Source organism: Amphiprion ocellaris, chromosome 10 (assembly GCF_022539595.1).
Source record: "Amphiprion ocellaris isolate individual 3 ecotype Okinawa chromosome 10, ASM2253959v1, whole genome shotgun sequence".
NCBI lineage: Eukaryota > Metazoa > Chordata > Actinopteri > Pomacentridae > Amphiprion > Amphiprion ocellaris.
The window spans coordinates 31,751,758-31,823,846 of NC_072775.1; the positions used below are offsets into that span (position 1 = coordinate 31,751,758).

Below are 72,089 nucleotides of genomic sequence, written 5' to 3' on the forward strand. Positions count from 1 at the left end.
GATAATCATTTCTTGGGCTGCTTTTTTTTTTTCGCCCCTGCAGAGAATACCAGACAAATATGACCTCTGACCTCTAACCTCTGCACCCTTCACCCTGCATGACTTTACACACAAGCATTCCTAATGAATGATCGTCTTTAAAAACACAGGCAGAGTAAATCTTGAGCATCTTTATGGCAAAATCTGCTCCTGACTTTTCATTCAGTGTCTCCAAAAGCATGAAATATTACACTTTAGTTAAAAAACTATACAGGCCAAAAACTTAACAGTTATATGCATGTTAATCTAGTGTTCATGTAGATGCTAATGTTTAGCTTGCAAAACTAGGCAGAAAATGTAGATACTGTAGCTGCTTTTTAATTTATTTTGCATCATATTTCTGGTTAAATGTTTGATTTTTCATTCAGTAATTGTATTAACTTTCTTTTAAGAGTAAGTTGAGGGGGGTGTTGATCCCAGAATGCTCTGGGGCAGAAAGTGGTGAGGTCATCTGTCCATCACAAGACCTGTCAGTCGGGCCTGTTTGTTTAAGAACACATTGTAAATCAGTCATGACATGACAATAGCTGTTATTGAAAGCCAAATGCTTCCCACCCAGCTTTGTATACACACTGAAATTATGGCTCCTGTTGCTATGTGACCTTTAGCAGCCCATGTAGGCTCATTCAGACATCTTAACGTGATTTATTCCCAATCAGTCAGACTCAGACGTCTAATTAGATCATTAGACAAGGCTCGCATTCATAAACATCCTAATTGGAGCCAATGAAGAGGAGTTGGGTTCTCCGGGTTTCGCCAGCAGGATCGGGCCGTGATGAGCTCTTCCTGTACTGGGAAGTCAGCGCCTTGTTTACGTTAGAAGGAGATGGATCAGGAACAACCTCTCAAGCCATTTCCTCTGTTGATTTTTTTTTGCTTTTGGGCTTGAGGGAACCTGCCCAACCCCCTCTGGCACAAACACAAACACAGACATGTTCAAGAGGAAGCTAACGTGTCTCATATCTAACAAGCAGCTCCAGAGCAATTAGTTCTCAGTGAAGTGAACACACAGGATCTGGTCTTTTCTCGTCAGATGAATGTGATTACTGGTGGAGGCAAATCTGGCAAAAGTCACAATCAGGCCTCCTTAGGAAGTGACTGATGTGCTTACTGCAGTATGTTGTATTTCGGCACAATTAGGCTGGTTTGTGCATCAGGAAATTGGCCATTTAACAGGTGATTTAGTTTCATAGATGTTTGATTGTCTGAATGTTGAATCCAGGAAGATAAAATTTTAATTCAAAAGCAACTAAAAAGCCATTGAGTTACCCACCAGTTAGCTCTATCATGCTGCGCAATATTGTTCTCTTCCTCTGTGTTGGTCCTGTTTTCACCCAAGATCCCAAGGCTCAATTCGGGAAAAAACTGTGTTAAATATTTGTTTCAACATTACACACACACATAGCTCCAACTAATAATGTCTAAAGAAGCAGAGAAAGTATGCTGAACTCTATTTCTTCCAGTAAATTTAACAAGCCTCAGTGGCAGTTTGATTTAAATATTTAACATTTTCAGAGGTTTAAAACATCATAGGTAAATGGAACTTTCTCATTCCAGCAGAAAAAAACATTTTTTTAAACTAAATATTACGTGAATCAAATTTTCTGCTTTTTATTGTTCGTTTCACAGTTGTTTTTTTTTTTGAGGTACTGACGACACTTTCACCAGCAGGTGGCAGCACAATACAACTGTAGCGTCTCTTCGTCCTACTGACATCCAGCCTTCTGCAGAATTTGGACCACATGAGATTTTTTTTTTTCTGTGTGTGTGCATCTATTTGGTCATGTTAGTTGAGTTGATAAAAGATGAGGGCATGACATTAGAGAATATGCACCATGTTCAGACATAAACAGACACCACCAATGCACACTTGCAGTTTTACGCACATTTAATTTTAGCATTTCCAAACTTTGAAACACAGTTGAGTGACAATTTAGATGTTCCACAGTGTCAGAGGATAAACGGACCACACACTGCACAGCCTTAATTACCTTTATGCGCGCCGCAGAGGGTGTCAGCCTGTAGCCTGTCAGGCGTCTCCATGCGCTCCATCGTAAATAGTTCATCTCATTAGGAGTAACTTAAACTGAACGTGTGTTATAATAAGCATCTGTTGCCATGACAAAGATGATTTCTTCTTTAACTTCTGGTGTTTTTCTCAACCTGCAGAAGACTCTGTGACAAGCAAATTAACTCTGGAGTGAAGAAATGATCCTCATCCACTGATGCTGAAGCACCAAAAAAGCAAGAAAATGAAGATTTAAAGAGGATTTTAAGTTCATTTGTTAAAAATAACAGGATGAAGTACGTATTTAATCCAGACCAGGATTTAAACAGGGCAGTTAAGTCAAGAGTTAATACCAAATCTAAAGCGCACGGAGCATCAGACTTAAGACCACCTGTAGTTTCTGTTTCACTGCTGATGTTGTTCTCTTGGTCTCACAGCGTGATTCTGTGGAGGTTTAATAGAGCTCATCTCATGCGACCACAATGGGAGATTTACAACTTTTAGTTACATATAAATGGATCTACAGCTGCCATGAGTGAACCACTGCGCACAGAAGTTTGAGCAGCTTGTGCGTCCTGCAGCAGTTTTAGATTCAAAGTTTACAGACGACAGCTTTTTTTGTGACAATGACCAGGAAGCACGTGTAAACATTCAATAAAAGTCGTTTATTCTCAAAATAAAATCTTCTATCAAAGTGGAAATTATACATATGTACAGTCTCGTAAAATTCCATATACAAATGTACAATATATGTACACCAATAATTATATAAATACACTTTTAATGCAAACCCGTATGAGACAGTATTAAGGCATTGATTAATGTACGTATAAATCCACGTTTTGGACAAAACAGAGCGGCCTCCTTGTGAAATGTGGCGTTTAAGACACAGCGGTTCTTTACAGTAAGAAGAAGAGCCTCGGCTGCACCGTATAACCTATCGACAAGGGGGATCTTGTCAGCTGTACGCATTCAATTAAGCCCAGATAAGACTCTGCATTCTTCGTGCCAGGTACATTGTTCTGCTGCTGACAGTCTCATTATTTAAAGACAAGCCATTAGGCGCTCATTAATGTGCTAATTACAACACGCTGATGGACAATCCCAACACAATTAGTCCCCCCCCCCCCCCCCAGCTCCTCTATTCAAACCCATCATTTGGATAAGGCAAAGGAAGTTCAAACTGAACTTTAATAACAAGCAGAATCAAGCGTAAATTCAACAAACAGTTCACATTAGGGGAGTGCTCAGGACCAAAAGTTTCAAACTGGCAGTTTGGTGACACGTTTTTTTTTTTTTTCATAATTTAACAAATAAAATCAGTTTTTACGCGACGTTGTCCCCATATAAAAGAGCTGATATGCGCTGGTTTTTAAAGTCTTTAGTGTCAAATGACAGAAGATGCATTTGATCAAACCCGGGACAGAGGCATCTGTTTGGGGCAGGACACGGAGCTGGCCGTCCCGGACCTCCAGGTGAGTCCAGTGCTCACGTCGCTGTACATGGATCCGGCGGAGGCTTTACTCCCCCAGCAGCACCGTGTACAGAAAGTCCTCCAGGAGTCCAAGGTTTTCCCGGACCAGATCCACGCTCCGGAGGTGATCCCCACCAGGAGGCACATAAAGTATTTGAGCATGAACACGGCGTAGTCCGGCCGCTGCCTGCTCGGGTCCGTCATACACGTACAGTTGTGCGTAATTTCCCACGTCTGTCTGTTGTGCTGCTCGTAAAAGTAACAGGCCACTATGACGGTGGCCGGGACGGTGTACAGAACCGTGAACACTCCGATCCGGATCATCAGCCGCTCCAGTTTGTCAGTCTTGGTGCCGCCTTGCTTGATAACACTCCTGATCCGGAAGAGCGACACGAACCCGGCGAGGAGAAACATGGTGCCGATGAACAGGTAGATGACCAGCGGTGCCAACACGAACCCACGCAGGTTGTCCAGATTCTGGTTGCCCACGTAGCAGATCCCGGCTACAGAGTCCCCGTCCACTGAGCTCAGAGCCAAAACCGCGATGGACTTCATGCTGGGGATGAGCCAGGCGGCCAGGTGGAAGTACTGTGCGTAACTGGCGATGGCCTCGTTGCCCCACTTCATACCTGCAGCCAGGAACCAGGTGAGGGACAGAATCACCCACCAGATCGAGCTGGCCATGCCGAAGAAGTAGATGAGCAGGAAGACGATGGTGCAGAGCGCAGGACCTGTGGTTTCATAGTGGATGTGCTCAGCGCCGTTCTCCGTGTTACAGGCCACTTCCTCATGTCCAGCGATCAGTCTGACAATATATCCAACTGACACGAACATGTAGCAGGCGGAGAGAAATATGATGGGGCGCTCCGGGTACTTAAACCTCTCCATGTCGATGAGGAAAGTCGCCACAGTGGCGAAAGTGGAGATGAAGCACAGCACGGACCAGAGGCCGATCCAGAAGGTGGTGAAAGTCCTCTCCTCTGGGGAAAAGTAAGGGTTGTGGCACGGCACGGCACAGTTCAAGATCTGTCCCGTTTTGACGCGGTTGAGCAGCGGGTGTCCGCTGGTCACCGGCACCATGGGCGCGCGGCAGAAGCACCCCGGCTCACACGCAGACGCCGCTGGTTTGTGTTTACCGGGGATGCCACGACCGTAGCCGCTCTTCTTCTTGGTGTTGTACGGCTTCACGGGCCGGTTGGTGGGTTTAGCCACCACCGGAGACACGGTGGTGGTCTGGCTGCGGTTGTAGTCCATGCACAGCGTGTCCTGGTCGCCCTGCTCGGGCAGCAGGTCGCACCTCATCCGGTCCGGCCACGGGAAGCCGTACTGCCTCATGAGCGGAGCGCAGCCAGCTTTGGCCCGTTCACACACGCTCCTGCACGGCGGCAGCGGCTTCTTGTAGTCCTCCAGGCAGATCGGCGTGTACATGCTGCAGAGGAAGAAGCGCAAGTCCGGGGAACACTTTATCTCCACCAGCGGCCAGAACTGGTGCACCTCCAGGCCGGCTTCGTCCTGCGTGTCGTGGTTGAACTGGTTGGGCATGTAGGTGTGATTGTAGCCGATACCTTTGCACAGAGGCACGGAGATCTCCTGGCACTGGAGCTCCTTGGCCGCCATGCAGCCGTGCAGGACGAGGGCGAGCAGCGCGCACCATCCCGGGATGCTCCTCTCCTCCATCGTTGTTTTTTCTGTGCGCGATTCGTCCTCGACAAAAAAAAAACAACAAAAAAAAAAGTGACAGCGAACTTGCGCTCTGCAAGCAGGCTGCAAGTCCGATTAATCCCGCAGCGCTGCTGAACTCATGCTAGTGCGCAGACAGTTTGACGGGCTTCGGTGTGCGTAATATCCAAAACAAGCGTCTCACACGCTCAGTCTGAGGAAAGCAGCAGCCTCCCGTCTCTCCTTTGTGTCGGTGCAGCGCCGCGTCTCTGTTTGCATGCTCTGTAGCCGGTGGGTGCGTTGGGTTTTATACAGCAGGGGCCGAGGACACTCCCCCAGCCTGGGCGGGGAGGGACAGTAAGTCAAGTCAATCAGGAGTTCCTTCTATAGTTGTTTGTTTAAAATGTTCACCCTGGAGGAAGGGTTACAATCACTTTGTCCTTGTTTACGCCCCCCACAACCCCTGCAAACACACAAATTCACACACTGCCCTTAACAAACAGGGACAGGGGGTAATGATACAATAGGTGCTTTATGAAGGAACGTAATTAGGAGTGTAAACTAACATAAAGTCAGCATGTAAGGTTTTGGGTCAAAAGGTTGCAAAATGTACCTGGATGCACCAAAGCATCTTTGATATACATGAAATAATGAAGCAGTCAAAAACCTGGTTTTTAGCTGCATTTCTTAACACTTTATTGTATTTAATATTTTTCCTTTGCACTAAAATGCAAAATGAAATTCAAAACTGGAGCAAAAGCATGGAAATATTCATTAGTAAATGAATTTCTACTACAAGTCCCGCTTATATTTGAAATAAATCCTTTTAATGTAATGTTCCCAAGAATGTTTTCAGGATGTTTTTCATTTCAAATAACGTTCCAGTGAGGTCAAAAATGAACTAAGACACAACGCTTTACCTTTCAGAGGCTGTTTGGAGGATGCTGTCAGATCATTGTGCATGATAACTAGAGAAGAATGTTCTCAAAACAATATTCAAAACATGTTTTCAAGATATTATCAAGGCCTCAGATGACCGATAGTGGTTTCATAAAGCGTTACTGTAATGTGACATATTAACAAAGGTAGAGCATTGCTGAGAACGTTCTCTCTAAAACGTTCCCACAATGTGACATGATATAAAAAGGAAGGGTTTTGTCAATACAATGTTTTCACAAAATGATTTAAGAACATCTTTTCGAGCATCTTTTGACAACTTTATTCTGCCTTTTGGAAGAGTATTCTGGGAAGTAAAGTAAAACATCCACTGAAAACATTACTAGAACTTTGCAGAACTTCCTCAGAACACTTTTAGAACATACAATCTGGCTTCATGACCTTTTGCTTTGCAATCTTGCACCCAGAGTGTGGTTTTATATTTAACATCTGGACGGGTCCAGATGATCAAATAAGCTCATAAATGAACTAAAATATGAATCTCTTTAGAAGTGTTTCCTGTTCTGGGTTTCATTTTTAATTATTTACAATCTTATAAGTCATTCAGTGCATCAAACATGAGGTGTTCTTCCAATCTCAACTCATACATACAGGAGAGTAAAGCATCTTCACTGTCATTATTGGGGTTTAAATAACTCACAACCAGTTTGATCATGACAGAACCACAGGAAGGAGAAGTCATTTGGTTCAGTAACAGTTTAAAAGCATTTGGAGGAACCACATCCTTTGCATGCCAACTGCAAACCAATTTTCCGTGTGACCCACGAGCTTCAGTTTGATGATAAGTTTGAGAAAAGCCAATTTATTCATCGCCTGTCAGTGGATGACTCTAAAAGCCACAAGGGAGCACTAGTCTGATACTGTCCGTCAGTCAGCCTCCGCTGCAGGGAGGGAGGCTCCCCGTCTTCTGTTAGGGCGACTGACAATGGGAAAATGTGCAGAGCTGGATGCACATGTGAGAGAAGAAGCGTCTGCATGCCGATGTGCAGCAGGAACACAGGGAGGCTGTGTGTGGTGAGGGAGGTTACTGTGGTCTTGTTAGCTGGCAGCAGGGGGTCGTCTTGGTCTAAAGGGAGGGAGCAGTTTGTCTTAACGCCGGTGCCAATGTTTCACTCAGAGCATGCTGGGCTGGCGATTACTGCAACACACCGCTGGCCTAACAAACAACACAGTGTGTGTGTGTGTGTGTGTGTGTGCAAACAGTTTCAGCCCAAAGGAAATAAGCTAACATGGGCAGATGCAGCATTGTGATAGCACTAATTAAAGTCATTCACACTTCTTATTGGATTCAACCGCTTCAAATGGAGCTGAGACAGTTTGGCAGACGGGCGGCATGTTTCCAATCCACAGGTTTTTATCAGAACTAATTAGCCCCAAACTCCAGTATTTGCAAAAGGAGGCTTGTTTTTAGCTCAGTTTGGGGTCTCAGATGAGGTGGGGATGAAAAGGCTGTTTCTGTGAGAGCTAACCAAACCTTTTCTAAAGTGAGCTTAAGATTCTCTTCTGTTAGTCACAGTACTCTACTGTTTGGCAAACAGTGTTCATCTGGTGGAAAAGAGGAGCAAATCAATCAATAACAACAAAATAAACATTAGATATTCACCAAGATGTGATACTTAATTGTTATTTATGAAAAATGGGGATAACCTGATATTTCATAAGTGTGTATTCACCGGTATATGTAAGATATGAGGATGTTTTTTTTTCCTGCTAAGTCAATCTATGTTCAAATTCAGTTCTAAGTTCTGCACAACAGACAACATATCACACAACTCTCAGCTTTTCTGAAGAAAAACTCTGCAAAAGATTATTTCACAGGAAAAAACATGGAGAAACTGCAGGAAGAGTCACATAGAAAGTGCAAACAGAACGGACAGAAATCAAAGTTGTAGAATTATACTGTTTACTAAATAAAATCTAATGATGCTTTCACTTTACCTCAATGCTCACTGACCATTCACTTCCTTTCACATAATGCTGAACAGCTCATTTCTTTCAGTGCTTTTTCCAATTGAAACAAGAGCTTCTTCATGTTTTGCAGCAGTTTCACAGCGATGGCACTGTTGGTGTCAACTTCTGGGCAGCATCTCTCATCACGCTGCCAAACTTCTGCAGAAGTTTTTCACATAGTAACAAGAAAAAACTGTATTTAGGGCATCTTTCTGATTGATTTTAAATACTAATTTGGGATTTTTGTTGATTTCCCCATTAAAATCAAGCCTATGCAGCTCTAGTGTTTCTCACAACTTCACCAACATTTTGTTAGAAGAGGAAGAACATGTTTCTCATGGCTGAAGGAGACTCCTCAGACATTCCCATGCATGTGCAGGCTACTTTCTGGGCCTGGTCCAGATGCCTCACGCTGGGCCAGCCGTCTTCAGCCGAGCTGTGAACTGCAGGTGAAAGTCGCAGGAAACAGGTGCCTCCTCCTGCCGCCAAGGAGAACAAAATAGCAGACTGAGCATCAGTTACACCAATCGCTGTCTATCAGAGTGGAACCCGTATTGATTAACAAGGCTGATAGACTCGGTGGCCCCAGCCACCAACTGTCGACTGCGCCTCCCGCCTTCTGTGTGCAACGGCGATAGTGGGTTTAGGGTTACGCGCTGGCCCCCTGCATACCAAATTTAAAAGGGTGGAAATGGAATTACTGCATCTGTTTAGAAGTCAACTTCTGCATTCTCAAGGCTGCCCACTCCACCACTCCTCTATCTGGCCTCCCTTCCTTGCCTCTCTCCTGCTTTCCCCCCGATCTTTCCCCCTGATTCTCCCAGGGCTCTCAAAGTTCATGACGCCAAAGAAAAAGGCGGGTGGGTGGGGTGGGGGGTTTCTCACAGAGTTACTGAGGCGTGCTGTGAAACTCTGAAATGTTTGTCTTTGTAACCTCCTCATGGGAAGCTTGGCCTCATGGTACTCTCAAACTCTTCCGTCCTGTCTGTCGTATTATGCGCTAAAACCGAGCTGATGAACATGGGGCTCATTAATATTGACTTGTGTCATTGTGGGGATGCAGAAAACCTGCGAGTCTCAAGTGAGTCTTAAGTAGTTTCTTTGGAAATGCTGACTGAAATCAATAATGCAATGGATCAATAAGGAAAGCTCGATAGAAAGTGTAAGCAATAATGATTTAGCGTTAACTGCAGGGATGAAGTCCCAGTTAATGTGATGCATCTTCAATAAACAGACCAGTGAAGATAGATGATAGGCAGAATGCACTAGAGGCGGCAGCTGGAAACATCTGGATTTTCCTGAGAGACGAGGTGGAGATGGAGAGGTGGCGGTTTGTGCAGCTGTAGGTGTGCAAGGCAGAAATGTAATGTTATTTGAAGAGCAGGTTATGAAAAGAAATGGCAAGAATTCCCAACGGAAATAAAAGTGAAAAATTAAGCATCAACAAATGCAAGATCATGTAGCTGTTAGAGACTGTTAAAGTCTGACTACTGCCTCGTTTCCAAGTAGTTTGGCTACATGTCTGTTTAATGTACAGACATTTTGCCTCAGCACTTGGTGATCATTGACTGTAATGTACACAATGAATACCTAATGCTAACCCCTTTGATAGCTCAGTTGGTAGAGTTCACCGCTGCATGAAAGATGTGCTGACATCCTTAGGTTGCTGGTTCAAATCTGGCTCGAATGAGAAGGATTTTGTGGGTGTGGCTGTTGGAGACCAGAGTCAAACAGATAAAACAACAAAAAGAGGAGATAACGCCATGAAAGTGGGAAATGACAGGTTTCCTACCCACAATCTACATCCAGTGAGTCAGGCCTTTGCCTCTTTTTCACATAGCTTTGCCTCGTGTCTGTCAATGTGTATAAACGTACAGATATTGTGTCTCAGCACATGATGATCATTGACTGGAGTGTCCACAGTGAATATTGCATTATACCCCTTTTGGTAGCTCAGTTGGTAGAGCGGAGGACTGTAGAAGAGATGTGCTGATATCCTTAGGTCGCTGGTTCAAATCCGGCTCAAAGGAGGAGTGTTTTTTGAGTGCAGCTGCTGGATCCCCAGAGTCTACATCCAGTGAGTCACACTGCTGCCTCTTCTCCACATAGCTCGACTTCATGTCTATAAATCTGTATAACGTAGACATTTTCTCTCAGCACATGGTGATCATTGATGGAAGTGTACACGGTAAATTTACCAATCTGTCACCTTCAATAGCTCAGCTGGTAGAGTGGAAGACTGTAAGAGAGCTATGCAGAAATCTTTAGGTCGCTGACTCGAAGGAGGAGGCTTTTTGTGAATGTAGCTGTTGGAGACTTTAAAATGCGAAAATGGCAGGTTTTATCCCCCTAGTTTACATCTAGTGAGGCAGACTATCACCTCTTCAACACATAGCTTGACTTCATGTCCATAAATCTGCATAATGTAGACATGTTCCCTCAGCACATGTTGATCATTGATGGAACTGTACATGGTAGATTAGCTACTCTGTCCCCTCCGATAGCTCAGTTGGTAGAGTGGAGGACTGTAGGAGGAACATGCTGATATCTGTAGGTCGCTGGTTCAAATCTGGCTTGAAGGAGTAGCTTTTGTGGGTATAGCTGTTGGAGACCATGAATCAGACAGATAAAACTACTCTGAGGTTGCTGTTAGAAATGCAGAAATGGTGGATTTTATACATACAGCGGGTCAGACTATTGCTTCTTTATCACATAGCTTAGGTTCTTCTCTGCAAATCCATGTACTGTGGCCCCTGATGTTTAACGCAAAAAAATGCAGATGGATGGATACTTCACCGCAGCCATAAGAGAGAGGCTAATCAGAGGCTATCACTGTTGACCATCCAGTTTTATGAAATATGTGCATGGAGCCACTAAAACAGGAAGAGTAATACATGAAGAAAAACAAGAGGAGGAGGTAATGCTGTCACATGTGGAGCCATGTTGGTGAAATATTTTGTTGCAGGACCTATGGATCACTAGAGACTGTGTGTTCTGTGTATGTTACACAACTAGCATGTGCTAAACTAGTTCCCGTTGTAATTATAATTGACTGTCTACATTTTAAACAACTAAACAGACTGTTGCCTTATTTAGTTTTCCAATTTCTTGGCTCACACAGTCCATCCCATCTGTAATCTACTGTGAAAGTTCCAATATGTCAATGTACTTGAGACAAATTTTGGACCAGAAAAAAACAGAAGGACAAAATCTGAGATCACGGAGGTTATCATCGGAATTAATGAAGTTCAACTTGATTTGTATACCAACACAGAACTATGTGGACATGAGGCATCAGTGTTTCACAGCACGTGTCATGTTGTACAGAGCTTGCTGCATGTCAGCTCGTCAGGAAATGCCTCTCTCATATTTCCCAGCATTTAATCTACTGGGTCCTGACAGCTTCCGGCAGTAAATGACAAGCCGATACAAGTGTGTGTTACACCCAAGGATCATTTGTTGGGTGACAGAAATGAGGACATTTGACCTGCTGAAAATTAATAGAGGGAAGTGAAAACAACTTCAGCCTGTTTTTCCAATTTTGTGCTGCTGAAATAAAAGAAAGATTCAAGCCAGAAAAAGAAATGAAGCCCTCAAGAGGTTTTCAGGAGCTATATTTCAAACTTGCATTTATGTACAGATTGCATAACAGAACAAATGACATTGCTTAAGATACAATCACCTTGTCTGAACACATGAAAACAAGTCGTGCTCTTCACGGCGTCTCATTCTGCAGGCGCCAATAACCAACCTGACCCAATTTCATGAAAAAAAGGCATCTCCTCCTGAATATCTCTCTGAAGCAGGCAATTAAATAAATATTTAAATAAAGTGTCGCCTTGGTCCCCAGGGTAATTTGGTTGATTTAAAAGTTCATGTGTGTATCGGAGGAGAGGCCTGAGCGTAATTAGATCTGATGTATGACTGCGAGATAAGACGGCGAGGTCCCCACTGACTTCTGAAAATGTTTACTTTCTTTAAGTTTGGACGCAGTCTTTTAGACGCCACCCTTGATCTTGAAGGGAATGCTGCTGTCGCCGAGTTCTCACTGGCTGGATAAATAATCGGCATATAAATAACTATATGAACAGCTTCAGAAAGATCTATGCATCCATTTTGGGTAAAACTACGCAGTGATTCCATAGCATGGATGATTCAGATTTTGGACGTGTCATCTGCTCTGACTTATTACTTAACGGCTTGTAAATTCAATTCACTTTAATTCAGTTTTACTTACATAGCACCGATTTACAACGTAATATAGGATCATATTGAGGCACTAAGGTGAAGACTTGACAGTATTGCACTAGTAAAAGAAGGCCATCTTAGACTTTTTGTGTGAGCTAAAAGACATATCCAAGTTAACTGAAAGGTTTCTCACTGTAGAACCGAAAGTCAAGGCAATGCCATCCAGAGTAACTACCTGATTAGACAGTGAATTTCTGAGGTGCTTGGGGTCAAATACAATAACCAGTTTTGTCTGAATTTAGAAGAACATTAGGCTACAAGTCATCCAGGCCTTCATGTCCACTCAGCATTCAAATTTCTTTTTTTTTCTTGTCAGAAGAGAGAGTACCACAAAGAAATTAGCTTTCCTTTGGTATCAGCAGTTTGTTTAATGTGTTTATTGACTTTTGCGTGACTCATCGTGGAGTGGAAGTCTTGAATTGTCTGGCCATGACTAAGGAAAACTTGAATTCCTGGTCATGTGTGTCCCATTTTCCAGCTCGTGGTCAGTGATGGATGGACGATTCCTCCCTCCCTCCCTCCCTTCCTTCCTTCCCTTCACAGGTTGGATTCCTCAGCAGTTGTCTTGCATGTTTCCTTAGAGACAGACTACTAATCAGCCCGAGGTGGGTTTAACACACAACACAACACACAGCCTGAGAGTGTCCCTGTGTTGACAGAGTGTGTATTGTATTGGCTCACCTTCCTTCCGCTCATTAGCCAGAGCAAACACTGATATTATTCCCTCCCATCCAATCAATCTGTGGCAGGACAGGACCATGACAGCCAGGTCTGTGTTAACCAACCTCCTGAAACCAAACACACCAACAGATAAGAGCCAAGAGCTGTAAAAATACAATATTAGCCTACATTCTGTTACACAAACATTTGTTAAAAGAAGAGTTTATCTGGCTGGTTAATTTAAATGTATAACTTTATAATTTGTAAAAACAAAACAAGATTTTTTTTATTAGCTAGAGATAAGAGGGATATAATATTGTGAAGCCTACTACTAAATTTTAAAAAAAAAAATTGTAGTTCTGTTGGCTCTTCATACCAACTCATTGGGAGAAAACAGCTAGTTCAGCAGCTTGTTCTGCAGATAATAATATTTCCTTGCGACTCTTCTAAATTCAGCAGATAAAAGATTCTGATAAATTTGTAGAACATCCACTGAGGTTGTTTTCTGCCTCCAGCTCTTCCTCATGGATGAGGGTGCATCACCTAAAGTTCTCTGTAAAACTCTTTATTTTGGCAACTGAGTTTGAGGGTTTCGCTTTATTCTTACTTTCATCATTTTTGATTCAAATGCAACAACGAAACCTACAGGCATGAAGACAGAACAATTAATATGTCATGAAGATGTTTCTGGAAAAGTTATCATCCAAATTTATTTCTTTTGTAAATGCTTCGAGTGCTGGAAAGCACATTAGTTTCATGCTTGATGTGTTGAAATGGAAATAGATTTTCCAAAACAAAACTATCTGCCTGGCAAGATATTACTGATTTGTGCTTTAGAAGGAATGAAGTTGTTAGGCAGTTTGAAGACTTATAAGACATAAGGAGCAATGTTGGAGGCAGGCAGGAGCATTATCAACAAACTTATTTCAAAAAAGTGACCAAAACTCAGAATAAACTGCCTCCTACTCTGCTATGACTGACCAGTGACCTGCAGTTTACCTTCTTGGCCTGTTTCGAACTGGAAGATACCATCTGCTCAGGTACACATGGGGTAACGCATACAGATGCATGCTTCTAAAAAATACAAAAGCACACACAAATCAGTAAATTAAGATAATTAGTTCCTTCTCCATCCATCTGAACCTACGATTTAGGTGCACACAACCTCAAACAACTATACAAACTCTAATAGAGTCTATTTTGCTTCTGAGCAGTTGTACCCTTCCTTATGTAACTTTAATATTGTCCAGTTACAGCACATCAGATTTCAATATGACACAGTGAGCAGGTGAGTTGCATCAAAATCCTGACTTTTAACCATCACAGCCCTAAATAAAATCCACTTTTATATCATTTAGGTTGTTTTATTGTAGTTTTAGCCATTGTTTCTATCACCATCACAATAATGGACTTGCTGAGATAATTTTATGGATTTGAGAACACGGTGGTATCACTAAAAAGATGTACAACAGGACAGGAATCCCAAGAATCCACACGGATTTTGAACAAACACAAAGTAACAGAAAAATTACTTCCAACGCTGTCTGTTCTGAGCATCCGTCACAGTTTCCGGGCTTAACAGTTTTCCTGTGCAAACATGCTGTATTCATGTTTGGTTTTCCTTCACAATAAAGGGATTTAGATAATTGGCTTGTCTGATAGCCTACTGCCTGTCTGACTCTGTTGTAGAGATGTCACTGTGATCCCACATCCGAGGACTTAACTTGACCAAAACCATGAAAATAAGCACCTTCCTTAAACAACTATTTGTACAACTTGGCTGATAATTTAAGAGTGCTAAGTGATTAAAGCCTTTGGACAATGATAATTTAGGGGAACGGGTCTTCATGAAAAGGCAGGTAGTGACATAATGAGAGAATTAGTGTGTCTTTTACCAGGAGATGATATCAGCTGTCTGACCAGTTGCCTCCATAATCCCTTCAGTTTAAATTTGGAGGCTGCCAGGCCCATATTGAGGGTGTTTTACCGCTGGCCCTCCTAAATTGCCACTTGTTCTCCCGGCGTTATTAAGACTCTGGAGCAACAGGGGCCTGTTCTTAAATTGCTCCGCTGGAAACAGCAGTGGCGTGTTTATAATTACGCTCTTTCTTTGGCAGCGATGACGTCTTCTCTGCGGTAAACATGCTGGTTCGGGCCGACTCCGGTCCTGCACAGGCCTGAGGATTCATTAAGAGCCATGACGACAGCCTCGAAGCTCAGTTAACTGTGAGCCGCTGGCGGTGTTTTATGAGCTCACCTCGTCAGGAGGCTGTTCTGAGGGCAGGAACAGTGACGAGGTGAGAAATGTAACCATGTTGAAAGCCATTAGTGTTCCATTAGTGTTTGGACTTCAGCAGTGAGCTGCAAACAGAGGTGATACACTGCAGCTTTTATATCTGGAAGCTGTGCCGTGTGTGTCAAGAGCCATTTTAAACAAATTAACTCTGTTCTATTGAGCACTGTGTAATTAGACCAATAGAGGTTGGTTTAGGACTATTTAAAGCTCTTTGAATTGACGGCATATTTATTTTAACACATTGAAATTTACACTAGACCAACTCAAGTTCCAGCTATTTCCGAAACTACACCCTTTTCTTAGGACAAATTTATCAATTCTGAGTTGTATGATGTTCTACGCTTTTCCCAACTGTTCTTGTGGATATCTTTACATTATGTCCAAATAGCTAACATTTTTAGCCTCAGAAACAAGTTGTAAAAACACTGACATAACATTCATGTTTAAGTTGATATGGTTAACTTGTAAGAAGACACCTGTTTACAACATATCCAACTCCAAATGAGGAACAGTGTCACTGGAGTATAACTTGGAGTCATGTTTGTGGACACCTTGTGAATATCAGTTCAATAGTCATTGTCTTTTAGCTCAGTTTTTTAGCATCTCTTGAGAAAAATATCTGTCTCTTTAGATGCTAAATGCTCCATAATGTTTGGTGTGACAGATAATTTATAGTTGGTTTTCCAAAGTTTTTCAATGTAAACAGCTGCCTGAGTGAACCACAACAGCTGGAGAGCAAAAAAATAAGATGGAACTCATTACAAAGGACCCTAAAACCAACAGAAACTGCGGATACAGGAGATAATTTCACATAGCCAGGTTTGATAGTGAAATATCATTATAGCCCATTTCAACAAGGACAAATTTTAAATGTAAACTGGTTTACTATTAATAGAGAATGACGTATGTAAACTTTTTCTCACGTAAATCCTTAAGGGTCTGCAAAGGTGACAATGAACTATTCCTGAGCCAGGAAATCAAGTCGTGCTAAAAACAAATGTTTAGTATAAGGAGAGGATGTACGAGGAGATTCTCACCCATTCATCATTAAAAGAGCTGTAATTAAAGAAGTCACTGCCAGTCTTTGGGAGAGCTTTGATTCGTACATGCTTTCCATCAGTGGAGCCCAAACGCAGTGAGAAGTTCTAAATTGTCCAGATATCCTGTGCTACACCTCAGGAACAGCTGCTGACACAGTGCTCAGAACAAGATGTGTGTAGCTGCTGTATCCATACCTTTATAGTTCATTACTCAAAGTTGAAGGAGTTACTGCCAGACTCTGGAGGTGCATTGGTTTGTACACGCTTTTCATCGACAAAGCTCAAAAACAGTAGGAAGTTCTAAATTCTCCAGATATCCTGTGCTATGTGCGTCCACTAGTTTTGCACCGTGTTTTTTTTCCTGTGTGTGTGTGTTTAACATGCAGGATTGTCAATCGTATTTTATTGTGAACATAGCCGTTTCCGCTGTCCATTTTCTGAATTGGTCCTTAAAGTCCCCGTAACAACTATTTTACTTTTTATCAATTTTTTTTTTTTTTTTTTGGTAACCAACTTTAGCAACATGTTTATTCTTTAAAATAAAAAATGTAAAATAATAAACCCCTGTTCATTTAGTAGAATCAATCCACTATTTAACTGACATGTAATATTCTTGTAAGTGTTTCCATCCATGTGTTATCTTATAAGCCGAGTCTGCAAATGTTGTGGCTGTGTTTTGGTTGCTATCTAGTAACACAGCTGTATTTTCCACAGATGGTATGTAGGCAGCTAATAATGAGCCAGAGGAGTGGCAGTGCTGCGTGACTGCGAGCAAATTAATCACTTTCCACAACTCTAAATAAGGACAGTCTTCAAGAAACTTAACTGAGATTTATCTGAACGTTTCTGTCTTAAATTTACACTGGACATACTTCATCAAATGGAGTCTTTAACATTTGGGAAGATCAACTTCCCTCAAGTACTGAAGCCTTGAGTGTAAATGTTTGAAAAAGAGATAAGTAGCCTAGCATCTCTGTAGTGCCGGGGCCTTGCCCTCTCCTTCTCAGGGAATTGGGGATTTGGCAAGTTTCCCTCGTCTTAGTGGAGCAAGGCTCGTTTTTTTTCCCTCTTTTCTTTTTACTGCTGCTAAACCTGTTGGCCCCTTTTTACCGCTGTCCTTCTACCTCAGAATACCTGGAGCAGTGAAGCTGGAAAAGCCATTTAGGACGGATATCGGATGATGTGTAATTTGGGCTTAAAATAACATGTATGCAACGTGTGAGTCTGACGGCTGGGCTTATTTCCTGGAGGGTTTAAGTGGCCTCGTTTTACTCATTTGGTAAAAATCCGACTAACATACACATTTGCACAGACGGGTTAATAAACACTCTCAGGAAGACGTCCTGCGTGCACACACTTACACACATCTGCACAAAACTAAACAGTCAGCCAAGAACACACACACATACACACACACAAGTGTTCCTGAATAATATTTACCCATGTTAGCCCCTTAAGTAACAGCTTCCCCCGCATTTAGTCAGACTTTGTGTGAGTCTACTTGTGCAACCAAATTTATGATAAATGCCAATTTTAAGGCTAACATGCTTGATTATTTGCATATGGCTTTTCAGATTAAATGCAGGTGTGTCAGGCTTACACCTCTGATGGTCTTTATGTGCGAATGTGTCTGTAACAGTGCAGTAAATTAAAATTTTTGGGAATTTCTCACATTCCACCCTTAAAATGTGAGCAGAGGCAGTTTTCTGAAGGCGGCCTCCGTTCATTTATTTGTACCTGGAGGATCGACACATTCCACAGGAAGGTGATGAGTCAACTTTGACCCAGACAAAACCCGGCAGAACCCTCCACCCACTCGGTCGACCCACCCATGCCCATTGTAAACCCAAAATGCTCAGTTTTATGGCACATCGGAGGACAAGTCTTTGACTTACATTCATTTCTCGATGACTTACTCTAACCCAAACCATAATCACTGCCTGTCTAGACTTCCTTGCACTTATCTTCAGCTTAAAATTTACTGACTTATGTTATGAAGACTCACTTTTGGCAACCAAAAGGGAGACAAGGCTCCAGACTGTGTAAACACATTTATACCCCAACAAGAGAGGAGTTCTATCCCCAACCCTTGCCAAACTCGTAATGTCACCCCAACCTTAAACCGAGTTTTTACCAGAAAATCCAATGATTTAAATTAACAGTACTCGCTTTTTGCCCCTAAATGTGAGGCAGCTTCGCCACAGTGTGACTGGGTTTAAGCAGATTTATGTCCCCACCGCAACACAAGTAATACAAGTACACACATACAGGCTCACAGTAAACTGAGACTGACCCCGCCTCCCCCAAAACAGACAGCGGTGAATTATTGGGGTAAACGTAGGTCAGTTTGGGAGGGAGGAAAGAGGGGGAGGTCGGATGGTGCAATGAGGAAGAAGGTGGGTGAAGGTAAGTTTACCAGCGAAATACTAAGTTTAGCTGATTCATTTAAACCCGTGGTTGCCTCCTTTGTTCGGGCAGTAAACCCTGGAAGAACAAAATACTTAGAACTAGAACCGGCACATATTTTGCATAATTGACTCATATTTGGATTTGTATGTTGCTGTCTATAAATGATGTAGCACTATGGCTGTGCTTCCAAATCTACAAAAATGCGTATTTAAATTGGTGCTATTGACTTGCATTAAATGATTCTATCACTCGTCACATGAAGCATGTTTTTTTTTTTTTGTCAATTCACTTATCTCTCAAAGAGTACACCTACTGAATGGCATTCCTGGAGCCCTGGAAGTGCAGCCCCTGTGCAAACTCCAGCTACGCCACTCGGCAATGATAAAGCACGCACCGGAGCGTAATTAACCTTATCTCACCTCAAATAAGTCTGACAACAGGTGCATTTAGTGCGCCGGTCGACAAGGATTGCAGCTGCAAGAGTCCTCATTTGCGAGATAGCGCTGTCAAAGGCTAACCAACCCCAAGGAGAAACAACTGCGAATGTTCAGACACTCATAAAAATGTCAATCTGTTCGCCTGCCTAATGGCATTTAGTCTGCAAATGAGGGTGATTGCGGCCCGGCTCTGCCCATCTATGGACGCGTTTCCGGCTTTGACACTGAAATCATTTTGATTTCATTTGTCTTCCCGCAGCTTAATTGAAATGTATTCAGTGATGTGATTGGAATGCCATTTTGTACACTTTCTGGTGCTTTTTTTCCGGTGTGAGGAACAGAATTTGCCCCCTGAACTCGGCTCCAAAGGTCACAGACGTTGACACAGCGAGACACTCCTTTCCTTTTCTGCCAAAGAGCCTTGAGCGCTCATAGCACAGACTCTCCAAATTTAGAGACACGGCCCTGAATACATAAAGCCTTTTATACCATATGGTGCACAAACATCTTGTTCTGTCCAGACAACAACCCACTAATCTGAGGTGAAGGTAACTGGTTAGTTACTGTGGTAACGCCGTTTGTTGTGGGGCTTCGCAGTGAGGCCTATATAAAGACTCGGGGATTTAAATTAGTGTTTGCATTGCAGGAAATAGATAAATACTATTTGACACGGCCTGTTAAAATGATGTAGAGCTTTGCTGGCCTTTCATGGTTGACAGACACAGTAGAAGCCATCTGGTAGATAAACTGACCACTGCTCCTGTATGTTCTTATGGTATGCCATGTAGCTATAAGAGATAAATCATTTTTACTAACTCGCCAGGTTTAGCCTCTGTTTCTTAAAACACAATTGAGGGGCTTACAGGATCGCTCCTCCAAGAGCGTTCTGCCAAAATACGCTGTAGGCTTTAATTCTCAGGGGTGTCTTCCAAAACAAACACATACGTTCGTCTCTGGGGATTTCACTTGTGCAGGGGGAATGTTTTAAAAAGCGTTTTTCTGCTCTTTACTCCCCGTTTCTTCATCTCCTGAATGAATGACGCTCCACAAGCTTGGCGAGGTAGGTCTGTTTTTGTGATTTTCCAATGCACGAGCCATCACGCTCCAAGAATCTGTAGGTTTTAAGTGTAACTGGGCAGACAAATGGGAACCCTGGGGGTGAAGAGGATTATGGGTGTCACTATAACTTTGTAGTTTTTGCAAAATAAAAAACATGGAATCTTGGAAGTGAATCAGATTGATGGAGTTGACATGTTTCAAATAAAAAGGTCATGTAAGTCCGTTGAACATGACTTAAATATGGTCAGATTTTAGCTTAAAAAAAAGCAGTAACTTGTTCAAAATTTTGATGCAAATTAAAACAAGAGTTATTCTGAGCGGTTCTTGGGTAGTTGCAAAGTGGGGGGAGTTATTTTGTGCTATATCTGCTCAGTTTTTTTTGTTACACTTTATTTTTTGAAAAGTTTTTCATATTATAACTGATTTTTGGATTGTACAAGTGCTTGACACACAAATTCCCCAGGCTTATAACAGTAATGTATGCTAATGGTTTATTAATATTATCAGGGGTCTTGGAGGTAAATGCAGGATTATAGGGGAGGTCTTTGCAGTGTCTTTGCAGTAATCCCACTGGCTACCTGCTGTAGCTCTGGCGTGGAGCTGGGAGCGTTGGGTTTCGCCGGTGGGTCTTTTGACCGGGCTCACGGGGGATGAGTGGAGATCCTGAGCGCTGCTGAGGCACTTATGAAGGACGCACATTGTTGCCAGCCCTGGGGAGAAAACTGAGCAGTCTGGCAACACAGGCGGAATTTCCTACTGTGATGTTATCTCACACAAGACATTTAGCTTCAGCCAAATGAAGGAGGGGATGGGAGGGGAGAGGAGAACGAGGGAAGAGAGGGAGGAAGGGGGGAAGCAGGGTGCAGAAGGATGGGGAGAGAGAGAGATGAGGAAGAAAGGTGAGGAAGAGGGGATGATGGAGGGAAGGAAAGTGAAGTAAAAAGCGATGAGGAGAGGAAATGTGTTGGGTAGATGGGTCTGCAGCTGTTTCCTCTCACTGTGGAGCACCTCCTGTGCTCCAGACCAGACTCACTGTTGCATCTGAAAATATTCAGCGTTAACCACAGGTTGATGAGTTCAGGAAAGCAAATAAAGTTTGCAGGACGCTCACTCAAAGGCCCAGATTTTAAAAAACTCCTGCACAGCCGCTCAAATTTTCTTCAAATTTTGCACGATTCATGCATCACTTAGAGCAACAAGTTGTCAAATGGTGTTTCTGCACCAGAAATAACTAATAAAAAAAAAATAAATCAGATTTAGCACTTTGGCGCTTAAGATCAAGAGTTAAGTATGGCTTGACAGCTTAAATTTACCAACGCTGACTGTTTATAGAGGCCCAAACCAAATGCTTTATGAGTAAATCATGCACTTGCTTATGTAGAAGTGGCAGCTGTTACTCAATGCTTAGATTTATTAACTGCAGGTTTGATGAGTTGAAATCAGGCTCCTTTTGTCCATATGTTGTAGTGACTTTAAGCAAAAATGGTGATTGCTCCTGATGGACTTGCACTGCAGCTCTGCTCCCATTGGTGTGTGTAAATGACAGTAGAAATTGTGTTATTCTCTCGCTTATGCATGCATGTAGGTGCTAGATCTCAGGAGAGCTTGGTGGACAGGTCGCTGTGAGCAGGATTTGAACCTGCACAGGAAGCCCCCACTGGATTTCAAGTCCAACGCCTTAACCACTCGGCCATCACAGCTCTTTACGTTCAGCAATACTAAATGAAAAACACTGAAAAAAACATATGCTACATTCCTACATCTCCTCTCCGGAGATGTGCAGTGGAAAGCCAGCTTAAAAAAATGTCATTTATCATTATGAGCTAAAAACTAAGTTACATTTAAGTACATGTGTAGGCCGAGACCCAAGTGGTACATTCATTACCCATGACCTGAAAATGCTCGTTGTAGTTTGCAAAGCAGAGCGTAAAGCTGCCAAATCTGGCCGACAGAGAGTAAACAAAAGGTGCTAAAATGATTCATCAGAACTGTGTGTCAAAGAGATGAACGAGAAGATGTTTGAACTCAGATTACAGGGAGAACAGTGCAATGTTCCTCTGACCTATGTACCGTAAGATTTTGTCAAGTGAGTCATTCGGCAGTTTCAGCGCACGGCTAACGGCTAAAAAACACCGGTGAGGTGTCTACTGACGACAAATTAGAATTTTTATTAAAATAAAATGGGTGTGAAAATATCACATCTTCACATACACGAACTGAATGGACAATTTTGGTGTCTGTTGGTTTGAACTCTAATAATCCCACTGGTGTGAGCCTACATTTGTTTAGAAAGTGTGAAATGTTTCTATCAGAACAGTGATCCCTTAACCAATATTACAGTCAATACTGCTGTTATCATGATAACTTTCTTTTTTCAAGTGTTAAAAGAACATTTCCCACATATTTATACCTTACGATTCGTGTTTATTCCAACTTTATGTGTGACCTCATCCGTTAACGAGTCTTTATTGAAGGTATAAAGCCAATAAAAAAACACCTAATCAAAAGCACAGTGGACACAGCTTAATAAAAAATTCCACAGGATTCAAATATTACCTTTCTTATCTCTGTGTGAGCTGCAAGGTGCAAAAGTGACAGTATCGTATAGTGAATTGGGTTGCATTAAACTCTAGTTAGACTGGTAAATGTTTGACACTTTTTGTAGACATAGTGCCCTAATTAAAGCTAGTACGTGACCTGCAGACTGAGATTTAAACATTTAAAATGCTGAACGTTTAAAAACATTTAAAATGGCTAAAAAAAAAATGTCAGTGAGCTGTTGACTGTCTGCAAACTTGAGTTTTTATTCAGATAAAATGAGTATGAAAATGTCACATCTTCATGTACCCTCACTGACTGAAGATTAACATTTTTTTCTGCAGTTTTGTGATGAAATGTTCCCATAATGTGTTTGGTACTGCAAACTACGATATTTTAAATTAAACATTTTCCACATCCATATACGTCACACACCACGTTTACTCCATCGATTTACGTGACCTCAGCTCTTAATGAGTCTTTATTGAAGGTATAAAGCCAATAAAAAAACACCTAATCAAAAACACAGGGAACACAGCTTAATAAAAATTCCACAGGATTCAAATACTATCATTCTTATCTCTGTGTGAGCTGCAAGGTGCAAAAGTGACAGTATCATATACTGAACTGGATTGCATTAAACTCTAGTTAGACTGGTAAATGTTTGACACTTTTTGTAGACGCAGTGCCCTCATTAAAGCTAGTACGTGACCTGCAGTCTGGGATTTAAACACTTAAGATGCAAAATTTATATATATAAAAAAAAAGTAAAACACCCTAAAAAAGAAAAAAATCTCACTGACTGAAGATGAAAGTTTTTTTTCACTGTTTTTGGGATGAAATGTTCCCATAATGTGTCTGGTGGTGCAAACTCCAATAAACCTACATTTGTCTCTGTTCTTTGAAAATCAAGGAAAGTGATCCATTAACCTGTTTTACAGTTAATATTGTACTATAGTCAATATTGACTATAGTACATAGTATACTATAGCTTTCTTTTTTCAAATTTTAAATTAAACATTTTCCACATCCATATCCCTCACACACCACGTTTATTCCTTTGGTTTACGTGACCTCGGCTCTTAATGAGTCTTTATTGAAGGTATAAAGCCAATAAAAAAACACCTAATCAAAAACACAGGGAACACAGCTTAATAAAAATTCCACAGGATTCAAATACTATCATTCTTATCTCTGTGTGAGCTGCAAGGTGCAAAAGTGACAGTGTCATATACTGAACTGGATTGCGTTAAACATTGGTCAGGCTGGTAAATGTTTGACACTTTTTGTAGACATAGTGCCTCATAGGTGACCTGCAGGCTGTGATTTAAAGATTTAAAATGCTGTGTAATGATTACCAAACACTTGACACCATATCATGGCTGTGGCTTTAAATGAGGAGATCGTTTCTAAAAAAGCGAGAAAACATCTACAGAAATTCAGTTTTCAAGGTCTTTCCTGTCCTTTTGAAAGATGTGTAATTTACTTCTGAATTTCTCGTCTTAGAGAAGGTGTCAGTCAGGCAGTTAAAGCCAAAGTGAGAGCGTGACATGTGACGGTAACGTTTTGTCAAGTGCAGACCGACTGCATCTGCTTAAAGGACAAAGGACGTCACTCTGAGTCGCAGTAAAAGATTGATCCTCAGACTGACTCCGGGCCTTTTTCGCTGCTGTCACATCAAAACCTTTGCATCCCCCACGAAGCTGAAGGAGAATTCAAGAAGAACTTATTTTAAAATTGACAATCTCGTTTTTTTGTCAATGTCTGAAATAAATCACAGACTTTGCACGAAGGTTAATGGTTCACCTGCACAGGACCGAGCAAAGACATGAAAAGCAACTGCAATTCCAATTTGAATCAAAACAGGTCACATGACCGTGCAGCGCGGAACCTGCCAAGCACATTTACTCAGCAGGAGTGTTGTTCTGGATAATCATTACCGAGCTGTTTATCGTGCACACTTTGTTAATGTTTTCTCAACAGGCCCTGTAGTAACTCTTGTAGGTGAGAATCAAAGACAAAAGGTGATAGCAGTAGTATTCTGAGTAGAAAACTAAGATTGCAGCATGTGAGAAACAAAATTCTAATTGTTGTTGTTTTGGCAATATTTAGGGAACTTTCTTTGATTTAAACCAATAGTTTCTGACATTTAAGTGTAGAGAAATGACAGTTTTGTTACTCTGCACAGGGAGTCTGTTTAGTCATATAAAGCACGGTGCACTGTACATGGTAAATATGTTTTTGTTTTTCTTTTATGGGAAGTTTTGGAAAAAGAGATGGTGGAGTTGACTTTTCTTGATTTTTCCAGACTTGTCAAACTACTTCCATGAACGAAAAACTGCTTTCATTCAGGTCGAGCCCATTAAGTGCACAAAGGCTCAATGGTATGACTTTCTGGGATATTTGACTCAAAAAAGCAACCCATACTGTTATATCTATACTTTTATAGATTGAGAACAAACCTCAGTAACAGAAAATGTGGTTCTGTTTGATTGACAGATGATCTGTGCAAAGTGCAACATAGAATGAAAGAGAGTTCGATAAAAAAAGACACAAGTTATAGGAAGAATATGGTCCATTAGCAAGCAACAATCCTGCACTGCAGAAAATAGGTCAGAAGTATAAATCTGGTGAAGATCAGCAGTAAAGTTACAACCATAGAAATTAAACTGAGCTTCTAGTTTCCAACAATTTACGGCCCAAAGACAGGTCGGCTGTCATTATGTGAGTCTCTTTGTTCCAGCTGCTGCTATGAACTCAAGAGATTAAGGTAGAAGATGCTGTTGGAAGATCACAAGTGTGAATCAGAACATGTGCACAGGTCTCTTCTTTCCACTTTCCTATATTTATTTCCAGTTTTTGTCATTAGTTTTCCAGCTTCCAGCTTAGTTAAGGCTTCCTCATGTTGCCTGGACACAGCAGTATATTCTCAGCTTGGAGTAAGGCTGAACACCACTAGTTATATCTATGTGTAAAATCAGTACAGTGCCCATAGGTTAAATAGTTACAGCATAATACAGATTCACTCAGTAGATGGGAACTTTTTCAAGGGACCAGAAACCTTTTGAAGACCTCTGTCCTATCTATGCTTTCACAGGAAGAACCAGGGTTTAAGTTAAGTTCTGCAAAGACACTTTAACTCCCTAAAAAGTTCCTGCTTAGAGGTTACACTTTACGAAGGTTCAGGAACTTTTAGGGTGGGACTTTTACAAACCCACGAATGCAAACAGTTCCTGGTAGTTTGTAGAGACAATAAGCAGAAAACGACTGAACAAAGAACAGATAATAAAGTGCCAATAATTTAAAAAAACAAACAAACAAGATAATATGGATTAACTCAGTAGTTGGGAGCTTTTTCAAGAGACCAGGAACCTTTTGAGGAACTCTGTCCTATCTATGCTTTCACTGGAAGAATCAGGGTTTCATTTAAGTTATGCAGAAATAGTTTAACTCCCTAAAAAAGTCCTGCTTAGAGGTTATACTTTATTCAGGAACTTTTAGGGTGAAACTCAAACACACAAATGCAAACAGTTCCTGGTAGTTTATAGAGACAATCAGAATTTTGCAGATCAGGAAATTAACTTACAGATAATGAAGTGTAGGTTTTGTTGTACATCAGTTTTTTTTTTTTGTTTGTTTTGTTTTTAATCTTTCCAGATCTTTGGTCCAAGGAACTTTTATCTCAAAGGAAAGTTCCCACATTTGTTCCTGGAACATGAAGGAACTTTGATGGAAAGCACTTAGTGAAGTATGTAAGAAGTCGGCTAACACAATAAACAGGTTCAAACCAATGGTTATGTGGAAGCTGCAAAATGTGTACGAGTCCAAAGAAAAACTGCAAAAGTTCCATGGCTAACTGGGGGCTAAATTATGCGTTTATCATCATAATATACATTAACAGAATCTGCTACTTCTAGAGTCGTATTTTGAATTTTTTTTTGTCGTAGCACTGAGCTGCTTCCAGATCTAAACATCAGGAGCTGAACGAGTGAAATCAGGGCAACGTAAAAAAGCATGAGGGATTAGAAAACTGTTCCTGGATAAAAAGTGGAAGGTTGAAAAGCAACTCGAGGAAATGCGCGCAGCTTTGTGAAACATCCGCGTTTGACATATGACCTCAATCTAAGTCACAGTTGGACCTGATTAAGCTGATGAAATCAACAGAGAGCCGCTTGAAACTGACAAAGACACATTCCACTTTGTATGTGTCAGACGGTGTTGTTCCAGCAGCAACAGCCTGACAGTTATATGAAGGCAAATGTTAAAGGCAGCTCCAAAAATAAACCATCTCAACAGATCTTTGATACTTGTGCTTAAAAAAAAAGAAAGAAAGAAAGGAAAATCTGCCAAATACGTGAGATAAGTTCACTTGTTTCCAGTGCAAATGAACTTGACTCAGTTGCATCATGTGGCATCATCTTGACACCTGAGCACTGATCTGCATATGTGTTGCAGTGGGGAAAACTACTTTTTCTAACATGTTATTGGATTCTTTGGAAAGCGTGGCATCAATTTGAGGAAATAATTCTAATTACATGAGTTTAATTCACTGCACAAACCCCTGTACACATGTGGAATTTGGTGAATTAAACCTGCTGGCAAAAAAACAAAATATTGGGGTATTTTTAAGTAAATAAATCACTTTAAAAACCTGATTACAATGAGGGGAATTTGCTGAAATAGATGTAGAAATGTCAACATTTTGACTAAATAAATAGTTATTTAACCCGAGACAGTTTTATATGTAAAAAGCTTTGGTGTTTTGGATGTAAAATGTAATTTATCCTGCAATCAGATCAAACTTTTAGTGGCTTTAGTCATTTCTATGTTGGAAAACAGCCATTAGCTTCAACACACTTTTAAAATCATCATGAATGGTAGCTGACAACACACTATACTGGTGCACTGGGGTGCAAATATGTAGATCTACAAATTTAAATGATCAAAGATAACATGAGACTAGAACAAGACTTCACAATGTTCAGGAAAAAAAACTGCAGCATCCTGGTTTCCTCATGAGACACACATGGAATATTTATTTTGTTTTCATATAATAGAACTTGAAACATCTCTGTCATAATTACAACTCTGGCTTTACTTTTAATTATTTTGAATGAAGAAGGTACAGTTGCTTGTGTAGCATTAGCAGCTCAGTTTTATTTGTGAGTTTATTTCCTCACTTAAAGTTGCAGATTTTGAACAATGTGGGTCATAATTCAATGTTCAGCATTTTGGCACTAATGAGGACTATAAAATGTATTCTAACAGTAAAATAAATGCCCTCTTGTTGCATCTTCAACTGCTGTGCTGCAGTTTTCACCTCGGGCTCGATTGTTGCTTACAAATTTGTCAATCTAGCCGTTTGAAGCTTAAACCTGGCCGATGTGAATGGATACTTGTTGCCGTGTGTCTGAGTGAAGAGGCCCGGTCCTGGTCGACTTAGCCGTGTGACACGCGATAGGGTCCAAATCCAAAGTGGAATGGCTGCAGGCTTCAACCTGCGCTTAAGAGGGTCACCGCCGAACAAAGGGGGTTCAGTCACTAGCTGAGAGGCTGCACACACTGAAAGGAACATGGGGCCAAAGCAGTGAGTGTACCACAGCGAGCATGTTGGACTTTTAAATCAGCAGCATTTTTAAAAGAGAACTGAGTCTAATTTGTCCGAAATGTGTTACTTCCTTCCTTTAAATCTTCGCCTCCAGCTGGAGACATTCAGATGTGAGGTGTGAGACGAATATTTAGTAAAGTTTACCTGCACATTCTTTTCCTTGCTTGGACTTTTGTTGCATAGATGATGTTATATATTGTCAAAATAATAACATGAGCGAGCGGTTTGTAATATGGCTGCTGATTTGATATTCGTATTTTTCCATATTTTTCATTCAGTCCATCACTTAGCATATATAGATTTCAGAAATCATGTCTAAAAAGTGTGAAGAACAAAAAAAAAGGTTTTTCTTGACATAAATTATGCATTTTGGTGGATCAGTTCTTAATCAGTTTGCTAATAAGAGGCTGTCTCCATGCAACAATCAGAAACATCTCTCCACTGTACTGGATGATCCAAGGTAACTGAGATGTCTGTCATGATGGCTAACAAAGCTGATTTTAGATTTGTGCGAATGGCAACACACACAGAATGCATCACATTGAAGTCAAATCATTTAATGGCCGTAATCTGACACTGTATGTGCACACAAAGACTGATTTTATTCAAGAAACAGCACATTTCAGTGCTAAAGTGTGTGAACTTGAAAATGTCACATTAGGTGAAGATCACCATGTGTTTTACAGGCGCTATATTCAGTGTTACTCACTCTACTGTGTGGTGTGGATCCGTCAATTCTTTTTCGTTGTTCATAAAATGTTTGCAGAACCAGTTCCTTACAGTGTTTTATAATCAGCATTATTGACATGTTTACTTGCTCACAGTCTTCTTCACATCTGTATTCGTTGGTGCATTTCGGTATTTCTTGTTCTGTTGCTCGGCTGGAACAGCTAGTATGACATCCACAAAATGAGTCTCGAGGCCAGAAACTCCACGGGAAACAGACAATGAAAAAAAATGAAATAAATGAAATTCTGTGCATCTATTATCACATTTTTGTCTTACATTTGACCTTTTTTGTTGCATTTACTGTCATTCAGCTGTATTTTTCAGAGACAGAAACACAACTGTTCATAACTAATGAAATATCTATCCGGAGAAATAAAAATTCCAAGCTGCCACAATGTTGACATTAGTGCGTCTATCTGTGGTTGTGTGTGTTCAGGCCAAACATGCACTGACATTGTTGTCTGCTTGTTTAGCCAAGAGCAAGAAGTGTGACTGAGATTTTCACAGATTAAATTCTTGCAAAAAGACTCCGATTGTCCGCTGAGGTTTTTATTTTTTTTCCCCAAGCAGTGTGAGAATGCTATGCTGTTTGTTCTGCTTTCTCTGCTTGAGTAAATCTTGAGAAAATCAACTCTATGTGTATTATTCACTCTTTTTTTGTGTGTCAGGTCGCACCTGCCGCGCCTCATGCTGCAGCGCTGAATTCATCCAAGAATCCAGCATTTCTCAAGAGAACCGATTGACATGAAGCCTTTTATTCGGTCACTGATATACGTTGTCTCAGATATTCCTCGTTTGTGAACATCATACAGAGGCTCAGCTTTCGCAATAAACTCCCCTTTCCATGAGAACACTTCAGAATCCCCAGACGTGGCTGCTCGAAACAATATCTGCTCTCTTCTAGAGGAATAATACAGTAAATGTTCCCATACAGTCAAGAGCTGTCTGCAAATTGTGCCTCTCTCGCCTTTTATTGCAGCTCTTTCTAAATCCAAACTTGTGTAGTCCCCTGTTATATTGCTTCCCACAGTTTTGGCAGAAAGGCTCCTCAAAATCGAGGAATATTTCACCTCTTGAGCCAAACGTGAAGTGCCAAACCTGCGAAACACAGCGACTGCCTCGGCTTTTCACTCTGCCTGGCACGCATCATTCAATGTCAGGCCATTTCCCACGCCAAATAGGCTTAGAACGCTAAAAAAGAAAAAAAAAAAAAGAGGGAAGAAAAGAAAAAAGTCCTGTCAAGTTTTTCCACTTGGTTTTGTTCTCTTTTTTTGCCTCTGTGTTTTTTCACCTCGGTATCTATTTGTCCCCTTTTCTTTTCTGCTTTTCCCTCCCTCCTCCACCTCCTCCCCTCTCCTCCTCTGCAAGTCTAACATGTCATTCTTCCTCTTTTGTACCTACAGGCCTTTTTCCCCATTGAACTCCCCACCCCTCTCCACTCCTTTGGCTCTCCTTTTCCCTCTCAGGGGCCTAATTATGAGCCGGCATTAAATAAAAACATTTATATTTCTCCAAAAAAGGCTTCTCTCTGTGCTTTCTCTGGACAATGAGGGCTTGTGATTCTCCCTTCCCTCCTGCTCCCTCTTTCTGTCTCTTTCTCTGCTGAGTGGCCATTCACTGGGGGTCTATGTCTCTCTTTGTGATTGGCTCGCTCTAGGACTCCTAGGGGGCAGTAATTGTGTCTCATTAAGTCTTACAGTAGTCGTGAGGGGAGTGTAGCGGGGTGGGAAGTGAGGGGGGAGTTTGCTGCACAAGGCCTCGCAATTAGAAATCCCAGAGAGCTTGAATGGGAACCCTAATCAGACCACAATGGCTGAGGCTCCCTGCCTATTAGGGCAAAAAGGAAGTGTTGCCATTGTCCAAACACACACACATGCAGAGGCGCACACACTCACGCACACACACCGGGAATGCATGCAGCACAGTGGGGATGGATGTAGCTGTGTAGTGGCGTCATCCCACAGGCCAATTTGGAAAGATTTGGGGACTCATGAGAGCTTTTCACTGCCTCAGTCACGACACACACACACCCACACACATGCACACACACACACAGAAAAGCTGTGCACACACACACAGGTGCAGGCACACACGCCTTTTTTCCCTCCATATTGAAGCTAAAAGGGGTCTCATTAGCGATGTTCAGGACGAGCCGGGAGTTTGCTTTCTGTTTGCTCATTTGTCACCCCTGTGATTCCTCTCGCTGGAGTTTTTTTCCCCTGTTTTTGTGTGAAAAACATTTTCTGCAAGAACCATATTTCGGCGTCACCGTGAAGCAGCAGCGGCAGCAGCAGCAGGGTAATAAAATCAACATGCCACGTCTGTGGTAGATACATAAATAACCCATGCACCTCGCCTCTGTGGAAATTCAGTAAATTTCAGCGTCTGTGAAATAAGAAAAAAAAACATACAAATAATGATATTCCACCACCATCTGTCTCTAAAAGGGAAATGCATTGGAAAGTGAAAACTTTGCAAAGCCTTCCCCGTTTTTTTTTTTTTATCATCTCATAATAGGAGCAGAAAGTGGGTCTCTTTTCCTCCGTTTATCTGTGTAGCGTTCCCAGGAGAAACAGTGGCTACCCCTCCTTATCTTTGTCACCGCCGAGTGCTGCAGTGGATTATGAAGTGGATTATGCAAATGTCTCACAATATATTCATATTAACAAAGGTTGAGGTTCACGCGCCCGTGCCCAGAATTTATGAATACGCAAATAAAAAAGAAAAAAAACTGAATTGGCTGGAATGTGTTATCATTTAATGGAAATTAACTCAGTCCACATTATTGTACCGTGTGCTTTTGCTCATTTGTTAATTTGTTGAATTAGCTGCATCTGTAAAACGAAGTGATATTCAATTTAGCCCATTGTTTCAATTATTTTTGGGGTGTTTTAACGTAGCTCAATAACTGATATGCTTGTAGGTGTTAGGCATGTATAATTGTGTGGATTTTCTAAAACTCTATTGTGACTTGGAAGAATTAACTCCCTGTTGAATTGTTGGAGGTTGATGGATGATGATCCAAATGTGGAAGAATCTCCACTTTATTGTTTTTTAATGGTCAATGAAGCTGCTGGGATCAAAAATGTGTGTCTGGAATGTTTTTTTGTTGGGTTAAATCTTGGATGTCAAGCTGAAAAGAACATACATGAAAGCTTTGGATCCACTCAGTCATAAGAAGTAAAGGAAGCCTGTGCTGGGTGACTGCTGAACAAATGAAGGTCATACAACAAGTGATCTGTTTTATATTCAGCATATGCAAACTAAATTTGCAGCTCATCTGCTGGTCTGGAATTATTTCTATTCCAATAAGCCTTGATTTTATTTATTTGAATGGCCAAAAATATACTCAAATGGCTAATTTTAGTTTGAAAAGTGTGGTTTCAACAACATTTAAATGACTGCATGTCAACATATGCTTCACACTGAGGTAAATAATGATTATAAGTAACTACAACATGTAACATTTGTTCTGATGAACTGAAAATTACCAAATCAATACTTGCTTTGAATAAAATCTTATAATACAAAAGCAATGAAAGAGCTGATTTCGTCACTAAGGTGTTTCTATTCACAGGCAATAAAAAAAACTGACTCATCTGAAATGATGCAATCAAGAAAATTACAACCACTTACTAAAGTTCTGAGTCACCTTATCCTTTTCTAAAACCAAATATTCTAGCTTTAGGAAAGCAAATATCTCCAAATGAAAGGATAAAATAGTCTCAACATACTTCTGATGTCCTCCTGAAGTCATCTGTACTTGGGAAGCACATCAGCTCATTACAGCTCTGACATCCCTGGAGTTAAAATGCTACGAGTTGAAGCCACAAGTTCAAACCTGCACGCCGGCTGAGAAAATCTGGGTGTGGAGAGTCAACAGGAAACAATCTCCTCTTCAGGAGCTGCAGTGTCCTTCAGCAAGGCATTCCACTGTCACTGAAGCAACACAGAAAGTGTTACAGCTGCATAACTTGACATGATGGAATCAAGAAGTAACTGTAACTCTGTTTGTGTTGTGTTTTGTTGTTTAAAGGTCTGCTAGTGATGACAAACTCACGGAGAATTACCCCAATCAATCCTGGAGTTTCCTTCAGTTTTACAGAGCTTCTTAACTCTGCTCATTATTTTTATCAGTATTAATCTTATTATTATAGTTTTAATTATTATTATTTTTATGTTCGGTTATCAAGATTTTATTTTCTTGTGGAAATGCAGAACTGGGTGTAACGTCAACCAAGCGTTTTTATTATTACACTTACTTACTGCAGCTGAAGCGAGTGCATAGCTTATGTTTTACTTTAGTTTCTCTGAACTGAACGTTGACAAAATTTACTTATTTGTAATGCTACGAGCTGCAGAAACAACCACCTAATTTACAGTGTACAGTTTGTAATTTGTGTACTGTACATGGGAGCGCAAACACATTAATCCCTTCGATAGCTCAGTTGGTAGAGCGGAGGACTGTAGTAGAGATGTGCTGACATCCTTAGGTCGCTGGTTCAAATCCGGCTCGAAGGAGGAGGCTTTTGTCGGGGACCATGAGTCAAAAATCACTGTCACTAAATGCAATCTAACCTGACACTGATGCATATAAGACGCAAGTGTCAATATACTGAATGAATTTGTGAAGCAGTAAATCTCTCATTGGAAGCATTTCTATTTATTGTACTTAAGTTTTTCTTACTTGACTTTTAGTTGTGTACACAGTGAACTACTTATCCTGTCCCCTTCGATAGCTCAGCTGGTAGAGCGGAGGACTGTAGTAGAGATGTGCTGACATCCTTAGGTCGCTGGTTCAAATCCGGCTCGAAGGAAGAGACTTTTGCACTTCGATAAAGCTGATCCACCTATGATCAGGCCAAAAACATAGATAAGTACACTACTCTTTGAGGGGGTTACAAGCAAAGTGGTCTAACCCACAAAATATCCAAACTGCGTTTTAAATCATTTCTGTAATATTTTATGATCTAGATTTTAGTGGCAGAGTGGTCAAACCCACGACCCAAATATAACGTTACAGTGGCACTTTGAATGTTACACCATTCTTGAAAACACAAAACTCTGAACCCGATTTTCTAAACTACAGAAAGTGGGTCAGACCACTCTTCACACGTAAATACACAAGTAGAACTTCAGACGGCTTATAGCCAGCTAATACTGCATAGCACACCTTTCCGCACAGCACTGCATCAGAGCCGTAGAATGGTCTGACTACATCTCATTATCATGATGCCATAATGGGAAAGAAAACTTGTTTGTATTTCTTTAAACTGACTACAACTGTCTTGGCTGGTGCTAAGCCCAAGATGTATCAATGGTGCCTCTAGAAAATAGCAGTGAGGGAATTTTTTTGGTGAAACATTTGTATGCAGGGAGATGAGCACTATCTTTAAAAGTGGTTAATTCTAAAAAAAAAAACCAAATGCATGGTTTCCTTTTTACACCATCCAAATGCTTGGCAGAACTTGGAATTTTTGCAGAAACAAACTTACTAATTTTACAGTACGTGGGGTGTACTGTATACAGTCTTTGCTACATCCATGTACCCTCGATAGCTCAAAGGAGGATTCTTTAGTGGGTAACTGTAGAAGGAAAATGTTGTGTCAGTCAATTCAATGCATCACTTAGAATTTTATATGTAGGACAAGTGAGTAATAAAGTGTACACTGATACTTGTTCCTGTACAATATGAGGGCATCACGACATGTTTTTACAAATATACTTAAAGACTTTACAAAGTAGATATAAATCTCTTATGGGAAGCATTATATGTGCTTCAGTTTTCCTCACTTAAATTTCAGACACCATCCAAGCCAAATACACGTTCCTCAGCACATGGTAATCATTGACTGTAACGTAAACAGTGAACAGTCCTACCCAACCCCTTCGATAGCTCAGTTGGTAGAGCGGAGGACTGTAGGAGAGATGTGCTGACATCCTTAGGTCGCTGGTTCAATCCGGCTCGAAGGAGGAGGCTTTTATGTGTTTAGCTGTTAGAGACCATGAATAAAACAATAAATTCAGTGCGTTTCTGACATTACATGTGAGTGAAATACATACACTACCGTTCAAAAGTTTGGGGTCACTCAATTTCATGTTTTCCATGAAAACTCACACTTTTACTCATGTGTTAACATAATTGCACAAGGGTTTTCTAATCATCAGTTAGCCTTTCAACACCATTAGCTAACACAATGTAGCATTAGAACACAGGAGTGATGGTTGCTGGAAATGTTCCTCTGTACCTCTATGGAGATATTCCATTAAAAATCAGCTGTTTCCAGCCAGAGTAATGATTTAGTACATTGACAATGTGCTATAATCCTTAGGTTGCTGGTTCAAATCTGGCTCGAAGGACGAACCTTTTGTTTGAGTAACTGTTCGAGACTATCAAACAAAAAAAAATTCTAAAATTGTTGTTAGAAGGACATTTTTGCATGAAATATAAAAATAGCGGGTCTTAAATTGAGTAAGTCAGACTATCGCCTTGTTTCCTCAAAAATCTGTGTAATTCAAGGTCTGTGCTTCTTGCATTTCATTAGAGATGTACTGAAACTTCACTGCAATCTCAGTTACCATCCAGTTTTACAGAATGTGCATGCAGCATTACTGCCACTAAAACATGACCAATAATATAGAAAGAAAAACAAGGGAGTTGGTCAACCTGCGATACGTTTGAGCAAGTTTTACTGTATGAACCACTACAGTGTGTATTATCTATGTGTGTTACACAGCTAGCATGTGTTAAACTAACTAAATATGTTTATTTTGTAATTATAAATTTACACGATTTGACTGCCATCATAGTAAAAACCGCTAAATAGCTTGTGTGCTAATTCATTCTTTTTTCAACTTCCTGGTGCATGTGGTCCTGCCACTCCATGATCTACAGCAAAAGTTTAAAATTTTCAAAGTACTCCAGCCAAAAAAATAAATTAAAAAATGGAGGAGGAGATTCTAAGAGGAGTGAATGACATTCCAGTTGATTTTAATACAAACACAGAGCTATGTGGAAACGAGGAATCACACCAATCATGTACATCCACTGAGTCAGACTGTTAGACCAAGTACGGTATTTTGAGTGCACTGAATTAAGTACAATTAACTTTTCATCAGTTCAACTTTTGATTTCGAAGAATAAATGAGTTATGTATTCATTGAGCAGCTCAGTTTACTTCTTACCAGCTCTTGTCATTCAAACTGAATCCGGACCTGTTGTTGAGATCCATGCATGTGTGTTTTTTGTGTCTCGTCTTATCTGTGCAACATTCACTGACTAAGCAGCTAAAAGTTTGCTCCCAGGGTCACTTCAGCAGGACGTTCGGCTACTCCGGAACGCACGCTGACCTTCCAAGTGCTACTTCATTTGCACCCTCAGTGGTCATCCACGTTTTCTCACGTTTGCTATCAGTGCCAGGCCCACTGTATCGTTTTCCACGCTGGGAACGATCTGCCCACAAATTTCATGACCTCATGCCAGATAGCATTACAGCTTTGTATGCTTCTGTGAATGGCTGACCAGCTGAACCAGTATGACTGGGCACTGTGTGTTGGAGGAAGCATAATGAGTTTCATCTCCACAACATGGAGGGTAGTCTTTGGGTGGCAGCAGTGGGGACAAACCTAGCAGCTAATTGGTGTTGTCAGCGTTTTAAACACAATTAATGACGGTTCCTTTTCCTCTTCCCCTGACCTAATTGTAGGTGATAATTATTGTTTAGGCCCTAATTTACACAAATAATTAACAGATGTATGCTGACAAATAGGCCGACTTGATTCTTTGCAAATCCTCGCACCATTGTATTGTTAATTGGGCTGAATGTAAGCAGATACTGGGACGTGTTTGCCCCCCTCTTCGAAGCTCCTCAGTGAATACAGTCTTAAGCCTCAGAATAAACAGCCTCAAATTCAGGAGGTGTTCCCCCTAAAGCCCGGATAGAATTTCACATTGTTAGGTGAAGTTAACGCAAAATAGAAGCATTTGTTGATTGGAGCCTATTGCGACAAAGCTGCCATTCCTGCACTTACCATGTGAAAAGAAACAGAAGACAGAGGATGTTAAGTAAATAAAAGCGAATACTGTACAACATTTACAGATATTAAATGGTTTTTGTACAATATTTTTAAACTTGTATGATTAAAAAAAAGGTACATTCAGTCCATTTTATTTACACAGTGGCTATTCGCTACATACGGTGGGTCATCTCAGGGCACTTCTCATGATAAGGTGAAGACTTTACAGGATTATATTACAGACAAAACCCCATCAAATCCAGTGACGTACCTTTAGGGGACAATATATAATCTGTATAATCTGTGCTCCTATGCACTCATGTGAATAGAAGAGACACACTTAATTTCAGTCAGAAATGTTGTGATATAATCTAAATGTTGCACAAAGTTTATTTATGTATAACATGAATTATTTCTGTATTTTTCAGAACAACCTATATTCAGTACCCTGTTTTCTTGTAATTGGCCCCACAATCATTCATTTCAAGCTGAATTTTTTCATCTTCGTGGCCACTTAAGTCGACAAAGGCACATATAATACACGATTTTGTCACAAGACTGCGCTTTCCTTTTCTTTACTCTGTAATCCTAATCGAAGAAAACAGTGGTTTGAGTTGAAGAAGAAAAATCGGAAGAAATGTGGACGTTGCAAAGTCAGATGCACAGTTCTAAAGGGGTAGTGAACCTATTTTTTGCACTTTTGATGGTATTAGAATAGCAATTTCCAGGCACAAAGTATAATTTCAAGTTGACAGAATGCACAAAAGTAAGTAAACAGTTATCATTATAACAAAAAGATAATAAGATATAAGTTGAAAAAGTGTTGATACACATGTTTGTTGGAGTTTTATTTAACTAATAATCTTTCACTACATTGTTGTGTGAATGTGTGTGAATTGGTAAATGAACAACACATTGTTGAGCACTTTGGATCAGCGAAAGTTAAAAAGCGCTTCGTAAATGTGGATCATTTACCATTTCGCTAAAGCAGCAGACATAAACTTAAATTACCTGTTATTTTCTTGTTATTTTTAGTATTATAGACAGGAAACATTTCTGTCAGTTGCAGGGCAATAACATAGTTTGAATTGTAACTTGCGAATCTGAAAAACACTGAAATCCTCCTGTATGTTTTGCATATCTTAGTGGCAGAAGCTTGTGCACATCACAATGTTTAGCTTGTTTTCTAGAAGGGGATTTTGTGGATTACTTTTACAAACCCAGTTTTCACTGTAACATCCTCCGGAGCTAATCTCATAACAGCCTGTTAGCATCTCTGACGGTGCACAACAATATGACATCTTAGAGCATGCCGTGTTTCCACTGAGCAGATTCCCATGTCATGAATCGTGCTGGTGATGGCTATTTGTGAGGGGTTTCCCACCCTGCCTCACAAAGGGGGCTTAGCAGAGAGGCAGCATGTTCTCAGGCATTGTCTCTGGGCCAGGACCACCCGTTCCCCCTCGCTGTCCCACTGTCAGTCAAACAATACAACGCTACAACTCCTACTTTGCTCCCCAACCCCCCATCCTATTTACTCAGCCAGCCCCTCCCTCCCTCCCTCCCTCCCTCCCTCCTCCCGCCACCCACACTCTGGACACAAGGAGTGGTGACATGATGTTTTTCTAGCGGTGAATGTGGACTATTAGTCAACAGCTGGGCCGCGATTCATTCGCAGAGCGAGTCAAGTCAAGACATGGCGGCTTTGCACAAGCGAGCTGCAGGAGAGGGCAAAGGACATGAATACAGAGCAAGCGAGCTGGTTTTCACAGCACACAAGTGTGCTTCAGTGTCACAAAAGGCAGTAACAGATTCTATAAAATCTTTTAAAAGAGGTTTTAAAGTTCATTTTAACCGTTTACAACCCAATTTTCATGTTCATTTTCCATTTGAGCATTTTGAATAATCGTGTTGTGTATCAGCTTGTTCCGTCATTTCTTTCTTCAAACATCATTTCAGTACACTTCAGTAAAACACTATAATTCTTATTTGTTTTATCCTATAAAAATGCAAACATTCTAGATGTGGGCATCCTTTTATACACGCAACCCTAAAATTCAACTTGATGTTTGCATTGTTGATCAGAGATTCATTCACAAGTGACAATGGTGCATTTATCTGGAAAAAACAACGAGGAGAGTTCTAATTGCATATAGTATTAAAGTAATACTAAAGTACCTACTGATTATTGACTCGTCCTGAACACACCCAATTCGAAACCAAGCTGTGCTGACATCCTTAGGTCGCTGGCTCAAAGGAGGAGGGTTTTGTTATGCAGCTCAACACAGACTGATCGTTAAATCAACTTGGTATTTAATGTATCACAGGTATATTTATTTCCCTGTGGATATAGAGCTGTCAACGGCAGCATTTGTATGTGTAGTATGCACTTTTCTATGACCAAAAAGCAAGTAAAAGGACCAATAAACTGCTTTCTATGCACAGCTTTACCCTCTATAGGGTCACAGAGGGGCTGGAGTCGGTCCCAGCTGACTTAGGACAGGTTGCCAGATTATCGCAGGAGCAGTAAGGGTAGGTATACGCTATTTCTGAATGTGCATATTTAATATTCCCCGAGATGCAGAAACAACTGCCTAATCTGCAGTCTACTGGATGTACTAGGTGTAGTGTACACAGTCCACAACGCACAAAGGCCCCTTCGATAGCTCAGTTGGTAGAGCGGAGGACTGTAGGAGAACCATGCAGTGATCCTTAGGTCGCTGGTTCAAATCCGGCTCGAAGGAGGAGGCTTTTGTTTATGTAGCTCTTCATCGACTCTGCTGGTTATATCAACTTGGTATTTAAGGCATCACCGGTATGTTTATTTCCCTGCAGATGTAGAACTGTCAACAGCAGCATTTGTATGCACTTATCTATGACCAATAAGCAAGTAAAAGGACTGATAAACTGCTTTCTATGCACAGCTTTACCCACTGTAGGGTCACAGGGGGGCTGGAGTCTGTTCCAGCTGACTTAGGACAGGTTGCCAGATTATCGCAGGAGCAGTACGGGTAGGTATACGCTATTTCTGAATGTACATATTTAGAATTCCCTGAGATGCAGAAACAACTGCCTTATTTGCAAAGTAGTGGAAGCACTGGGAGTAATGTACACAGTCCAGAGTTTATGTACGTCCCTTCGATAGCTCAGCTGGTAGAGCGGAGGACTGTAGGCGAATTGTGCAGAGATCCTTAGGTCGCTGGTTCGAATCCGGCTTGAAGGAAGAGGCTTTTGTCAGAGACCATGAATCAAACATCTTTGTCACCAAATGTGATCTACCCCAAGCTAGTGCCTATATAAAAACACTGAAAGGATTTGTAGCTATAGATCTTTTATCAAATGCATTTCTAGTGGCTGCACTTCTGTTTTTCCTCACTTGATTTTAACTTGTGTACACAGTAAACCACGCTGTAAACCATACAGTCTGGCCCATTCAATAGCTCAGTTGTTAGAGCGGAGGACTGTAGGAGAGTTGTGCTGTGCTGATTTTTTTGTGATCAGGTAAAACTGTGAGGAACACCCAGTTTGCCAAGAAGGTGACATTTATAGTCTGACTGCACCTCATTTTCTTTTATCATAAGTGGGGAAAAAACACTTTGACTTGGTGTATTTCTCTAAACCACTCACAGCACTCTTGCTAAGCCCATGATGTAGCAACTGTTCCCCTGCAAAATAGTGACGAGGGAATTGTTTCAATGGAACATTTCCATTCAGCGAGGCGAGCGCTGTCCTTAAAAGTGCTTAATTCTCAAAAAAACTAAACAAACAAACATGCCATCCAAATGCTTGGCAGAATTTGGAATTACTGCAGAAACAATTTACAAACTTACAGTACGTGGGGTGTACTGTATACAGTCTTTGCTGCATCTACACAACTCCGATAGCTTGAAGGAGGATTCTTTAGTGGGTAACTGTAGAAGGAAAATGTTGTGTCAGTCAATTCAATGTGTCACTTAGGATTATGTATGTAGGAGAAGTGAGTAATAAAGTGTATATTGATACTTGTTCCTGTACAATATGAGGGTATCACAGACATGTTTTCAAAAATATACTAAAAGACTTTACAAAGCGGAAAACTGCAGCTATAACTCTGTTATTGGACAAACAACATTGTGTCAATAATGAAATCTATTATTGTGAATTACATGTGCAAGACCAGTGAGTGCCTATGCAATATACTGCAAGATTTTGTAGAAGAGGAATCTGCAGGCTACCCATGTTTTATTAGAAGCACCAGTGTTTGCTTCAGTTTTTCTCACATGATTTTCACTTGTGTACACAGTGAATCATCTAGTCCGTCCCATTCGATAGCTCAGTTGGTAGAGTGGAGGACGAATGGTAATATGTGCTGTAACCTTTAGGTTGCTGGTTCAAATGAGGCTTGAAGGAGGTCTATTTTGTGCTCTTGTGAAACTGTTAAATGGCTCAGCTGATGCATATATAATCAGGTATGTAACATAAGTGAGTAAAGTATGTTTATTTCACATCTTATTTGACCAAATGCACAGAAAGAATTTGCAGTTCTAATCCTTTGTTCCAGAAAGCATTTTGCAATGCGCCTGAAAATGAGAAATTCTTTAACAGCACTGGTTAGAATGAACAGATCTTTCACACAGCAGACATTTGGATCCGTCACAGTAGGGGAAGTACAGGTCTAATAATGATGTCTGCATTCCACTCAGCAGAGGTCCTGCTGTTGTGCAAACTCACTGTCATGACTTACTGGGACTCTTAATGGAACTGAGCCATCGTTAATATGCCTCTGCTTTCCCTACTGTGACTTGTCAAAAAGTCTGCTTTGAAAATGGTCTTTACAAACCGGCAAAATAACATTGTAGGAAACAGCAGGGTGCAGTCACACAAGTGTAATTATTCTGGGAGGACTGAAGTGTTTCCATTTGGTCCTGAATGCTATGGTTTAGCTTTAACTTAGATTGTTTCTGTTCCATTTATGGGTCATCAAAGCAACAGGTCTGTTCCTTAGCAGAAGAAATGGCAGAAGGAGCAGCGTTGGTGATCCACTTGTGTATTGACTGTACATCGCACTCCTGTAGACTACAACAAACCAAACTGGTCTCCAGGTCAACTGAAATGATCACAGAAGTCCTTAAATAAGATTCTTTACCTGCTCAACATGCATCATATGTCTTCCCAAAGCATCAAAATTCTTTCTTTGCATAATGAGCTGCATCAACATATTCTTTGCAATCTTCTTTGCAGGCTTTTGTTTATATTCAAACCCCTGTACAATCTCTTTTTTGAGGTACATCTTGTGATTTTAATGTTGAGGTGGCCAGAATATTTCCTACCAAGCTTAACATGACAAGACTTTGCATACTGACCATCTTTTTTATGAGTCATGCAATCTAACCAACTCACATGGCCTTTTCTTACATGTATATATCTTAAGTACAGCTTATTAGTTTGGTTGTCACCCTCCTAAATAATTACCACCATTATATTTTAGCTTCTGTGATTGTATAGTTTAAATTATACATAAACACATAGTGAAAATAGCCTGCCTGGACATACACTCGACTATAATTTCCAACAACACAAGGAGACAGTCAGTCTTAAACATCACCTTTATTTTTCCAGGCTGTGAATCAGCATAACATGCTGAAAATGGACTGTGAATTGGAAAAGTACCTGAAAGAGCAGATGAGACTGGCACTGACCAAGCAGCAGGTCAGCACCATTACTGTAGCAGAATCTGGAACAATTTGATAAGGACAAGACTGTGTGCTCTGCTTGGCATCAGGACACGTTGTTGACAGGCCACCAAGAAGAAGGCGGCTCTAGTGTTGAGAGCACAAAGAGGTCTGTTCTGGGTTCAAGTGACTCAACTGCTCAGTGGCCGAACTGCTGCCGTGTTATTGCTTTGTGCGACATTCACACAAGCCCTCAAAAAAAATAGGACAGTCTGGCATATTAAGATGGTCTCTCATTCTCCAGAACTACAAACAAAATTAAAAATCAGATTTTCTGCAGTGGCATAATAATCTGCAAAGCATCCTTCAACTGGTTGAGGTAAACCAGACCACCCTCATCCAGTAGCATAACCGACAGCTGAAGAGGCAGCAGGTCTTTGTGCAACTGCCTGAGTCTCAGCCGATGGCAGATGAATCACTGCCATCTGAAAAGACACATCCTCCACAATATCGATATCAGCTGCACATCTTGGTTTTAGTAGATCGAGTTTTCAGTCTCATTCCACCAAGATCCAACTATTAACTCTGTCAATGCAGTTTCCAGGCACCTTAGTTCTGCCAGAGACAAAATCTAGGCTAAGGCTTATTTATCCAAAGCCAACATCACCACAGCCACAGATGTTTTGTGTAACTACTGTCATGCTGCATTTGTTGATGCCACTCAGTCCTATACTTGGACCAAGCACCACTTACATCCCAGTCCTGCCAGTGACACAGCTGCAAAAGGAAAACCCAAATACAATTGAAAAGTTTCGTCTATTACTTGGAATTGCCGACGGTTTCACACATAAAACACTGCCCATAGCCCATACAATAGCAAAATTACATTCTCAAACCCCGAAACTGTCAACAAAGAACAGTGACTGATGATGATGGGATTCATTTCTCTGTTCTTTTGTTTGTAGATGAGGATGCTTATGAAGGTGTGTTGTAATTGACATACAAAATTTAAACTTTTGACAAGAAAAATTAATATTTTATGCTGGAACATTCAACTCAGTGTTCTAATTCTAATGTAGGCTATGTAATAAATCGCTTCATTTAACAGCTTAAGTTAATTTAGAAGTATTTACTTTAATAGAACTTTGAATTTAACACCTTAACTCAGAATATACACATTTGCCACAAGACTTTGGACACAAACTCGCACCTTTAGTTTATTCAATTTCTGTCTTTCTGCCTCACCTCTTCCTCCCATTCTACTTAAAGCTTTATGGAAAATATTTTTACAAACACATACTATTCTTGTCGCCTACTACTGCACTTTTAATAACTGTACCCAGTACAGCTGACATGTACATCCCTTCGATAGCTCAGTTGGTGGAGCGGAGGACTGTAGGTGAGCTGTGCTGATATCCTTAGGTTGCTGGTTCAAATCCGATTTGAAGGAGGAGGTTTTCGTGGGTGTAGCTGCCAGAGACTGAATAAAAAGTACTTGTGTCAGGTGTGTAATACAAGAGATAAATAAAGTGCAAAACAGAATTGATACAAGCATCCCCCCAATGTTCTGTAGATACACCTGTTCAATTGCTCGTTAACACAAATATCTTACCAGCCAATCGTATGGCAACAACTCAATGCATTTAGGCATGAAGACGTGGTGCAAACGACCTGCGTAAGTTCAAGCCAAGCATAAGTATGGGGAAAGAAAAGTGATGTAAGTGACTTTAAGTGTGGCATGGTTGTTGGTGGTTTTCAAAAACTGGCGATCTACTTGGATTTTCACTAAAACTAACATAACCACTTGTTAAAACCAAGGTATGCAGAAGACCATCTCTAAATGCATAACCTTGAAGCAGCTACAGCAGAAGACCACATTAGGTGCCGCTTCTGCCAACTAAGAAAAGGAAACTGAGTATACAATTGGCATGGGCTCACCAAAGTTGAACAACAGAAGACTGGAGGAATGTTGCCTGGTGTTGATGAGTCTTAATTTCTGCTGTGTCATTCAGATGGTCAGAATTTGTCATTTAAAAGCTACAGCTTAAGTATTGTTGCTGATCACATCTATCACTTTGTATGTAGAACTTTACACACTACACCTGGCATCCATCCCTTTGATAGCTCAGTTGGTAGAGCGGAGCACTGTAGGAGAGTTGTGCCGACATCCTTAGGTTGCTGGTTCAAATCTGGCTCGAAAGAGGAGGCTTTGTGTAGCTGTAAGATGGCCTATACTTCAGTCGCTAGTCCATACAGTGGAAGCAATTGAAAGTCAGTCATCTTAGGTGGCCCTTCTTTACAAAGCATGTGGATGTTATATTAGCCTTAATATCCTCCAGCCTGTTGAGGATATTAAGGCTAACATCCACATATGGGATTCCACTAAAAACTATTTGAGTAGCTGCATTGTTATCTATAACTTACAGTCAGTCCTTGGAAGACAAACTGTTCTGATTACTGGCTTTTTGTATTATCAGATTACCAAGAAACTGACTGGACCTGCCAAGGGCGCTGCACAGTGGCTCACTTCTGTTGGCAATGAAGTAGGCCAGGTGCTTATAAGTGTCCTTACCGCAAGTGAGGGTCCAGCTTTGGATGTAATTGCTGATGGCCTGGTGAACAGGTAAAAATAATACTAAACTGTTTTCATATGGCATTTTTCAAAATACATGTTACAAAATGTTTCCCATGAAAAAACAGGGAATTATAAAAATGCTTGTGTATGAAGTCAAGTTTTAAGAATACAATGAAATGAAAACAAACAAACAGAATGGAAATAAATGCAAAATTGAGTCAGCTGTCCTAATCTTTTCAGGTACCAGGCAGCTGGTGTCGATCCTCCTGTTGCCCTTTATGTTGACAGCGGCTGCTGCAAAGAGGTGGGACCAACAAAACTGAAGGCAGATTCAGTGGGTAGCCAAACCTCATTGTCTGCTTAGACATCTGGCATTTCATGTGTCGATCGGCAGTGGGATGCACCACCAATGCACATCAGCTGTATCCAACTTTCATAGCACACATTTCAGCCTGCATTTTTGAATGGGATGTAGCTGATATCGGTAAATTGAAAAGGGCAAAAAGGGTACAACTAGCCCAGTAGGGCTTGCCTGATATAACCGAGAGGGAGCTGGACCGACACATCACAAAAGACGAGCGTGCACTGCACTGCAGGAGAAGGACCCGTGGAGAGGAGACTACCATCCACCTTCTTGACCAGCTCCTCACAGAGCTCATGAGCAGCAAGGGGAATGATGCCCTCAGTGTTCCTCTTCTTGACACTGTCAGGATGCAGCATATCTGGTGTGTCCAAAGACCCTACTGGTGTGGCACTGTATCAGAAGTGTTACCAAGGGGGGACTGCTATCAAAAACATTACGATGTGTCAGGGGTTCCACATCTTTGGCCTCATTTCACTGCCACTTAAATCGATTCATTCTAGGTTTGTGCTAAATATTTATTGTGTTTAAGTCTATATAATGAGAAATTTCAGTTTGTTAATGGTATATGAGTGTTCATATCAGAGGATGCCATCCTGTTCTGTTTGTTGGTAGACCTGTAAATTTCACAGTCTATACACAGTGATGTGATGTTTGTATGTATGCTAATGTTTTCTTTATTTTTTCCCCATGTCACAGGAACCTCTTAAATTTAATATCCTGTACTGGTTTCTTTCAGGGAACAGCGCCAACACCCTTAACTACCAGATCTATCTGTTGGAGGGGCTAAATCGTTGGAACTAGAATCAGGCGGCCGCTGCTGTTTCAGCCTAACCTTCAAGCCTGTGCACTTACACAGGAGAGCTGGTGTATGGTGTAAACAGCAATTATGAGAAAAGTGTTTAGCAAGAAACTGATCCTTACATTTACACCACCTGCAAAATACACAGGTAAAGTTGGATTTACTTGTGTGTTGATTTATTAGTTTAGAACGATAGTTTCTAATAACACGGCTTAATATTTTCTTATGGGAATTCATTGGGGTACAGTTTTTACTGAGACAGCATAATCAGTCTCTACAAGACATGCACCCGGATACTAAAGAGACATCCCAGTTGCTGGAGCAGTTGGATGTGGAAGATCCTACGGAGTACGATGAAGGATTTGAAGAACTTATGGGAGGAGAAAGAGCAATGCTTGGCAACCTAGTTGTCTCTGATGATACTGCAGAAGTCTTCTTAGCCCAGACCCCAATGCCACCAGTCCAGTCTGCACCAACACTGCCTCCCATCCAGCCTGCACCTGATTTGTCTACTCTCCAGGCTGCACCTTTCGTGTCTCCCCAACCTCCATCTCCTGTGCCTCAGGTACTGTCAACACTAGCATCCTCTTTGCAGCAAGTTGTGACTATTCACTCATCTCATTTTAGAACAGTGGCTCTATCTATGACTAGCATAGACACAAATGAAATACACTGCAAGTGCATTTATGTGTCGTAATTAAAACTTAAACCGACACAAGGAGACTGTGTTGCTGCAGTCAATCTTAAACATTTTTATTTTTCCAGGCTGTTGATCACCACAACATCCCAGGAATGGACCATGTGGACAAATTGGCAGAGTACCTGGTAGGGCTGTGGCGGCAGACTGGCCTCACTCTTAACAACCAGCACCACTGTGGGTCTTTGGTAAAGTCTGGAACAGTTTGACAAGGACAGAACTGTGTATGCTGCTCGACATCAGCACAGATTGGTGACAGGCTGCTTTAGATCACCCAAAAAGAAGGGAGTTTTCACTCCTCGTGTTGAGAGCACAAAAAGGTGTGTTCTTGGCTCAAGTGGCTCACCTGCTCAGTGGCCTAACTGCTGTCATCCCATTGACACCATATTTGTAAGACTGTAACATACACACAAGCCTGAGCTTAGCTGATGGGGAATCGAGTGGTGAGCTGGGGAAGACGGCGGCAGATGCATGGAAGGGCGGTGGTGTGGCGTGGGTTGGAGCAGGGTGCTAAAGTACAAGGCAAAGGGAGCTTAACTGAACAGAAAGCAAACTAACGATTGCTTGTTCACAGTCCAGTGTCGAGTGACGACTGAGGTCTGCTTTTATGGTCCAGAGAGTGAATGGTTGAACCACTCCCACCTGCTTGCTCCAATCAGCTGATTACAGATGTGGTGCACCTGCCGCCTCCTGCTCTAGCTGTGCACCTGCCAATTAAACACACCTAGGGAGAGGGAAAGCACTGTATGGGAGCTGCAGTTGCGACTGCGACAGAAGGGGCAGAAGGTCTCTGTTCTTTTGCAAGGGGTGCAGCTGCCTGAAGCTCGACCTGTGGCAGGTGAACCACTGCTACCTGCAAAGAAACAATCTACATTTCTTCTGCAACATCACTACCAGCTTCATACATATAACATGCCACCCAACACAGCTGGACAGACCAAAACTTGATTTCGTCGGATTGAGCCATCCTCACCCCCTGTTCACTCTCAACTCTTGACACACATGTCAAATTCATCAGTGCAGCTTCCAGGTACCTCTGGTCTGTCAGGGACAAAATCAAGCCTCAGACCTCTTTGTCCACAACCAGCAGCACCACAGCCACAGCTGTTTTGTTCTCCCAGTTACTTGCATTTTGTGACGCAGCAATCGGAGAGTCACATCTAATACTGCTGGGAAGTGCGGACAGTTTCGCACACAAGAGACTGGCCACAGTATAAGGGCAAAATATATTGTCCAAATACTGAGACTGTAAGCAAGGAACAGTGGCTGAACATGATGAGGCAGAAAATAAAGCCACTGAACCTCTAATCATTCTGTTGTTGGTTGCCTCTGAGGATTGTTGCTGTGAAGGAAAGAAAATTTCAGGATTTGTAAAGGTAAAGTTAGGTAAACCTTTACAAATCTTCAAGTTTTCTTCCTTTTCTACTTTAATATTGTGCAAATGTTAATGTTTCTTTGAGTGCTAGCAGTTTTATTTACCAGGATGTGTCATTATTGTTTTTGTAACATTTTTTTTTGTTGTTATTGTTTTACTTATTCCACAGAAAAATATGTCCAGTTATGTGAAATTTCAGTGACATCTAGTTTCAAATACATAAAGTAGCATACACTGGTGTGCCTTGTCTCTTCTGTGTTGGAAATTTAATGGCATTAAATGTCATAATGCCAACAACAAATGTAAATCCGAGTACATAACACAGATACCTACATTACCTACATTCTTTATTATAGTTCTACATTTTTAGTTGTAAGAATAAGTAAGTTGTGAGTGTTTAAGTTGTTGAGAGAACTTGGAATTTAACACCTAAACACTAATTGCAATTATTTCCCATATGGCTCTGAGCAGGATTCAAACTAATGCCACCATTGTTTTTTCCCCTTTTTTTCCTTTCCCCTCTTTCCCTTCATCCCTCTTCTTCCCCATCTTATATGGATAGTTGTTCCCCAACTTCTTTGGCGGAGTTGGTAGAGCGGAGGTCTGTAGGAGAGTTGGCCTGTAATCCTTGGGTCGCTGGTTTGACTCCGGCTCCAAAGAGGAGGATTTTGTGGCTTTAAACCGATCAGTTAGTTTAAACTGTTGACGCACTGCATCACTGATAATTAGGTATGTATCACGAGGCGACCGATAAACTGGCAAAATAATGAGCCTTTGGCCAACTGTACCAAGAATCTGAAAATGAGAAAACCGCAGCCATAAATACTATTGGCTGCATTTGTATGTACATTTCATTTCAGGTTTTCTAAGTTGAAGTGCACACAACATCTAAATAAAGAACATATTCTCTCATACGCCTTTTGGAATTGCTCACAGTAATAAATCATCATACATCCCTTTGATAGCTCAGTTGATAGAGCTGAGGACTTTAAGTGAAAGGTGCTGTAATCCTTAGGTTGCTGGTTCAAATCTGGCTTGAAGGAAGAGACTTTTTTTCTGAGGTGAATACTGCACTTCAAACGCATAAAACTCATTACCATCTGCAGTGATATGTCTATAACTGGGCATGTAAAATAAAATACACAGCCTGATCAGCACACCTACAGACTGCTGGCATGAGTACCCCACAGAGGTTTGTTTTACATCTTATTCGGCCAAATATGCAGAGGCAATTTAGTGTATTTTCTATTAACACAGGAAACCTTTCTCTGTGAAATCTGTGTCTTTATACATCATGTTTACTTTGCTGAATTACCTGTACTTTATTTCCTAACAGAATAACACCAACTTGTTACAGTCATCCAGGTCTGCAGCTGTGGATCTGAATCATCAATATGAAATCAGTATTCAGAAGCAGCAGCAGAAAGGGTGATTGAGAGCACAAGCGAGGTTCCACAACATGGCCTTGTGGGCCCCCGGGGACCTCGTCTGAGTTTTTGGCCCTGGCCTCATCCAATCAGAAGTGAGCCTGACTTTGTTGACTGATGTCTCTGTACAGGCTCAGGCATGAGCTGCTGTGAACAGAGCCTCCGGCCATGCTGACCGGTAGTCAGGCAGGAGTCAATATGGCTCCAGGCTAAAGCATTTGGGCAGACAGCTAGCTAGGTAGGCATGCGTACATTTTGCATTACAGATAGGGAATTAGGCCGCTTTTCTTTCCAGCACAAACCTGAAATATGTATATGCCACAATTTAAAAAGGTCCAAGTTCCTAGTCCAACCACCAAGCCATGAAAGATTGTGGATGACAGATATATATACAACAGGAGACAAGAGCTCAGGTAGAGAGATTTGCATGAAGCTAACATTAATTTTGCATGACTGGACTTGGCTGTACAAACTCGCCAAGGGAATGATTGTCCTGACAGTCACCTGGCATGCTAAACAACCATGCACAGAAGTAGTAATCTGGGAAAAAAGTCTGACTGACAAGGCTGAAAATGTTTTGGCATATTGTTGTTTAGCAGCATGTTGTTGGCGAGCAGCATGAGGAGGTCATAAAGAGAAGTATGTCGGTGTCTCCACTGGCAGTTTGGGTTGTAGCGTCACTCAGAAGGCCACTGCTGGATGTCAGGAAGAAGCTGATACTGTATTTCCATCACACGAATGGTGATCTGCCATGTTAGAGGAATTACCAAGGAAACTTGCATGAAAAACTTAAATCAACCGGACAGGATGTGAGCTTGTAAAACTGCAAAATGAATGCATTGGAGATGCAGATGCAAGTATTTACATTTTTAATAACGTGCAGAATGTGTAGATTTGGTGGGAAAATATCAACAACATTTCAGCCGCTATAACACAGTATTTATTTGAGATTGTTTCAAATCCATCTGATGTTTTTTGGCTACACTTCCGTACAGTCATATTGGAATGTGGCCATCCTCATAATCCTAATTTAATAATAAATAAAATTCAAGTGAGATAAGTAGAGGTTTCATAGAGGATGTTGGTATTAAATTAAACCCCAAAGTGATTCAGCCCAGACAGTTTTATTTACATTGCACTGTTACTTGGAGGACTAAAAACCACCAGGACACACGAGTAGAGATCTGATATTTCATTATTAGCGACAACTATGGAAAATTAACATAGAAAATGGGGAATTGTGCAGCAGTGTTTCCATCTTTAATGCAAAGCTTTTCAAGGAATAAAATGGTAAAATATTCCGTTAAAATACTTTAGTATGTTTTTGTTCATTTGCACAGAATTTTCTTTTTTAAATATCTGTAATTTTCTTTTGTCCTTTTTTCCTCCCCAAAAAACTACTTTTTATAAATATTGTCACAATTTTTATTAGCAGAATTTTCTCTTTTTGTTGGCATACACACACACATACACCTATTCTATTCTACAAATCCTTGCCACTTTCAAAAGTAATTGGTTGTAAATACTGATGTAAACCAAGAACTCTGACCAACCCATGGGACTTAAAAGAGCTGTGATTACAAAAAAAAAACATGAAGAAGATTGATTCTAAAGTAAAACAATCCCATAAAGCTGAGCTGTCAGAAATGAAACAATGATGACCTTGTTCTAATCAGCCAGAGAATTAGTGGGTCAGACGTGGAGACACCGTGGCTGCTGCTCGCTCACATCCCGGTAGTTTGGTGTGGTGGAATGCTAATGACGGTGAATCACACGTCTCCGGTTGATGTGCTGGAGGGGGCGAGGAAGTCGGCGGACCACCCAGATCTCCTCCCATGTCTCCCTCTGCAGCACTTAGCGGCGTAATTATATGGGAGTGACGTGAAAAACGCTCTCTGTGCAAATATGGATTAAGTCCCAGACAGCAGCGTTCATTTCCAAAACACCACATCTTACTTTCCTTTAATCATCACCTGAAGTTGCGTAAAAATATAGAGGGGTGAAGCTCATGAGGACTGTATTTCAGTCTACTCAAGACCAAGTCACTGGTTATACTTTCTGGCCAGTGACTTTATGTAAAGTGAAAAAGCAGTTTTCAATTAAATAAAAAATGTAACTAAATTCATCACGACTTGATGGCACATGTTCGGTTGTTAATTCTCAATTTTCCATGACATCCAACTGAATCCTTCTTTACTTAAATAACTTAATTAGTTTTTTATAAATCATATAAGGTTCCAAATTTCAGGTTTTGATGGTTTTTTAAGCATTCATGTCTTCAACAATATAAAATATGGCACTAAATGACACTCAGAAGTACAGCCTTTGGATTAGCTTCTTACTGACTGACTCAAAATGCAGCAAAGTATCACAGAAAGCATTTTGGTGACCTGCCACAGTCTGCAGGTGAACTCTGCCTCATGTATCAGATAGGAAGAGGTGCTGATGATCAGTAATAATCATACGAAAGAAAAGGGAAAATTTGTATACGAATTTACCGGAATTCTATTAATTCCTATGAGCATCTCCATAGTCTCTGATATTTCAGAAACTCCTCCTTTTCGTGCTCTTAATTTGCCTCAAGTATGTTGAAAAGGTTTAATTTTTGTGGTAGATTATGAAGAGATTGGACTGTTTTTCCTTGCATTGAACACCAATGGACTACAGTCCATTTATTATACGCATTCATGGCTCTAACATGGAGTAAGGCTATATCCACGCAATTCAGTTTTCAATTTAAACTGGGATTTAAAATAAAAATAATCCCAGTCCAATTCCAGATGAGCGTTACTAAGAAGCATGTTCAGCAAATCCAGGATTTCTTTTTTGGTTATGTGCCCTCACCAAACCTAACGGGTCCAGTCACACAAAGATGTTATCAGCTCTGTCAGTTCATTGAGGGTTTCTAAATCTTACTATGAGCACATATACATGACATCTAGACATGTGTAGAGCTGCATATTCATCACAAGGAGAACAATCCTTAAGCAATATGAGACATCTTAAAATATAATACAGGCTAAAAACAACACTGCTGTCCAGCTATTCTGTAGCCAAAATCATGAAGGACAGCTGGCAAATAAACTGCCTATTGTGTTATTGGTACCACTGCCTGATACAAGGCACACTACGCGTAGTTTTAATTATGTATAAGTTGCCTGGATGTAGCAGTTCTTTTTGGCTACTCAAAAAAAAAAAAAAAAAAAAAAAGTTATGCAAAGAATAAATAATCAAGTAATAAAATAAAAGCATGAATCCTCATGTTTCTCATCTCTCAGTTTCTTCCATATTCTTTCAGCTGCTTGATGGAGTGGAACAGTTATGGACAAAGTAAAAAATAAATATAAATACATTACTCAAACCAATAGGTAGGCTTACTGCAAATCTTCTAAAGTTGAGAGGTTAAAGGCTTTACTTGTTTATCTCTCTTCTCTTTCAGGATTATGTTGATATTCAAAGGCCTGTAAAACAATTTAGTGACTTGTAAAAAAAACCCTCTTGTGCATAACGGAGAACCTCCCCCAGTATGATCTGTGATTCAGGTTCATCTAGGAATGATGGTACCGTTTTCCAAAAGACCTGCCTGGTCAGTAGGCGATGTTTCAATATGTATTATGCTGTTTTCTCGATCATAGTCAGCTCCAGACTGGGTTCGGAGTTCGTAAGTTTCCATGGTGATGTACCCGATAAGATGCGGACCACCGTCGCATTACTGAAAATCCAAAGTTAAGCCTGAATTTACCTCGCAGACCCCAAATCCTGCTTCAAAGTCAAAGCCTCCTAAAAATGAATGAACCACTATTATTTAGGTAGGGCATGCAAATGTGGTGTGAACAGGAAGCAGAAGGTTGCGCCATGTGATAGAGTGGTAATGAATCAGGAATATCAAGTCAAAATGTATTTGTTTAGAAAGTTTATTCATACTAAATTAATTTGTATAGCATCAGGAGCTTGTACTGTGAGGCAGCATTTAAGGTTAGCGAGGTAACTTCAGATTTTACTCTTCAAAAGGAGTGAGGGTTCTCCAGGTAGATATTTTCAGAGTGGCACAAGGTATGAAGGTGTCCACGTTAAAGAACACGGCAGCCAGACTTCCAGGTTAATGATGTTTATTGTTGTGGCAGATGACTCTGTGCTGCACTGTAGACAACTATGGCTACCTGTGGATAACTGTGGCTAGCTGTGGTTCTAAAACATCACCAACAGGAATACTGAATCAGTAACACAATCACCATAAATGTAACCACAATAATAATAATTATACTATGAAACAGTAACACAAATGCACATAAACACAATAACGAAGGGCACAATATTATGCATGGCTCAGCATTTCAATCTCATGACGGTAGCAACATAACCAAACCCGCTGGGACAGACAACATGGTGGGCTAATTGCTAAGCTAACGTCCGTCATGTAAAGTGTCGCTAAATGATCAACAAGTAACACTAAACAGTACATAATCATGCTCTACTGGTGGAACACATGACCACTTACCTTGATCATTTACACACAGCAGGTTAAGGAAGAATGGCTGCACAGTGGTGTAGTGGTTAGCACTTTCGCCTTGCAGCGAGAAGATCCCTGGTTCGCGTCCCGGCTTTCCCGGGATCTTTCTGCATGGAGTTTGCATGTTCTCCCTGTGCATGCGTGGGTTTTCTCCGGGTACTCCGGCTTCCTCCCACAGTCCAAAAATATGCTGAGGTTAATTGATTATTCTAAATTGCCCGTAGGTGTGAATGTGAGAGTGATTGTTTGTCTCTGTATGTAGCCCTGTGACAGACTGGCGACCTGTCTAGGGTGTCCCCTGCCTTCACCTGAGTCAGCTGGGATAGACTCCAGCCCCCCCATGACCCTAGTGAGGATTAAGCAGTGTATAGATGATGATGGATGGATGGATGGAAGGTTAAGGAAGAAAAAATGCAACATGCATCCAGTTCAGACATGTGCACAGGAGAGAACTAGCTAACAACTGTGCTGCAGCGATGGAGAAAAGCTACGTCACACACGAGGTGCGTTCAAGGACATTACGTTAAAAAAACACAAACATCCGATTAGCTCAACAAGGGAGGTAATACAACTATAACACACCCCATACAACATCATGATCAAAATATGTGGGCTTTCTAACAACTCTGGTTCTTTGGACTGTGTTGGTTGTTCACTTCTTACCACGGCACATCACCATGGTAACACACTTGACCAACTCCGGACCAGGTTATGTTCAATATCAACTCCGGCAATTAAATGTTGGTTTTCGTGGAAAGTGGCTTTGCCGTTCCTCAAAGGTCGAAGGAAGCTTGGTGCACGGATTGTGAGAAGGTCTTCTGGGAAGGTAAGCGTTTTTAGAGTTTGTCTAAACTGTTTTCTTTCACTGATGGACATAAGTAGAGATCTAAATTCTCAGTGGAGTGAAGTCCAGTCTTCTTCACTTTACTTTCTTTGTGTGTGTTGACCACAAGAAGTTTCAAAGCAACTTCAGTTATACAGATATAATCCTGATATAATCCTAAAACAGGAACAGATTGAAGCACTAAAACCGTGTACTTGCTGACCCTATAAAATCTACGATAAGAGAACTTATAAGTTTTGATTATGTTTTATTATTAGTTCTTTACTTTCTCCCCAAATGGCTTCATGTTAACAACCCTGCCTCTTTTATGACAACTTAGAGAATAGCGAAAACATATTAATTATATACAGTATATTTAACTTGCTTCTTGGCTGAGGGATAAAGTAATGGTAAAGAAGACAGAGAAAATAATCTATTACCAAATACTTATTACACCTGGCCAGTAAAGAAAGCACCGACCCAAATTCAATTTACTACAATGTTTTCCTCTAACTGGGGATTATTCATTTCCTGGTGAAGGCTACATTTCCTCAGTTCAAAGGTTACCTACGTGTTTATGGACCATTAAATCACTGCAGGTGCACGTGGTTTTTTATTCCAGGATGTTATAGAAAAGAAGTTCAGCCATCAAAATAAAAGCAACAACAACAAAAGGGAAAGAAAGAAATGTGATTGAAAAACCCTCTCATCCGTTTGCATTTCGTAAGAACCCCATTTGTGTGGGATGAACCTTTTTGAAAAAGCTCATGAACAACTCTGCTGTTCAGCTCACTGGACTGCTGGTGACGTGTCTTCCTCCACTCCATGAAACCTTATATCTGTGTTTGGTTGATCGGATAAACATCTGTATCTGCAGCAGCACAGATCCCACAGCCGTTCCTCCTCGTCCCTGAGAAACTCTTGTGTTTTTTGGTTTATGGAAAACAATCAAAAACAAACATGGCATTCAGAAGTATAGACAATGCCGGGGTGGCCGGGCGAGAGTGCCGTGCATTCCTTTCGATTTCAGCTAATATTCTTGGAGATGCTGCTTAATGCAATTACAGGGGAAGTGGCGGTCTCCCATGCACAGAGGGGAGTTGGTGACTGACTGCAGGGATTGATTCTAGTACTCTGAAACTCACTCTGTCACTCTGGGTGTAGGGCTAAATGCATTTCCCAGAATTCCAAGGGTCAGGTTTGACATGCACCGTATTTCCAGGGACGCTCCGAGGGATTCAGCTTAACCAGCCGAACTGCAAAACAGGACAAACTCGATCTCTGCTGCAAAGATATCAATTTATGAATTTTCCGGTGACCAACTTTTAAAGACGGAGCTCGGTGGCTGCCGAAGAGCGAGCTCAGCTGTAAAACAGATGTTAGCAAAATCATTTTTGCAATAATGAACAAGTTTCCAATCGGCAGTTGGCTTCTGTGGGAGCTCAGCGATGATGCATGATGTGGATCAACGAAAACTACCTGAGCAGAATGGAAGTATCTGAGGATTAGACAGGACTGTTGACATCACGTCTGCACTCTCTCACAGTCGATATGACAAAAACAGGGCAAAGTACAAGTATGCATGTTGAAGAAATAGCTCTAAAATACAAAAAAGGCACAATAACAGATAAACAACATCAAGAAAAGAAAATAATACAGTTTTTGTATGTAAAATGACACGTAATAGGGATTGCCTGAGTCTATATAAACACACTTACACTTACACACTTACTGTAAAAGGAGCAGATCTTTGTAACATTGGTAGTATTTCAGAAAATGCAACATTAGAAGCTTTTCTAGTACAGCAAGTTCTAGGATTCATTTTTATCAGCCATCTGACCACACAACATGTCCTTCAGCCGCACAAACAAATCCTCCTTCTCGCTGGATGAGAACATCAGGTTGAAGTGTTGCCCTTAGTTGTTAAATTGCCTCCTTTATTACCACAGACGTTTGCTGTTCAGCGCAGTGAAAGAGGGCTGTGATGGCCGAGTGGTTAAGGCGTTGGACTTGAAATCCAATGGGGATTCCCTGCGCAGGTTCAAATCCTGCTCACAGCGATGTTGTTTATATTAAATACAACCTACATTTGGTGCTGACCTCCTCAATCAAATTTATACTCACTCTTTTCACAACACGGAGCTTCTAGCTATGCAATTCTAAAATAGCACCAAGAGGAGTAATGGCAAGTACTCCCAATAAGTCACTTGTCAAAGAGCCTCCACTGAGGGAAAGTCACATTTTCAGCTATTCCAATAACCAAATAGGCAGAGACTGAGAGGATGATGACTAATTATTTTGCGGAAGTTAAATCCTTCCCACTCTCTCCATGTGATATTGCAATGTCAGCCAGTGGACAGACAGGAATGCAATAAACAGCTCACACTTTAAACTAAACACACAGTGGAAGCGTATTATTCTTGGTTCTGGATCCTTTGACTTGTCAGCCGAGGCCAAAAGTGTCCTCACACTGAGACTGGAGGAGGGAAGAGGAAGGAGACGTTTGGTCTGGAGTTTCCATGTGTGTCTTTTCTGGTCTCCCAGTTTATTCTGGGTACATGTAGAAAATATGACCTGTGGAGCGTTTGTGTTGACAGTGGAGTATGTTGCACGTTTGTTTTCACCTTAAGCTAAATGAGCGATTAGGAAAAAGTTGTGGGGCTGTTAGTGGTTCAGGTAACGGTCACGTGCATGCAACATGTGCAAGCTGTAACTGTCATGAGTCAGAAAAGTGTGACGCTGCACTATCACCAAGGGGACTTATGTTTCGTGCTTTTTAGTGATCCCTATTAGGTGAAAATTTGCTTTAGGCTTTACGGATTCTACATGGATCGCAAACTGGAGCAGAGAGCAAACTTCATATTCAGTGTCAGTCAGCAGCTGGGATGATAAAACCTTCATGTTGATGATCATCGGTGGTGATGACAAGTGGGTCTGCATTTACCACTGAGAGAAGAAACAGCAGGTTCCACAGTGGAAGAGTGTACAGTTTCTAAATCTGGACAAGACCCATCAGGTCAGGAGCATACACAGTGGATATACTAGTTGATTTCTGCAACATTCACATGGCTATGTATCAAAAATTAGTCCCCCGGAAATGGCTTGTCAAGGCAGAGTTCTACTGTAACATCCTGAAAGATAACCTTCAGTGCAAATGACCTGAACAGTGGTGTGATGGCACGTGAATGCTCCAATAGTTAGTTTTTTGACCTCAAAAGCACAATCATGACTGCCCAAATGCCCCACTCGCTAGATTTGGCTTCTTTCTCTTCTTTAAAATGAAATTCAAGTTGAAAGATTGCCATTTTAAGCAAGAGAGGACAAGATATGGTGGTAATTGCAGATGGTGCTTGACATGTTTATTTAAACGGGACTTCCAGGGAGCATTGCAGAAGCAGTAGGAGCAGAGTACGACTCCACAAGGAGGCTTCTTTGCTCACATCTCGTAGCCCTCACTCTTGGACATCAGATCTGGTAAAAACGAAGAACTGACTTGATGTGACTCCTGCACAGGTTGATGTACTTATAAATTATGAAAGACTTGATGTCGTGCTTGAAAGCAAAAACAAGATCCAAGGCGTGATTAAATGGTGTTTGATATTTATTTATTTATTGTGCATAACATTTCACTTTCCCTCTCAGTACTTTTATTGATGGATTAGGAGCCAGTTAAAATGTTGTTGACTGACTTCGATGTTTTCAGCTACTAAACTCTGTTTCAGTCCACTGTGAAGATTCAGTCTGATGCTTCATATTCTTCTCCATGAACACATAGAAACTTAGGCTCTGTGCGTTTCCAGTTCCCTTCGATAGCTCAGCTGGCAGAGCGGAGGACTGTAGAGGACCTGAGTAGTGCTGAGATCCTCAGGTCGTTGGTTCAACTCCGACTCGAAGGAGAAGAGTTTTGTGAATATGTAAGTAAATGAGCAGCTTTGAGAAAACAGCTTAAAGAAGGTGACCAGAAATCCCATGATGATACCAAAGCATGCAACATCCCAAAAGCCATCTTTGAGAGTACTCTGTTTTTCTGTGATGGTAGAATAAGACATACAATATCCATAAACAGTAAGTTTGCTTGTATTACATGCCAGAACTTTTATCCACTTGGACGCAATTTCAAGCTGTCTTACAAAAAAATGCTAAAACAGTGAATAACTAATAAAGCAGCATAATTAATTGATACTTAAACTATGTTTGATAACTGAACAGAGCAACCCAGAGTGTCATTTTTTAACATGCTTTTTTATTAGATCAAACTATATGGTTTTGTTTTGTCTCTATTTTCTTCACATTTCATTTTTTATGTATAGAAAACTAAAAACTGTTAAATACACTATTTTCTGTTCATTTTGTCAGAGAACAAATGAATGAAAGCATTATTCATTACTGCTACATACAGAGAAAATACTTTTCCCAATTTCTAAGTCATAGAGCTTCTCACCATCATGGCTCTGATATAATTTTTTAAATTACATACAACCTTCCCTACATAATTATGTATAGATATCTCTACTGCCAGCATTTTATTGTGAGATACATACAAGAAAGTATTAAAAAATTTTTTTCTTAATGTAAAGGCTGTTATGAAATATCTGCAAACACTATTATGTCAAATCACGGAAGACTTGGATAGCTGAGACTGTTCTGAAAAAACAAGATACAGCATGTATGGTGAAGCCTTATAATGACCAAGATAAGAACATGAAAGTAAAAGGTAGTGAAATTACCCTGAAAATGGCCTGGGGCTCATAGGGTTAAGGTGCTACACACAGGTGCAGTCTGGGTTTTTTTTTTTGTTTTTTTTTATCAGGCTCCAATACTTTCTGACTTTCACAATATTTACACATTAAGGTAACGGTATAAAATAACATTAGCGAGCTCAGTACCAACGTTTCATGTTCTGCACTGTGATAGTGTGCATTGCAATATTGTAAAACTCTTGAATGGGTCTTTGGTTCAGCACTGCATGCAACAGTATTATTGCATTTGACCTTTTTCAAACACTTTTCCTTTCATCTGTCACAGTGACAACATCCAAATAATCTTGGCCCGAGTGATGCCAAGATAAGTTGTATCAGCCAACCACCAAGTTAGATGAAGTTTAACCACAGGATCATAAACATCAAAGAGGAAACGTGCACCATTTTCAGTGTTTGACTCAGACTGAGTTCAAATTTACTTTGTAGACTTTTAGCTGATGGTGCCGTCAGAAGTAGCTGAATGAGAACAGAAGGTACAGATAAGTAATCTGAAGGCTGCATGTATTAGACTGGACAGAATGAACTCATCATTGTTTAGTTACACCAACAGTATCAGTCACAGTCTGCTCTACCTTTTTTTTTCTTTTGGATTTCGACATTCAGCTTACATCAACTCATCAACTAATGAGAATGTCAGTCTTGCTTAGACAGATAAAGTTCTGGCACCTGAAATGACTGACACCGTTTTGGCATCTAAGACATCAGCTGTGGCATGCAGGATAACAAGACGTAACAATGGAATAGGCCAACAGATTGGCGGCAGATTGGATACGACATGCACTGTACTTGTACCACACTCACCCCCTCAGTCATTTAAATAACACCATTGTCTTTTGTTCTGTACATTTGGAAAAATTCACCTAAAATATTTAACTCTTGTGTTGTCTTAACATCCTGCACACTTGTCCAAAGGTTCAAAAATTACCCATCTCCACTGAGCCTCTAAAATAAAGCAATTAAACAATTGAACCCAAAATCTATTTTACATGAAGAAATGACCTGTCCTGCATCACACACTTTGTGAATGTCTGGATTTTCCCTCTTCAGAGGGCAGAAAGACTGTATTTAATCAATGGACACCACTTATTTTTAACACGTTGCACATGCTAAAACTGTTTCCTTTACTAAAGAGGAGGGTTATTATCACTATTATTTCCACTAAAGGTACTGCATAGGTGTAAGAGCAAGAGATAGTACTTGTGTATCCTAAGAAAGTACCAGAAATGTGCAGAAAGTAGCTTTAAATGCATTTTTTGAAGGGAAGTGTGCTATATGTACAATGGAATTCAACAACAAAATACTAGTCTTCTCACATCTTTTGAATCCTTGCTCCCACCCACAAGGAGCAAAACTGACGACAGTAATAAGAAAAAATTTTTTTAAAAATAATAGATGCAATAATAGAGACATTGTTTCACTTTTTCTGATGTTGGGATCACTTCAGGAAAAGTCATTGAATGTCAAGTTGAAAAAATGTCATTTGGGGGGTTTTCTCTGCTATTAAACACAGTGGCTGGGTCATTTTTGACCCGAAGACAACACAAGGGTTTAATGTTTCCATTACTGGCATGTTTCCACTTTATGCACCTTCACACTGTTATGACTCTAAATTTTAGTGGAAATATTGTACCTTTTATATAATATCACACAAAACGTGATGTGGTTACAGACCGCAGCCCTGAGGGGCTCTCCAAGTTTGGAGTCATCTGATATTTAAACAAATATGCAGTGCAACAAGAATTCAGTTCAGTCTGCATTTCTACACTGAACCTATATTTGCGCAACATCTAATAAAAGTGTCAGTCTCGCTTTGTCATGTAATCCAAGACAGCGTGAGCCGAGCCAACTGTGGCCTGCAGGACAACAAGACGCAAGGATGGAGGAAAGCCAGCAGCTTACTGGATTATCTGAGCAGATTCCTCAATTCAGTCAATAAATTATTGCGTAGTATATTATATGACAAGCAATGAATCATAAAACATCAACATTTGATAACTACAAGAGGCCAAGGTGCTATAAGAGAACCTCTCAGCTCACACAAAGCACAACACAAGTAGAAAACTTGCTCTTCTGGATGCTGCTTTTATATAAAACACAAACACAAAATCCTGCTCAACATTATGTGATGTAGTTGTCATTTACACTGTAAAATATGATATGTTGTGTCAATTTAGAAATATGTCTACAAAAAAGCTGTCAAAAATACTATTTATTGTCCTAACAACACCACATTGTCAATGTGGTTAAATACTACCTTTGTTTAAACTCTTTCTTTGATTTGGTTGATTTAGATTTATTCCATTTTTTAACTGCTAAGACATTTGTGTGAACCTGGTAGTCTATTTCAACTGATTAAAATAGTGTGTTTTCATTTTTTTGTGTTTTTAATTCTATTCAAAAGTATAAAATTTTATTTTATGCCATTGGTTATGTGGCCTGATATGTAGCATTTTACTTTACTTTTCCATTTGCTCAATTTGCAGAGTCCAGCTTCATATTTAACATGAAGAAGTGGTTCATTTAGATTCGATTAGATTCAGCTTTATTATCATTTCACAGAAAACAAGTGCCAAGACAACAAAATACAGTTTGGCATCTACAGTAACCAGAAGTGCAAAAGTAGCAGTAAGCTGATAAGGGACTTGATTTAAACTCCATACTAACCTTCCCTGTTAGAATTTCCCATTGACCCATTTTTACATTCATTTAAAACATGCACCAGGTTTCCATCATGTGTCTTTTCTTTAAACTGCAAAAAATAAGAGTCTCTGTAGAGGTTTGTGCATGCAGGCAAATTAGCTCAACGCTAATCTTAAAAAAGCTGAATAAATTCAAAGCAACAGACTAATTCAACTCATTATTTCAGTATAAAATTCCTCAAATTAAAGCAACTCACTTTTATAAGTTCTGAAATGGTGTGAAAATAAATTACCTTAACAGTAACAACATTTTCATTAGTGATTCCACTAAATGTCCATTTGATGTTTTACAGTGCAGAGGAGAAGGTGCCTGTCCGTCTCCGTCCCTACTTGTCTACCTGGATCCCTGCCTGACTCTGTCTGTCCGTCTGTCTGTCACAGATTGTAATTAATGATAAATAAATGTTTGCAAGTCTGGAGTTGAAGCCTTACACGTTCTCTCAATAGCGACCTGTCAGCACGGAAATGTTTTACATTTCATTTGAGGCACTTACCTGACACTCATCCTGAGTGACGTGGAGTGGTTAAAAACACAGCGGGGCAAAATGGATCAACAACAACAAAAAGGCAAATATATAAACTGTTAAACGGCAAATACAGAAGCATTACATTGCATAGAAAGACTGCAAAGGTTGAGCTTAAGTACATGTTTTTACAGCATCTTTGTAAACGGCTACATATGAAATGTTCATGTAAACTGATGTGCAGGTCCACACATGTCCTTTACAACTAAATGTGTAATTGATGTGTAAAATGCACCACCCTCGTTTGTTGTCAGTGTTCAGCTGTTCACTTGAGGATATAGTGTATGTGTGGGTATGACTCCCTGCTGTTGTTAAGCCTCAGGTAAAGAGAAGTGTCTGGGCAGGTTAACATGTCCGAGCGCCACTGTCAGCCAGCTGTCTGCTGCTGTCCTGCTGCTGTCCTGCTGCTGTCCTGCTGCTGTCTGCTGCTGTCCTGCTGCTGTCCTGCTGCCAAAAAATATGACTCGCTAGTCCTGGCATCTCCCATCCTGGCAAGACAACCCGAGTCAAAGCTCTGCAGTCAGGGTGGAATCTGCAATGTGCACTTTGTTTCTAAAATACAGAATAAAGATTCAGTGAGTCATGCACCCTCTATTCCACTTTCAATTTCAGAATTTGTGATACATTGTTGAAGGTTAGCTTGCTTTCTGCAGATTTATGATTCAAGCACAATGAGCCAAAATCATTCAACTATCTGCTTGAAGGGCTGAGATGCTTTAAAGGATAGGAATTATTCCAAAACATCAAAACAATCCCAGATAATATTAATTTTGTTAACTATTTTTGTGCAAGAATCCACATTCTGCTATGTAAAGATTTATTTTTTAATTTGTCCGCTCACATCCTTTCATTTATTTATTTATTAAGAACATAGAAATTAGTTTCATTGGCATTTATCACAGTAACATTTTCTGATTCAAGAACAATGAGCCAAAATTATTTATTCATCTACTTTCAGTTCTGAGATGCTATAATGTTCTTTAAAATATTCCAAAAACATAGAATAAATTAACAGATAATATTAAGTTTATGAGCATTTTTTATGCAAGAATCCACATATTCTGCTATGCAAAGAATTATTTATTTTTAATTTGGCCCTTTACATCTTTTGACTTCATTAAAAATCAGTTGAGCTTACAGCATTTAAATGTGGTCCTAGATGTATATATTCAGAGCTTTTTTTCTGTAAAAAAATAGAAATTTGTCTAATTGACATTCATTTTAAAAGCATTTTCTGATTTATTAACAGCCAAAATCATTGCAAGCATCCGGTAAAACTAATTGTGCTATATATTTATAACTACAAATTTCTACAGGTATCCTTGATTTAATTTTAAAAAACAGTTTTACATTTATTTATTGGACAGGACAGTGCATATTATTGGATAAACAATCATAAGTTTACACAAGGTTGCAGCAATTAAGGCTAACAAGGTTAATTTCCATTCGTTGTCCCAAACATGAGAGAAAAACATGCAGGGTTACAGATGTATGAAAACAATATAGTAAAACAAAGTCAACAATGATAAATTTATTCAAGTTAAACCTACTGTAAAGTCCGATTATTTTAGTAAAGTGCTTTCTAGGCTGAGCCAGTTATAAAATGCTTATAGTTAAAGTGCCTGGTTTTAAAGTGCCTGATTTTCTCAGTGTTCACTAGTTTGATTACTAATCAGCCATGCCTTATACTGTCTCTTTAAACTGACAAAGGTGGATCCTACTATGATGGCTGTAGGTAAAGTATGACAGTTTGTGCAACCTTTAGTAAATAAGGCATTTATACAAAGGAGGACTTTCTAAATTTTCTTCACAATCACCTTTTCAGCTTTTGAATGTTGTCCTAGATGTATATATTGTTTTTTTGTTGTTGAAAAAATTAGAAATTTCTCAATCTCAGTAACATTTTCTGATTCAAGAACAATGAGCCAAAATTATGCTGTGATGCTATAAAGGACAATAATTACTCCAAATTCTCAGGTAATACTAATTCCTTGTGTTGTAAATCCATGGGCCAGACGTGACCATCGACAGGCCAGGGGGGTCTGGCACCATGTAGCTTCTAGAGCATCTCCTCTTTTTGCATTCTTCATATGTTATGGAAATAAAATGACGTATGTTCAGCACGTCGAGCAAAGGTCTGTAGGTGTAAAGCAGGAAGTCCTCCACAGTAAGGATTTGAGTCTCCTCCTCCTCCTTGTGGTGGGGCTTCAGGACGATCTCGGTGTCCAGGGTGTTATTAACGCCATGAGGCTTCTCAAACTTCACCGTGTTCTCCAGCCACGCGTAGATTGTACTCATGATGGCGTCCATGTCCAGAACAGTAATGACATCGTACTGCTTAAAGCCATCTTTACCAATTTCATTGTAATCTTGGGGCTTGGAGAAGTCCTCTTAATGGACCACACAGCAGTTGGCCAGGTTCTTGATCAGTCGGTTGGGTGAGGGTGGTTTTCCCTCCATTGGTTACGTCGCCAATGCCGATGATCATGTTCTTGGATTGGTCAAAGCTTGCAAAAGGTCAAAACATCATTAAAAACCGGATCGGGAGTGATTAAACATGGAAGAAAGCTGAAAAAGAGAAGGCTGCAGCAGGAAACGTCAACTGCTTGATTCCTCCATGACACTTGAGTTGAGTAAGTAATGTAAGTGAGTATATTTAAAATAATGACATTTTGCTCGTGCACATCCTTTAAATCCATTTAAAAAACAACAGCAAAAAACAGTTGAGCTTCAGCAATTACATACTGTCTTAGACTTGTGTATTCTTTTTTCAGAAAAAAAATAACTTTGTTTTATTTATTTTTTTAAAAGTTCTCTACATGTATAGTGTCACATCACACCCTGCTAAGCTACAGAAATGTGCTTTATTCCACCAGACACACTGGTGAGCTGAAAACTGTATCATCTCAAAAAAAAAGTGTAGGCTGTTGGTGAATAATTAAGCCACAAATGACCCCGACACCTTTTAATCATGAATCCTCAGACATGATGAGAAGTCAGTGTGTCGAGCTGGAGACAGACTGCAAACAGGCACCAGAGATTTAAGGGAATTTGGCTAAATATGAGGGTTTGTGATCATATGAAAGAGGTCTGAAGAAAGCAGACGGAGACACGCAGACACACAGAAAATCACTCCATCGTGCACATAGATGTGGTTTGGGTCTAATAGAAGCTGGTGTTTCTTTTTAGTTTTCACCAAATGCTGCTCACCTCCAGACATACACAGCAGTAATACCTGAACATAAAATTTCCTGGAAGGAAAAAGTCGGCCGTTGCTGGGTGTTAACTAATTATTGGAAACATCACAGGAAAATGTGCTCATGACTTTGTCGTTGTAACGCGGGGTGTGAAGGTTTGAACCCTGCAATTTTTCCGTATTTATAAATCTCTCATGGCAACCTCCTTCTTTCTTCAGCCACGTTTGTCATTGAGAGGATTTGCCACCCTTTTCTGTATATTAAAGCAAACAATAAACTCAATGAAAGGTCAAGTGTGGAGAGTTTTTTTCAGCACTGAAACCTTTCTGTGCCCAGTTCTATTATAAATTGTCTTTGCTGTGTTTTGTTTGAGGAAAGTCATGTGTTTGAACTGAAACCTGTTTGCCAAATTGCCACAGAGCAGAATGACATATTCTATGTGTGTGGCATGTCTGAATAATTAAATCTCTTTTTTTGCCAACACTGTAAAGATAAACAGTGATGCAATTTCCCTACATGAGGAGGTTTTGCTTGCAAACTACATCTTAGTGCAGATCGTGGTTAGAAACGGGCAGCGCAGACTTATAAAATATGCTTTTGTATTGTATAAAATCTGGTCTTAAATCTCCTTGAAGCTTGACTAAAGTGGTAAAACTCTGGTGCATATTTTATCTCTGTGACACGGAGACCTCAGAAACTGCTGCACATTTCATCAGTGCGAGGCCTCTCTGCAGCAGTGAAAGTTTCAGAGAGTTGCAGACAGTTTACTTTGGATTCAGAGACTAAACTACGGGTATGTTTACAGAGGGAAGGGAAAGAGGAAGAGCACATTTCTCGGCCCTCCTTGGCTGTGATGCTGTGTGGTCTTCCTCTGTGGGTCACCTGGTCAGTTGAAGCACCTGAGACAGAATCTGACTTGACATGTGGGTCTAAACATCGTTACATAGCTTTTTAAATCAAGCTGCATACATCCTCTCATACATTCCCATGAGGGAGATGAGCTATTTTAAAAGTCTGTTGGTGTTTTTAATCATAAATTGTAGTATAAGACAACCAATGCATCCTTATTGCCACAACATTAACCCCTGAAACAATGCTCTAGTGACAGAGAACTCCATGCTGTGCAACGTTTGCCAAACACACAAGACTATGAGAGCATCATTTCCTACACTGTTGTGCTGCAGACTATACATACCAACATCACACATTGTAATCATGCCTGTTCATAAATGTGACTACATGCAGTTTAGATTTCTGCTGTGTTCCAAGTGTTGCGATCCAGCCTGGTAAGATTGTTATGTTGTTAAATTTATGGAAAATTAGCCTGACCTACTGGATGCATACTGCAGAAATAAATGGGTTGTTGGTCGTGCAATTCACATGGCTTTCTCCTCATCTTCTGCTATCTACACGTTACCATTTTTAACATCCCCTTCGCTATGGTAAACAACATCAACAAAGTCTGGGATAATAATAAGCAGCCCTATATCCACATAGTTACATCGCTATACAGCTAAACTGAATTGTCAATGAAATTTTGAGAGGAACATGATTTTATTTGCAATAAAGTCCATGTTAGGACACAAATGGAGACAATGGTGGCATAAAATGAGGTTTTGCTCTGTTTACTTTTGGTTTCACTCGCTTTCAATCCCCCAACAGGTATTTTAAAGGGGTACTGTTACTACATCTTGGGCTTAGAAGGGCCTCAGAAAACTGTGATTGGTTTGGAAGCTTTTCTCCACTTTAGCGGAGAGATAATGGGGATTGTTAGACCATTCTACACTATGCTTTGTCAGAGAACGATCTGGCTATTCGAGATGAATGAAAACGTGAAAAGGATGCTCATTCAGACTTGAAGCTGACACATTCAGATGCTGGGAAATTAATGGAAATGAGTGCATGTCTGAAAGGGCGGCTATATATCCCTTATTAACACAAGATACAGCGATAGTAGACACATGAATGTAAATTAAATGTAGGGAAAGAAATCTATCTGTTGCATCTTTGCAGTATTTCTAAATGGACTCGTAGTGTTTCACCGTTTTAATTTGTGTATTATGCTAAAAACAGATATCACTGTCTGGAAAACCGTATATTTGTTTCCAGCCAGACAAAACTCGCTTCATGACCACCCAGATACAGAAACTTAATTCACCACATTACAAAACCACACCTGTCACAGATTACCATTTACATGTCAAGAATAAACCACATCTTCTACTCTTGCAGCATTTATGAATTAGCCGGTTTGGGTTAGATACTGTGTGCAGTCAGTTACAATACACAGCTGATGAATAAAGAAAGGTTGCATGAAGGAGAAAAGAAGGAAATGTGATGTGCAAATGAGACAGGAAGGAGATGGTAGGAGAGATGCTGTAAAAAAGGCCGGTGTCACTATTAAAAAGTGCACTCGAGAAGAAGAGAAGAGAGCAGCTGGAGAGGAAAAAGAGAAAGAAGCAGAGAAATGATGAAACCTGGAGGTGAGAAGGTAAAAGAAGAGGAGGATGATGCAGGAGGTGAAGAGGAGAGTGGAGGAGAAACAGGCTGCTGAGAGGGTAACACCAAAGGTCAGGGAGAACCAATCAGGACCTCCAGCTTCGCTCCATGGGTCTGATAGGAAATCCCACCAGGAAGCCACTGACCTTGAACAAAGAGGAGAGATGAGTAATAGGATGGAGGAGGAAAAGAAAGAATTGGAAAGGAAAGAGGTGGGGGGGGGGAGAAAATGGAAAGGCTGAGAATAACAGAGGAAAGAGGGTTAGAGGGTAATGAAAAGGTGATCAAGAGGCAATGGGTACCTTTAGAAGCAGTTTACATGAAGATGTTTTGATGTCATCTAGAATAAAATGCATAGATTACCAACCAGTTGATGAGGAGTAGAAGGAGAGGCAGAACAGAGGAGGGAAGGGTTAAAAGATGGATTTGGAAACAGAAAAACGAACAGAAGACAAACATTGCTGATCTTTTTTTGTCATTTGTTGCAGTTAAAAGTAAAACGTCTACAAATAGATTCGACTGGCCAGGCTGAGGAGATTTGATCTTATCGTGCATCCAGAACTCCACAGAAGGTATTTTTAGTGAAATTACGTCACTGCACACTGAGATAATTGTGCAGATTGCAGGTAAGTTTTCTCCTCTCACATTGATATGGCTCTTTGCATAAGTGTAAGTTAAATCTAAGAGAAACCAGAAAGGTAGTGAGGGGTTCTCTCTCTTTTAGTTAACTGTGTTTGGTCGTGTGAGAATAGTATTACACTAACTCATGCAACTCTTGGTTATGTAAACATACAGCAACACCTGAAAGTTTAAATACGTGTTCCATTCCAAGTCACAGAAGACATATAATTTAATGCAATGACAGAAAACTTTGGTTCTACTGAGCAGAGCACAATGAACTTAGAGATCAGGCTCATTTGTTATGGCAGACATGTTCAAAAGTGCTTATTTATGACTCAGATGTTTAAAGCACTGAATGCATAGATTAGAGTCGAATCGGAAGATTTTTTAACAAGATACGACCAAGTAGCGCGCAATCATCTTAGCAACTTACATGTATCAGAGGACAAAAAGAAAGAGAAAAATAAGCCATGCCACATGTGGAAGCATCAAAGTATTTCAAGACACCTACAGGCCACATTTACAGGTTCACCTTCCTGACCTTACTCTGCAGCGTCTGCACTTCTAGTCATCCCTTTACTGATTCATGTGTCACGATTTGTACTATAGCATGAGTGTTAAAGTGTAAAGCTGGGGTGTCAAAGATGTGGTCCCTGGGCCAAAATCGGTGCGCCAGAGGGTCCAATCCGGCCCATGGGACGACTTTGTAAAGTGTGAAAATTACAGAGAAGACATTCACTGCAAATTGTACATTTGCAAAACTGTAAATTTAAAATAATTTCTAGACCATAACAAGTTGTTTTGATCATAAACTACAATACTAGATGGCTCATTGTTCTTTTGTCATTTTGCTTTTCATTTTGTTGTTTTTGGTCTTTTGTTGACTTTTATCATTTGTCATGTTTTTGTCATTTTGTGTCTCGTTTTTGTCTTGCTTGGGTTTTTTGTCTTATTTTTGTCATTTTGCGTTTTGCTTTATTCATTGTTTGTCGCTTTGTGTTTCCTTTTTGTCTCGTTTCTGTTTTTTGTCCATTTTTTGGTCATTTTGTTCCATTTTTTGTCTCATTTGTGTCCAATTTTTTGTCACTTTGTAACTTTTTTGTCAAATTATTTGTCTCACTATTATTGTTTGTCTCATTTTTGTCATTTGTGTCTTGTTTGTTGTCTTTTTTTGTCTGACTTTTATCATTTTAATCATAAAGTAAAATACTGTATCGTTCAGTTCCAGATACCTATGACTAAATGTTTTGAGCCTTTGTAGATCCACTGACATCTGTAAGTTGTAATGTGCAAATGATAAACTGAGGCATAATGTTGAAATTTAATTTATTTTTCTGAAGAAATTTCAGGTTGTTTATAATTTTTTGTAAAAAGATAATTCCTTAAATGTGAATATTTTTAGGATGTACTTTTTTGCACTGCACTAAAACAAAGGAAAAATGTGGAGTTGTGATTATTATGCTAATGGTCTGTATTTATATAGCACTTTACTATGCCTGAAACGATACCCAAAGCACGTTACATTATCCATCACATTCACCCATTCACACACACATTCACACACACTGATGGCGGAAGCTGCCATGCAAGGCGCTAACCACGACCCATCAGGAGCAGTTAGAGGTTTGGTGTCTTGCTCAGGGACACCTCGACATGAGCTCTCCAGGCCAGGATCGAACCGGTAATCCTCCGGTTACAAGAAGGCCGCTTTACCCACTGAGCCATGCCGCCCCATATTATGCTGTGCTTTTACTGGTCCAGCCCACTTGAGATCATATTGGGCTGAATGTGGCCCCTGAACTAAAATGAGTTTGACACCCCTGGTGTAAAGGCCAACTGTCACTGCTAATGAACCATCATTAACTAACCAGTACAGTTACATGGATCTTTGTCAAGTGTCCAATGCGTTTTGGGGACTTTTATGCACCTGTATTTTTGGCCAGATTAAAACTGAACAGGGGTGCAAAGACACATGACAGACAAACCAAAAAATAGCAGCAGTTACCAACACAAATGTGAACCTACAATGCACTGCAGCATCAACCAGCTGGCTAATTCTTCTAACACTTAAACGTTTGCCAAAATAAATTCATGAAACACCATCTAACCTTCATAGGAAACTACATATACAGTGTAGTACCTGGACACCATTCCTCTACTTTAGCCTGGTATCAAGGAATAACACATGCCAAGAAACTTTGCATGTTAATTTTGAACACATTTTTTTAGCTTTTGACCACATGTAGGTTCGATGTATGACACCCCTCACTTGACCCTTAATTTAGCAGTTTCTCGTGCCATTTTATTACTGTACATTGACACTCAAAAAGCTTAGAATATCTAGAAAAAACACATGCAATGTGCCTCAAGTTGCAGCTATTTATATGCAATCTCATGATATTATGTTGCCTGACTGCATTCAACTGACTGTCCGTCTCTCT

General features: G+C 40.4%; 1 protein-coding gene, 9 non-coding genes and 1 pseudogene across 10 annotated transcripts; 8 read left to right on the top strand and 3 right to left on the bottom strand.

Moving 5' to 3' along the window:
- Nucleotides 1–2,691: 2,691 nt before the first annotated feature.
- Nucleotides 2,692–5,467, bottom strand: LOC111575895 (frizzled-8-like). The gene has a single exon (XM_023281305.3). The coding sequence runs from the start codon at nucleotides 5,196–5,198 to the stop codon at nucleotides 3,459–3,461; it is 1,740 nt and encodes a 579-aa protein (XP_023137073.2). The 5' UTR covers nucleotides 5,199–5,467; the 3' UTR covers nucleotides 2,692–3,458.
- A 4,562-nt stretch (nucleotides 5,468–10,029) lies between these two features.
- On the top strand, nucleotides 10,030–10,117 carry trnay-gua (transfer RNA tyrosine (anticodon GUA)). The gene is given in 2 exon segments: nucleotides 10,030–10,066; nucleotides 10,082–10,117. It is a non-coding gene; the product is annotated as a tRNA-Tyr (tRNA).
- Nucleotides 10,118–21,854: 11,737 nt separating this feature from the next.
- Nucleotides 21,855–21,936, bottom strand: trnas-uga (transfer RNA serine (anticodon UGA)). Its single transcript has one exon. It is a non-coding gene; the product is annotated as a tRNA-Ser (tRNA).
- An 11,608-nt stretch (nucleotides 21,937–33,544) lies between these two features.
- trnay-gua (transfer RNA tyrosine (anticodon GUA)) lies at nucleotides 33,545–33,632 on the top strand. Its single transcript is given in 2 exon segments — nucleotides 33,545–33,581; nucleotides 33,597–33,632. It is a non-coding gene; the product is annotated as a tRNA-Tyr (tRNA).
- Nucleotides 33,633–33,840: 208 nt separating this feature from the next.
- trnay-gua (transfer RNA tyrosine (anticodon GUA)) lies at nucleotides 33,841–33,928 on the top strand. Its single transcript is given in 2 exon segments — nucleotides 33,841–33,877; nucleotides 33,893–33,928. It is a non-coding gene; the product is annotated as a tRNA-Tyr (tRNA).
- Nucleotides 33,929–34,997: 1,069 nt separating this feature from the next.
- On the top strand, nucleotides 34,998–35,084 carry trnay-gua (transfer RNA tyrosine (anticodon GUA)). The gene is given in 2 exon segments: nucleotides 34,998–35,034; nucleotides 35,050–35,084. It is a non-coding gene; the product is annotated as a tRNA-Tyr (tRNA).
- A 4,699-nt stretch (nucleotides 35,085–39,783) lies between these two features.
- Nucleotides 39,784–39,871, top strand: trnay-gua (transfer RNA tyrosine (anticodon GUA)). The gene is given in 2 exon segments: nucleotides 39,784–39,820; nucleotides 39,836–39,871. It is a non-coding gene; the product is annotated as a tRNA-Tyr (tRNA).
- A 391-nt stretch (nucleotides 39,872–40,262) lies between these two features.
- trnay-gua (transfer RNA tyrosine (anticodon GUA)) lies at nucleotides 40,263–40,350 on the top strand. The gene is given in 2 exon segments: nucleotides 40,263–40,299; nucleotides 40,315–40,350. It is a non-coding gene; the product is annotated as a tRNA-Tyr (tRNA).
- Nucleotides 40,351–57,326: 16,976 nt separating this feature from the next.
- On the top strand, nucleotides 57,327–57,408 carry trnas-uga (transfer RNA serine (anticodon UGA)). Its single transcript has one exon. It is a non-coding gene; the product is annotated as a tRNA-Ser (tRNA).
- Nucleotides 57,409–59,151: 1,743 nt separating this feature from the next.
- Nucleotides 59,152–59,244, top strand: trnay-gua (transfer RNA tyrosine (anticodon GUA)). The gene is made up of 2 exons: nucleotides 59,152–59,188; nucleotides 59,209–59,244. It is a non-coding gene; the product is annotated as a tRNA-Tyr (tRNA).
- A 6,070-nt stretch (nucleotides 59,245–65,314) lies between these two features.
- LOC111575883 (nicotinamide riboside kinase 2-like) lies at nucleotides 65,315–65,819 on the bottom strand (annotated as a pseudogene).
- Nucleotides 65,820–72,089: the final 6,270 nt, after the last annotated feature.

Coding starts and splice junctions, on each gene's coding strand:
- LOC111575895 (XM_023281305.3), bottom strand. CDS start 5,198: ATGGAGGAGAGGAGCATCCCGGGATGGTGCGCGCTGCTCGCCCTCGTC.